Below are 72089 nucleotides of genomic sequence, written 5' to 3'. Positions count from 1 at the left end.
TTATAGTTTTTCAAATTTTGCATTTTGGTCCTCAAATTATCCAAAATTTTCAATTTAACCCCTCATATTTGTCAAAAATTATAATTTGACCCCTCATTTTTTTTAAATTTGCAAATTGACCCCTAATTTCAATTTTCAATTTGGCCCAAAAAAATTAAAATTTATAAAAGTTTCCCAAAAATGATGACAATGATATTTTTATTACTCCATCTAAACAAAAGTATTGAGAAATGAAAGTAATTTAATTGAATTATTTAAATTACCTAAAATTCTAAATTCTTTAAAATTTTCCAATTACCTCATCCAAACATATTCTAACGACATTTTTTTTTAATTTATATCAGGGACTAATTCAACTCATATTTTATATATTGTTTTTGACTGAACTCGTATTTTATATTCCTGAAAATCATATTTGTATTTTTAATTTTCTAAGGACTAATTAGGTCTTTGACTTTATGTTTTTTCATTGTATGTAGACGTTTACAATTACGAAGGTCCTGGGTTTGAACCTGAGTAAAGGTGTCAAGTCTAATCATATCGGCATTAGTTAGTTTATTTTTGTTTGAGCCAGACATCATGTGCGTGCGACCACAAAGATCAATCTCTAAGAATATTTTATTCCAATAAAAAAAGGATATTTTATTCCTATATTAGGGTCTTCTACTCATATTTTATATATTGTTTTAGCCGAAACTCGTATTTTATATTTCCAAGATCCATATTTGTATTTTTAACTTCTTAAGAAAGAACTAATCAGGTCATTGACTTTTTGCTTTTTCATTTTATGTAGACGCTCATAACCGCGAGGTCCCAAATTCGAACTCGTGTGAAGGTGTCAAGTCTAACAATATCACTATTAGCTAGCCATTGTTTTTGTTTGAGGTGTCAAGTCTAACAGTATCTGTTTTAGTTTTTTGTTGTTGTGTGAATCGTATACTCTCTGTGCATAACTGCAAAGGCTAATCCCTAGGAATAATATTCTCTACTAATATTTGGGACTAATTCGACCTATATTTTATATATTGTTTTTGACAGAACTCATATTTTATATTCACGAGAACCATTTTTGCATTTTTAATCTCTTAAGGACAAATTGGGTCTTTGACATTCTTAAGGACTAATTAGGTCTTTGGCATTCTGTTTTTTACTGTATGTGGACAATCGCAATTGTGAGGATAACGTCAGCTTAGAAATTGTGAGGATAACATCGCAAATTGGGTCTTCTCATCATTGGTTGAATCCATTTTTGCCAAAAAAAGAAAACGAGCTTAGAAATTACCGTCCTTAAGAGAATGAGAAAGGATAACATCCCATTTCAATTTCAATAAATCCTCGATATTAGCTATGAGTGTAGCATAATGGTGGAAAGAACCGATCCTTAGAAATCATATCAAGCACAATTTAGGAATCATAATAGCATACGATTCAAACCATGTTACGCCGTGACAAAACACCGTATGGCCGCGGAAAATGGTAGTGAACAAGTTTATTGTATCATTTGAATTTTTTTATGCTCTTGTTTCTTCTAAAAATGTTGGAACCTAAATTTATTAGTGGTTGATTTGATTTTTAGAAAAGAAAAAAAATACAAATTCATACAAAATTATAGTATTAATTGCATTACGAGATTATGAAAAAACATTGAGAAGTTCTTTCGGGAAAAATGAGAAGTTAATTTATTATACATTATAAGATTGTATAAATAGTTTTGATAGCATATGTAACAATTGAAATCGTGAAATCTTAACGTGATTAATTAAAACCTTGGTGGGAGCTATGCATCTTGAAGCTAGCAGAGGAATAAGCCTTGTCAAAAAGCAGGGGAATAAGAAAAACATAAGTAAAATGATAGTGCAAAGACCAAATACGAAGACATCAAAGACGAGGCAAAACAAGAATTTGATGGGAATGACAAGGCAAGAACACAAATAAAGTTTAAAACCAACAACTCAAAACCACCCCAAAAGGAGACCCTTAAGGACTAATTAAATCTTTCACCATTCTGATTTTGTATTGTATGTAGATGAACACAACTCTAAGGTATCAATTTCGAATCCGAATGAAGGTGTAAAGCCTAATAATATCGATATTTGTAAAAAAAAAATTGTGATCAGGATATGCTTTATGTATAACTGCAGAGACCAACCTCTCAAGCCGGAGTATTACTACAATAGTGGCAAAACTCTCCTTCAAAATATCTAACTAAGTGAATTCAAACCCACACTCTCTAATTAAGCTTAAAGAGATACATTACTACCTCAACTAAGTGTACTTAAGTCAACATATATCGGCTTGGTTAGGCTTAAGTGATTTCTTATTTTGATTGAATAATTTCTTTCTTATATCTTACTTTTGTTATAAGTATACGAGTTACAAAGTTAACTATGAAGCTTTGAGGTGGGAGCAAAAGGGACATATGATGTACTACTCACGAGTATGAGATTATTCTACTTATTCGGAAGAAAAAAACATTATAGATGCATGTTATACTTCAAAGTAATATGAATGGGTGGTCATAAGATGTTGGTCCACTGTCCACACAATGGTATATGGGTTACTTAGTCAGTTGTTCGAATCCATCAACATTGACACTAAATGCAACGACTAGAGAAAGATGTGTGTAGATAAGAGTATGTGTCGATGTTCCAAAGTATGGATTGATGAGTGACATTTCTCAGAAAATTATCACTTATTTTTGGAGGTTTATGAAAGTAGAAGAATCCAATGAAAATATGTTTTGTTGTTATTTTGTATGTGTTTCTATAATACATCAATTTCTTATGAGTTAATCATGTCCTAAAGATTATGATAAATGGAGAACCATTCAACATTCACTTAGTGGAGGAACTATTTTGATGGAGGGACAGAATAACAACTCTTTTATTTGAACATTTCTCGTAAACTCATTCAACACCTTATGTTTTGAATGAGTTTTAGGTGTGCAAATGAGTTTTAGGTGTCTACTAATCTTTATTCACAGAATATTGAAGAGTTAACGATGTGTGGTATTAAAATGATGATTCTGTCTCAGATATGAGTTTTGTGTTGACTTAATGAAATCATTTTATTTAGAAGAGGAAGGCAATCCTATGAAATTGAAAAAATCAATTTGTGAATGATTTTGAGCTACAAAATTGAGGTTGAAATGTCAGATGTCGAAAATAGGAGGAATTAGGGGTTGACTGAAGGTTGTCACATTGATGGGAAGAATTTTCTGTGTATGATGGATTTAGAAAATGAAAATATGGAACAATCATTACATGGCATATCAACATCATTAAACCAAACAAGTTGTGATGATAATTTTTCTAGCATAAAAATGTCTTAGTAATGGGAATTAGAGGAATTTGGTGTTCTTGTTCAAAAAGAGGAATTAAGTGTTACTTCAGGATAATAATAGGAAAGTAATAGAGGATGATTGGAGGTTTGGCAAAAATGTTGGGATTAATTTTAATGGAGTTAAAAAAGAAATTACATTTGAATTGATTTAGATTCATAAGAGGGATGAATTAGATATTGGTAAGGTCGCCTGGGGTCTACCTCTAACATATGGTATATGCTAGGGATCTTGATTCGTGCGTTCGGAGGTGGTTAGTTTTATGCATATTAATAGTTATAATGTTAGAGATTTGGATGGTGGAGTGAAGAAAAAATAATTACAAGTATTGGTTTGGGAGAAAAAATAATTGATGGCGTGAACTCAAGAATCTAAATTGGGATTTGTGGGAAGAAGGAGTTTAGAAATGAGATTTAGGAATTTCTTTCAGTTGAAAATTTATGGTATTCTTACCTATGTTCAAATTGTCGAGGAGGTTAGAAATGGGGCTATTTTAAAAATAGTTGATCATATAACTTGTTTTAAAAATTTTATTGAGGAATCTGAGTTGGCGGACTTGCCTTAGAACATGACATCTTTTATGTGAATTGGACTGTATGGATTTTCTATGAGTAGATTCAATAACTTTCTGCTATAAAAAATTTGGGGTTATATTTGGCATAGTTGTTCTCAGTGGACATTGTATAGAGGCTTATTGATTCATTGTCATATTATTCTAACTGATGATATAGACAATTAAGGGCAAAAACCATTTAGAATGTTCAAATGTTGGTCATATTTTGAAGGATATCATCCTTTGTGTAGGAAGAGTAGCCTCGAATCGCAATTGATAGGTGGAGTAGTTTTGTACTCAAACAAATAATTCAAAAGTATTTAAGAATATTCTCAAGGAATGACATTAAAAACATTGCAAATATATGACCGGATAGGTTGGATGTCAGAGGTGAATTTGTAATGTTTTCTGAATCAGAAGTTAAAAAACGTCGTGATATCTCAGTTAAATTATTATTGTTATCCAGAGTCGGTTGCAGTGTTAAGTGGTAACATTCTGTAGCTTTTTAATCAAAAGAATATATTGCTAATACTATTTTTTTAATGGTTTAGTTTCAAACAAGAGGAGAAATAATTCGGTCCGTAGTATCGATGTTAAGGGTTTGAGAGTTGTAGGAGCGGGTGTGGTTCTAGGTGCGGTATTTTGTCATTTTAAGTCTTATTTAAAATCTAGGAGGATATTTTGACTCAGTTTTAAAACTTTTATTTCTATAACAGACAAAAAAAATTGGGATGGGAATTTCTATCATTGTGATGAAACCATAATCCTAAGAAAATTTAATATTTATTGTAAATTTTCGTACCAATAATAAAATTTTAAAAATTCAATCCTTTTAGCTAATCAAATCTGGAAAAGTAATTGGTAATCATCATTTGTGGGATTTATATTTTTACTATGCGATAAAATTGTACGCTTGCGGCATATCACAAAGAAAGATAATTCATAGTATCTTTCTAATTATTGTTCTACCTCCTTGGTGGGTTACATGTACAAAGGGTTGTCAAACATATTTGCTAATAGATTAAGAAATATTATTTGGCATGTTATTCTAGAGTCTTAATAAGCTTTTGTTAAAAGAAGATAATATTTTAGATGGGATTTTGATTTCGAACGTAATGGTGAATGAAGCTAATAATATGAAGAATGAGTTAGTTATATTTAAAGTTGATTTTGAGAAGCTTTATGATTTGGTTGAGTGAGATTATTTGGATTCAGTGATGGCTGATGGAGGTAATGTATCTTGAAATGTGTTAGTTCAGCCACAACAACAATGTTATTTTTGGGAGTCCCACTATAGAATTTTCTTTAAGGTGAGGACTTTGTCAGGTCGGCCCTCTACCTACATTTTTATCGTTGATTACTATTGAAGGATTCAATTCCTTTCTCATTGGTGATTTTGATTATTTTTCATGACTTTAATGTGGGTTCGGAAGATTATAGGATTTCTCATTTGCGATTTGATGATGATACATTGATTATGGGTAAAATAGTTTTTTTTTGTTACATTATGGGTAAAATAGTTGGTCCAACATTAGAGCGATAATGTGAATATTCTTTTATTTGAATTTCTTTCAAAACTCAAAATGAATTTTCATAAAAATTTTCCTGTTGGTGTTAATGTGCAAATTTATTGGTTACACGCAAATATAAGTATTTTGGAATTTCAAAACGGATAATTTTTCATTTAAATTTACCATTTGGTAACAACGTAAATTGATTTCCTTTTTGGAATCTTGTAATTGAAAGGATTAAAAACAAACTCTTGGTGTGGAAATCACGTAACTTATCCTTGGATGGTCGCTAGTTCTCTTAAAATATACCGCTATTCAAAATTCCTCTAAGCACCATTTTCAGAATTGAGCTCGTTTTTATTTTTTATGGGGTTAGAGTAGTAAGGCTTACATAACTGATTGGGTTAAATTGGATAAGGCATGTTTAGCAAAAATAAGGTGAGTTAGGTGTTCGTTACTAGAGAAATTTTGATATTGCATTATTAGGAATATATAGTTTGAAGTTAAGAGAGGATAAGGGTCTGTGATTTACAGTGTTGTTTCATAAATATGGTTTGTTTTAAGGTTGGATGAAGGAAGGTTTAGCAAGAGATTACATGTGAAAGAAACATATTCAGTTGATAGGGGCGTCATTAGATTAGTTTGTTGGGAAATTATTTAAGGTTTCAGGTGATCGTCGTGATACTTCTTTCTAGCCTGATGGAGGAGACATTTATTCTAATGGAAAGTGATGTTAGTAAAGGAGTACCAATATTTGTTGGCTAACAATTATTTTGATCATGGTTTTTAAATAATGTTCATGGGGATCATGATATAATCAATGATTCTTACGACATGTTAATAAATGAAGATGCTTCTATAGTTGAGTGATTCTGTTTCATAATATTTCTTGGGCCAAAAGTGTTTTTCTGAAGGTGTCTTTGTTTTAGTTGAGGTTCCTGAATAACAAGTTACCAACGAAAGAAAATTATCTAAATATGGTATTTTAAATATGGATGCACAATTATGCGTGAACAATTGCGGTGTGGAGGAAACACTTCAACATCTATTTTTTGTGCATTGATAATTCAGAGTTTGGAGCATGTACGATAGTTTGAAAGTCTTTTTATGATTAATAGATTTTTGTGTGAAAGGTTGTATGTTATTTGTCAGTCACATATTTGGTATATTTAGAAATCAATGAATAAGGTTATTTTGAATAATATAGGAATTAATGTACGTCAAATATTTGATGACATTAAGCTTTCATCAAGGGGTTGACTTAAATCTCATGTGAAGGAGTTTATTTTTAAAGTTCATAAACAGTGTATTCAACCGCAAGGGTGCCTAAGTGTTGTGGGTTTTTAAGTACCTTGGTTGTGTTTCGACACCTTGTCGACGTTGAGTTTTTGTACCATTTATCTTTAGTTATGTTGCTTGTAGTTTTTGAGCTTTAGTTAATTTTTTGGTAATGACAACATTTGTAATTTTCTATTATATCTACATCTTGCGTTGTAAATAGTTTATTTAAATACAATATTGTGTTGGTTTAATTCAAAGAAGGACAAATAGAGAATATAAATTTTAGTAAGAAAACAGAGAGTTATACAATAATAACAATATATTAATATTACAAAGATTAGAAACTAGAAACTAAATAACAAAGATTATGGTTAAGAACCATACCAGAGCAAGACCAGACTCTTGCATATTCCTAGCTTCCACACCAGACGTCAATCCTTTTTCTATTTCATAAAAATAATCACATTACAATATTAAATAATCATTAAAATGAAAAAAAAATATCATAACAAAAATTGGCTACATCAACAACTTTCAAATATTTTGTTGGTTGCTAACTTATGTTGGAAAAATACCTCATATCTCTAATTATATCTATGTTAAACCGATCCTTCTAAACTTATCATTTTAATATGGAAAATGATAGATAGACACATTTGGGTTATACACCCTTTTGTACCACTACACATGTGACATTTTAATTAAAAAAAATTCTCACTCTCTTTCCTCAAATCCTCATCTCTTCCATTCTCACTTCTCATTTTCTCACCTCTGTACAAAAAAACTCCCCCCGTCTCTTCCTCATCTCTCTCCAACTCTCTTTCTTCTAGGTCCATTCCTCCCCCTCTGCTCGTCGCTGTCGGCGGACTCTCCCTCTCTCTACCCTTTTCTTTTTCGGCCATCCCCCTGGTGGTCAGATCGGTGGTGATGGTGAGATTTGTGGGAGAGGAAGTCGATGGTGGTAGTGAGATCTTGGGGAGAGAAGGACGACGACAGTGGTGGCAAGGAAAGACGGTGGTCGACGTATGGAGGACGGAGGTTGTTAGGTCTGACGGCGATGATGGTGCCGGTGAAGTTTGAGGGTGATGACGGTGACAGTGGTGGTGAGCTTTGGGTGAGAATGGTGACGACGGTGGTGGTGGTGAGATTTGACGTTGAAGACGGCGGACGGTGGCCGGCGGTGGTTCCGGTGAGGGAGAAGAAAGGGCGATCTGAAGAAGAATGAGTGCGTGAGAGGTTCTGAGTTTGTTGGACAAATGTTTGGGCTTTGGACAAAATTATCCCTTCTTTTTTATTAATGGACAAAATTGCCCCTGCCACATAGGGGTGTAGAATGATGGTATGCCACATGGGATGATCTATCTATCACCACTCAGTTTTAATATGGACCATGTGAGATTTGTTTAGGAAACAATCAAATCTAATTTGATCATTTTGGATCAAATAACATTTTGCCTCATATCGAATCTGAAATGAACTAGGAACAACCATTTTCATCTCTTACATAGATGCAAGTTCAATTCCTTAAAATCACTTAAGTGTACTTGTGGGTAATCTTTACTAGTTGTTATGACAACAGGGTGGACCACAAGCGAGTTTTACTTCATCGCCCCACTCGTATATATATAAAATTAAAAAGTAATCATATTAATAATAATAAAACAAATAAATAATAATTACACAATAATAAATTAAATTATATTTTATATTGAGAAAGGATAAAAACTTATTTAAAGAGGTATTAAATAAAACGCTTAATTGCCCAGATGGTCCCACTATTTTGTCAAATTTAAAAAAATAATCTCCTTTTTTAACCCTCTATTATTACATTTCTTGCAATTTTGGTCCAACCTTGATTTTTGGCCCCAAAATTATTTTTTCCCCTAAAAAAGGTGAATTTTGGCTTCAAAAATTGTATTTCTCTACTAATTGAAGATCGAGGCTACAAATCACCCCGCTTATGCCAGAAACCAATTTTTTGGAGGCTAAAAATATGAATTGGGATCAAAATTGCAACGAATGTAATAATGCAGTGACATTAAATTTGAAAAAAGAGCTATATTTTTGCGAGTTTGATATAACAGGGCACCGAAAGGGCTACCAAGCATATGTAAAATAAAGTGAGTATATGTAATTTAAAAAAAATATCTTACAAGCAAGGTGTGAGATGAGTATCAACAATCTCAATCACATCGCCGACATCAAAAATTTGGTGAAAATTCAAATATGTACTCGTTGAGCGAATTTTCGCCAATCAATGTTGATTTGTTTTATAGAAATTTCTAACATAAATAGTTTATATCTTAGAAATTTTAATTGGTATCTTCTTTATCAACATCCAAATAGACATACCTTTATCAGATCTATGATATGGGGTCTTCATGAGATCCTCAGACCAGCCAATAGCAATGTTTGATTGAAAGAGATCTAGAGAGACATGAAAATTTTCAATTATTAATGTAGAATAATGAAAAAGAGTACAAAATAGAGACCAAAATGCTAATAAATCATTTCTAAAGCAATAAATCTAAATTCTTTACCTTATCCTTACACTAGGTTGAAGCACAGAGCCTATGTGGATTCGCAACACAATAAAACCAATCGTAAAGGATGGATGATGCGTATATAATAAGTGGATTCGCAACACAATAAAACCAATCGTAAAGGATCCAAGTCTGCTAATATAGATAAAGAAATAAACACGGATTTGACTTTAAAAAAGCAGACGGAAAAGGGGGAAAGGGAATCATAATTTAAGCAATAAATAACGGGATAAATGTAAACTTTCTTTTGAAATTAGATAAGAAAAAAGTATACTTGAGGTGTTAGCTCAGTGGAAAGAGCTTAGATTTGTCGCATTAGGCTTTGTTTGAGAGTTTAAAGGGGAAAAGAGGGGAAGAGTTTGGAAGAAAAAAAAAGGAAAGAGCAAGTGGAATAAAGAGATGGCATTGAGGGGGAAAGCTTTTGGGGGTTCATTTTTCTTCATAATACAAAATCCTCATCATTTGATGGAACTAAAAAATTGTATTGGGGAGAGTTTTAAGGAATTTTAAACGGTTTACATGAATTCTTCAAATTTAACCTATGTAGTTATAATATTCTTAAAGTTAAAAATATATTAATCATAAACATTAATTTATCATTATCTAAAAAGTTACTCTTTCAAAAAATATGAAAGATTTTACAATTTTCCCCTATATTTCTAACCTTCCAAAAGTCTACCCTTCCTCTCTCTTGTAAACTCCCAAACAAAGCCTTAAGATACAAAGTTCATATCCCCTTGGGGACCATTGTTTAATGGCCTACAGTTCCACTTTAATTAATAAAAGTTCCCCTGCCTCACTTTTTTATGAAAAATGGACAGGAAAAAATCCACAACATTAATACTACAACACATGTTTCTCTGAACGTTTCACTCGCCGAAGCATTGAGATAAGGATGTATTTTTTTTTAGTTTCTCATGGATTTCTTGATTAAAGATAATCTTAGATGAGGTGTCTCATACACTAATTATGGATACTTATATCAGTCGGATTCAAACATTGATTTATCACTATGTGAAAATCAAGCCCCTTTTGCTAAAATCAATCGATGTTAGCGATAAAAATGTATTTAATAATTCATTAATAATCACATTATTGAAAAGTAAAAAAACCTAAGTTTAGATAAAAAAAATAAAGTAAAAAGTTGGTCACACATTTAATACGACTCCTTGGTTTTTAAGCAAATAAGGTGTAAATGGAGAGACATATGTAACCACCAAAATAGATAAATTAAAATAAAAAGATGTTACAAAGTACCGGGGGTCATATACATAACCCAATCAAACCACACAAAAGTGTAGGATTTTTCCCAATGGGGTAAAACAAAAAAACTACACCAAAGTGGTCTAGAACCAACCCTACATGTTAAAAAGGAACCAATGCAAAAATACCACCACAAGAACAACCCAACAAACCACGTACAAGCGTGAAACTGAGTTGAAAAATCTTGGCATGTTCTCAATTGTGAGTAAAAAACTAGAGATGAGCCTAATCGAGCATGAATCTGTATAAAGTTCGACAAATGAATCTGACCTCCAACATGATAATGAAGCACAAACCAACACTTATAGTTACAATCAACATCGACGATGATCAACATCAACATTAAGTAAACACGACCATTTCTGGTCAACCGAACAACAATCATTTGTGAGGCGGACAGAAAACCCGTCGCACCATCGACATGATTAAGGAGTAAGAACTTAGCAAATCCAGAAGCAGACCGTTGCGAACCCAAAGAACCCAAAATTAGCTTTGAAGAACTTGAAAACAGCAATTGTCGCCTTTAGACGGAGGCGTTGCAGGTGGTGCTTGACCTTTCTGAGTTAAAGAGACAAATAGTGACCAACATATCAAACCCAACAACACTCACCGTGACAACGTTGTCGTGCGATCATATTCCAAAATCCAAAATAGAACTGACTTTCACCCATCACAAATTGGACGAAGCAAAGGTGACCATTGACCAACAATCCAAACCCCATTACTTAACCGATCGAGCCCAAATCCATGAACCCTGCAACAAAAGATACTTATAACAAATAATCATTGTTGTCCATTGAGGTATAACTGACAAGAACAAACCCTAATGGGTTTTTTACAACCTAAGTTGGGGTTTGACGGAGATGCACTCGTGGAGGATGATAGATTCACTGATGTATAAGGCTACATCATGAAAGAAAATTTAGATTTAGGGTGGAAAAGGTGGAGGTGGGTGGAGGTGCTATTTTGTAGGTTTAGAGAGAAGATAGAGAGAAAAATTTAGGATAAAGAAATTCCAAGTTCTAATATTTTAAATTGATTCGGTTATACGAAAGGAAAATGGGTAAAGAAATATATGACAAAGGTAGAATTCTACTATGATGAGGAAAAAAAAAAGTAAAATCCAATATAGTTTGACTCATTTTTTTTGGAGGAAAACCAAGTGAAGAAAGATGTGACAATGGTAGAGTTCTACTTTGAAGGAAAAAATAAAATCGCTGGAAAGCCTGCCAAAAGATTTCAAAAAGTCAATTTTATTTTCGCCCAACGTTTTTTTTTATCATTAACTTGTTTGATGAAATAGAAGAATGCACAAACAAAAATAATATTTTTATGACTCTTCCCGTGGAGAATAAAGGAACATTGGTTATGGTCAACCATATTTTCTAGATCTATCCTAAGCATGTATGATAAAATCACTGTCATAGTTTCATAATACATATGGCAAAGATTATGTATATAGTTTTTTATTTCCTTGATTTGATATGCCTTTGGATAAATAGTCACGAGTGTTGCATTTAACACTCTACCTTTGTGCGCTTAAAATGTTCAAGATGTTCTTGTTGGAATCAAGTTATTCGAGATGCAACTTTCTGAATGACAAATATATATATATATATAGAAAGGAGAAATCTCCTATAAGAGTACAAAAATATACAAATATTTAAGTACAAGAAGTACTCAAGTCAGGTGATAAGAAAATTAAAGAACCTCTCTCACTATAAAACAAGAGCAAAAACTAAAACAACATCTGAAAACCATCTAAACTCCTACCAGGAACACCCAATCACAACCAAGCAAGAGGAAGACTAGGAACATAACCCCTCAGGAAACCAACCCCTAGAGAAATCTGCCACAAGACACCATCGGTGCAGACACATAATGGGTTCATGATCCCACTCATACTAAGAAGACTTCCTAAATATGAAGGTAAAACAAACTCCCATCCCACCACCTAAACTAATGATACCACACCTGACCTAACAAATGACATCTAACAAAAAGGTGACAAATCGACTCTATAGTCTCACTGCAAAAAACACAAGAAATACCACCAAGATCAACTATTATTCTTCTGAAAAGAGATTATGTCGAGTCAGAATCATGTCCTGAATCAGCTACCAAAAGAAAATACTCACCTTGAGAGGAGACCAAAACTCCCACACCCTTGACAAAAGTTGCACAATTTTGCATGACCTCTCATCCACTACACTAGATCTCACATGAATGAATTTATAAGCTGATCTCACTGAATAAATTCTAGATAAGTCATTGCTCCAGACCCAAAAGTCTACATCTTCAAAGAAGGCCGAACTCTCTAAACTCGGAGCAACTCTCTCAAAATCACAAGTTCCCGCTTAAAAAGATCCCTCCTCCACTTAAGATCACAGACCCATTCAGTTCCTTCTTTCACGGTCATATCAAACAATTAGGTTTCTTTCTGAAATGCATTGTTGCATAATAAAAATTTTCGGTATTGAATCACTTAGAACAAACCTAAATTTGAGTAAGCTTTCCATGATTTACTATATGTATAGGAGACCGACAATTACTTGTTTTAACTCGGTTGCTTTATGTTTAATCTCGTTATTAGTTTGACATGTATGAAAGCATAGAAAGGATCACGACACATTTTTGAAATTGAATATAGCTACTATACTAAAAATAACTTACCTTGTGAGTTAACTAGTATCTGACAACCACTTTGATCCAAAATGACAAAATCTGCATCAGATCTGAATTGCCAGATTCGCTAGGCCAGCCTAACTCTCCTAGAGAACTTGCCTTATTTTCCAAATTCAATTCAGAGTTGATCCTTAATCAAATTCTGATTTTTCTTGAACATAGAACCCTAAACCTTCATTGTTTACACAAAATATGCCCCTTGTCATAGGATAGAGGTGAAGAAAAAGGGAGACTTACTAAACGTCAAGTAACATGGTGATTTTCAAAATAATAGTGTGACAACAAACAAAAAAATGAAAAAAAAACATTGAAAAAGTAAAGTAAAAAACATAATAAAGATAGTTGTAACAATGTTTATGTCATCAAGGGTTTGTAAAATTCAAAGAAGAGATTTGTGATTATAAACATTGTGTTTCTTGTAAATATCAATGTGTGAATGCTCCTTTATACCAAGGCTACTTTGAATCAAATTTTCTTACAAATGACAATTCTTTTATAACCAGACCCCATTACAACCCTAAAAAAACCTTAGAGATCTATACTTTAATGATTTTAAATGGATATGCTTAGATGAATGTTTAACTTGATCAAGATGTTAACATAACTGTCGGACGTGACTTCAAGTCCACATATGTTCTTAATTTTCATTATTTACTTACTAGCGTTCAGACGGACAAGCCCGTCTGTCTGCTCTTTTTATTGCACTAATGCGCATAAATTATGAACAATAGTTTTTATGAAATTTTGATTTTAATTAAAATATTAATGATTAAAGTTATAAATATAGATATTTTGCACTTTTATATTTGTAACAAACTATACTTATCTTTTTCAATGACACCAACAATGTTGTAACAATATAGCAAATATATTGTAAATTCTTATATCTTTGAATGACACCAACAATGTAGCATTCTTATAGGAAAATTTGTTTAAGGGTATAATTGGAAATGAAAAATCTCATCAAAATCCATCCACTCTCTCTATATATAGCATAGATAAAGACGTGTGTTTGGTGTGATTCAATATTAACAATGTCATTGACTTGGAACGTATGAAATAAATTTTGTGTTTAGGACTTTTCACATTCACAGTCTGATTCCAGGTTAGTGTGATAAACATAAAATTTGCCAGTGCAATTCACTATTGAATCATGCATTATCAACCATCTCTTTCAAGTAATTCACAACTTATTTTACAAGTAATTCAAGAAAAAAACCAATTATATATAAAAATAGTTTCTATCACAAAACTAAGCCATAAAGATGTTACGTCTGTTTTCCACACCTTTTTGTAGGTTTTGGACATGACTACGACAATACTAAACAAAGCGAGGCAAGTACACGCGCAAGAAGTTAAGCCATAACATCATAAAGACATTTGGGGACAAGCTTGATTTGCTAAGCGAGCCGAACGACGTGAACATGAGCAAAAATAGAGTTTAGTAGAGAAATGCCAAAGGCGGTTCATGGACCATCATATTATATATAGCTATATACCCCCATCCCAAATAAGGGATTAGAATAATAGTCGGCCTAAGCAATCAACACCGACCCGTCAATTGATTTAACATGGGTCGCCCTCACGAGCCAAGTCGTCCATTATGCTCTGACTCGCCCAAACAACTCCAACTCATGGTAACGTCCATAAGCTCCCAAGTACATTTTTATAAAAGGGAAGGAAGGCTTTAAAAAAAAAGGGGGACTTTTCACATTACACAAAAACATCACCGTCCTTACTGAAACAACACCAATAGGGGGGGGGATGATCATACTTCTTGTAAGTATAGTTAACTAGGAGAGAATTGGCCCGCTAAGAAAACTAAGGATGTTTCAAGAAATATTTGTAGACATCTAGTTTTTCCCTCCAAGGAAGAAAGCTCAGTTTGCTAAGCAAGCCTTGATTTGTAGACAACTAGTACTTTTGATCTGGTTGGTTGTATATGATTTATGAATTCAATATAATATTTAGTTTAAATTCGTTCTTAATGCTTTGTCGACAATGTAGTGTTCCGCAATTGATCTTTTGATTTAGTGAGAGCCTTAACCGGTGTTACCATCTAAATGACATGGTTTAAACTATGTATAGGTGATATCGCGTTAGAAAAAGTAGGTAGGTATATATTCATGTATAACTATCCACACGTATGCCATTGAAACAATTGGCTATTTTGCCACAGATGCATCAAAAATCGGTTGGTTCAATAGATCTCGCATTGTTAACCATAAATGGAGACGTGTGCTAAAGGATAGGTGAAGTTATATTTGAAGCATAAAAAGTATACAATCGATTAAGAGCAAAAAGATGAAGAATAACTATTAAAACCTAACCCCGCTACAATTTTATCTATCTTCGACTATTTTACTTTTGATCACGTCAATGAAAAGCTCTTACAAAACTTCATTTAGAAATTCTATCAATACGAGCGAAATCGAGCTAAGTGCGGTGTCTGTGATTTGATAATTTATTTTTGATAAAACCGACATAATACTTATTGTTGTGCAAGGATAGGAAAAATCCGCTTTATCAGTACGTGACAAACACAATAATGACATGTCATCTTACGTTATTTTCAGCATATTTTCCAGTCATTTAACTCAATAGAGAGGAGTTTTAGAGAAGTCGCTCATAGTTTAAGGGACATTTTGTCATGTTTTCAATCGAGTCATGTAATTCTATTTCTTCCCTAAACCAGACAATTTCATAGGTCTTTTGAGTCTTTTATTGAGAAAAAAAATGTAATTTGGCAAAGCAAAACAACTAATGGAAGTTTTGGAAGACATATAATGAAGTTCATCAATGTTCAAGAAGGCTTTGAAGACATTACAAGTTGATTTTTTTTTTTTTGTCTCAAGTCCAAATTGGGAAAGGAAAACACTTGAAGAATCGAAGAAAAAGTCAAAAATAACACTAGAGGTTGAAGCCCCATGCCACGCGTGCCCCAGACGTGTGGGACCGAGAGCTTTTTTCTTTTTGTCAGCTGCCACACGCCTAGCCCCATATACAGCGCGCATGCAGTTCCAAGAAAATACTGCATGTTGTTATTTTCTCTACGGATTTCAATGGAAAAACCCATTTTTCCATCCCAAACCCAAGTAGGAAATATGCCTATAATTACAAATACTTCCACTAACAAGAAAATTTAAGAGAAAGGCAAGCACCATAGACATCAACAGGGAGTCTCTCCTCAACCTTTGTTCTTATAGTTTGTTTTATTTCTTTTGTATTATGTCTTTTGTAACGAACACATTTTAATTAGGGTTCTAAGATAAACCTCTATTTATTGTTAGATTTTATTAATGCAAGTCTTTCTTATATGTTTTAAAAATAATGGCAGCCATATTTTGAAATGGGCCAAGATTCGTTTAATAACTTTATGAAGAGCTTGAAGAAGAATTAACCGATATATAGAAGAAACCGAAGAATGACAGTTAAATTTAATCAAAGCCTTCAATATCAACTTTTATTTTATTTATTACAAGAGCCTTCAATATCAACTTATAGCTGATGAATGGATCAAACTAAGACAATTTTATGGTATCAACGACAATAGGTTCATTTTGATAACATGTGTTGGAAAAAATCATTTTGTTATTGATGTTGAATCACAACCTTTTCATCCACAATCCTTGCCATTGTTAGGAAACATGGCATCCATGGAAGGAAAGAGAGAAATATAGAAAAGCTCTTTGTATTGATGGAAAATGAATATTACAATATGAGAAAGTTATCCCACTAATGGGGTTATTACAAGTATATATACTACTACAACTAGTATCTCTAATAGTCCCCCTCAAGTTGGAAGGTGTTCAAAACACTTCCAACTTGAAATGAGAAAATACAAGGAAAGACATCAAGCAAATGAAAGTACAAAGAAAGATGCCGGGAATACATCGGCCAAGAGAATAGCAACAACGCTTAACCACCATCCGGTAGAAGCCAATCAACCACAAAGCCATAAAAGGCACAACGCTTAACCATCAAGAGTTCTCAATAACTCAAGACAGAAGCACAAGAAGAAGAAGATATACGACACTTAACCATCCTTGGACAGAAGCACAACTCTTAACCATTCACGACAGAAGCTTATCAACATAGCTTAACCATCATGAACAGAAGCACAAGACAAGAAAAGAAGTGCAAGGAAGGGCCATAGTCTACAATGGAAGGAGGTCATATGTTGAACAAACTTCACACCAAAGGTACCATGAAGCAACAAGACCAAGGTTCCAAAGATAAAAGTGATGCCCTCCGATGCCGAGCCGAGACAAGAAAAACCAAAAGCAAGCCAATAGAGATGCATAGCCATGTGATGTGTCTTCAAACCATAGAAAACAAATCCATGTTGATGCATTCAAACCATAGACCAAAACCAATCAATACTTCCAACAAAGAAGCTTAAGAAAGAACCAACATATAGTTTGCAATCTTCACTGTGATATACAAACCATAAGCAAATAATGAGAACCAACGAGCCAAAATCAGAAATAAAAAAAAAATGCAGCAGTATGGTTGCACAAACTATATCCAAACATGCAGCCCAAAGGCATCAAAAAGAACCCAAGAAGATGCATTAAAGGCCTGCCCAAAGTTTTACAGCCAAATATCCTCTACAATAGGTGCTGCCACTTGCATAATCTATCAAAAATGCCCACTGAACAGAGAACTATCAACACATAGGTACCAATCTCCAAGAAGCCTTAAGGTGGATAACAACATATGGTTTTTGTGTGTATCAGTGGCAACAACTTGACCAAATATATCAGATTGGCTAAGCATTGGTAACTCCACAATCAATTATCATATCAGAATTCTTCTTTGATGGTAGAACAAAATCAACAAAAGAGTTTCACCAAACCATATGCTCAAGGAGGGCAGAAGCAACTAGCAATTGCAACCTTCAACAAACAACTAGAACAGAAAAAGGCTCCCAAAACATCATTGTGTAGTCTATCTAACAGCACTTTTTCATAATCATGTTGCTCAAATATTATTAACAATAGCAAAGCCTTTGTGAAACTAAACTCCAAATAATGTCTTCAACAGAGTACATGCATTTCCAATGCCACAAGAATCATATCCAACAAATCTGAATGTGCATAAAAGAACAAGTACAAACCTCACAATTATAGGAGCAAGAAATTGAACAAAAGCTTAACTCATAGTGATCAGCAACAAAGACAACAATTCAACTTCCATAATACAAGCAAAACTCATTCTACAAACAGCACCACAAGCAAATAGAATCAGAGGCAACCAGAGCAATATCCAAAGGCCAGATTCAATCATACCGAGTATCCCAACCAGGAATGTGTCTCAAAAAAACTGATGAGCATAGTTATTCGAACTGAACGCAACACCAAACTATTTCAATGAAGACTTTCAACAAACATCTTGTGAACACAATGAAGCAGAATCAAAACTCATCAATCCGCACCAGCACCACAAACCACATCAATAGAGCAACAAATCAGCGATTCTCGCATCAGAATCTCAAAGTGAATTTGAGACAAGGTAATCAACCACATCAGCAATTGAACACATAGTCGGAATTAAAATTGCAAGAACCGTAACTGACTCAATAAACAATTAAATGAGTCATAGATCAGAAACTTGATCGATCAAGAATTCAGAAAACAAATTCGGATCGATTAAGAAACTGAACACAAAATCAAACAGAAAAAAGATGAATCAATTTACGAGCACAGAAGGAAGGAACACGAAAACGCAGAACCCTAGGATTTGAGATAAAAAGGATCGAAAGAAATGCAATCGCAATCGCAATCGTAACTGAATCACAAACCCTAAGATTTGGGGTAAACTTACTAGGACGAATTGCGATTAACACAAACTCGAATTGATTATGAAATCGTAACCAAATTCGAACAAGAATTGCGAAGGAGAAGATACACAGAACAAGCAATTGAACGAGAAAAATGGAAATTGAATCAGGAAATAGAAGAAGAAAGGATCAATTCAACAGAAAAGAGAAGAACGAAACACGAATCGCAAATTGGAAAAGGATGATTAGGAATTGGATTGCAATGGAGAAATCGAAACCGAAATGATGAGAAAATGGAACAGAAATGAGAAAATAATATTCTGGAGAAAATGATGAGAGAGAAAAATCTAGAGAGAGAGAAAAAGAAAATAGAGAAAATTATATTTTCTCTAGAAAATGCAGCGGAAAATATCCTTCAAGGTGGATACCAAGTTTGCTCTGATACCATGTTAGGAAACATGGCATCCGTAGAAGGAAAGAGAGAAATATAGAAAAGCTCTTTGTATTGATGGAAAATGAATATTACAATATGAGAAAGTTATCCCACTAATGGGGTTATTACAAGTATATATACTACTACAACTAGTATCTCTAATAGCCATCTTACCACTCTTATCATTATGCTTCATATGACCCTTAATCTTATCAAGTTACTTTGACAGAATACACGAACTCTAAGTATCAATTAGTAAGTTTTATTATTTGATTGCTAAAATTAATTATGTAAAATATACTTGTTTTCATACAAATTAAACCGACAAACTAATTATATGCAGACTTTGTAAACTTAATTTGTGAACTATGTTAGAAATTCTGCATATTACTATGTTGTACTTAAAGACCACATATGACGATGACATTAGTTTTTTTTTGAAAGAATGGCGATGGCATTAGTTGTACAGTTCTAAAATGAGATAGATGAACAAAAAAAAAGAATCAATTAGTTTGGAAGAAACTTGCGGTATTATGCGAAGAAAATTATGCTTCTCACTTTCATTTTTGCTCTTAAACACCACACAAATACTAAAATACTTCAACGACAATTAACTGGCGCTCGCTCCCAACGATATTTATCAGCAAGAGTTAACTACCGCTCGCTCTCAACGACATTTATCGGCGGTAGTTAACTACCGCGGGAATATTTTGGTATTTTCGCGGTGTTTGGAAGCAAAAATGAAAGTGAGAAGAATGATTTTCTTATGCGAGATCAATGACTCTAGACTTTGTTTTACAATTCGATATTTTTACAGTTCAATATTATTTTGCTATTTTAATATTTAACAATTCGTAAATATTGTCTATATTAAATATTAATTTCAACATATATTATTGATTAGAGTTTGTTTCTTTCCAAAAGTTTTGCACTAGGAGTTGAGCTTAGCAAAAGAGGATAGACTCTCACAATGTAACAAATTAAAGTTCAATTTTCAACTGTCAAAATACATGTATTTAATGTTTGACACACATAAATATAATTACTTATAATTGAGGAAACTTATAGAAATGTTTTCTTAATTTTTGTGTTATTCTCTCCAAAACATTACCGGAGAAGTATTGAAATTCAAGTTTGTGAACCAAAACTTCCAACATAATGAAAGTTACAAAAATGTGATCAAAGTCATATTTCAATTAGGTCTTGGTTCAAATTACTTAGGGTAGTTTATTAGTTTCAATTTTGTACTCCCTCTGTCTTAAAATATAAGTAAAAATTTGTCAACATAAGTTGATGTATTTGGTACAAATTTTGAATCAAATACGTTAACTTTGATTGACCAATTTTTGTTTATACTTTTAAGACGGAGGTAATAATTTTTATCTTATGCTTGTGTTAATCGTGTAATGCTGAAGAATCTATGTTATGTTATTTTGCTATTAACTTAAAGGTTGTGTTAAATATCATATCTACCAAAGACATGACATTGTATCTAATATATTTTAATTTTTTTTGTGATATCACATCAATACTTATACATTTCTTCAACAAAACAAAATCTATACTTATAATTTAGAATAATTTCCAATGCAATAGCACATGATTAGATCAATACAAACTCATCACAAGATAGCCAACATGTGTGAATGAATTTCATACTTATCTAATCTTTTGCTTAATCGTAACATGTAAGTATATTATTCATATATCAAAATCTATTTGTATAGTTGCAACGATCAATTCAATGATTGGTAAAATAAAAATGGAGGTTCAACCATAATAACCACAAAATACACATTCTAAACTTAAATGGAGACAAATATCAACCATTGTTGACAAAAGGTTGGAGTCAACTAAGAAAAGTTTATGGCTTCAAAGACCATAAAAAGTTATAGTTTGGTATTAAGGACGAAATAAACTTATTTAGGATAGTCGGGTGATGTTGACTTATGACCTTGAAGTATGTTTATTTCAAGATCTCAAGTTTAATTATCTTTCGTGCCAATTTCAATAAACTAGTTTAGTTTCATCAAAAAAAAAAGGACAAAATAATTTTCAGATATTTCTTGGACAATCGTGTAAAATTATAGATACATTCAAGATGGGTTTGTTTTGGTTACCACAAATGTGCAACAATTAGCATGGGTAAAATTAAACCTATGTATGTGACTGCATTTTTTTTTTTTTGCATCAACCCATTAGAAGCAAACCATGTACATATTAATAAACTTCCAAATACTATGTTCAATTAGTCACATACGGTGATTCTCAACCATTGATACGAGAGCAATCTTATTACATAAACAACCAAGTCTTTCTTTTTTTAGACAAAAGGAAAAAATAGATATAAAAAACAAAGACATATAAAGATTGGAGGAAATTAGACCTGACCCAATACAACCCAAATGGGACTGTGATAAATCAAACCAAATCTAATCAGTTGAATTCAAAGTCCAACTTTGAGGGTTATGGAGCATTTCCATAAACAACCAAGTCTCATTCTAATATGCTTACTACATTTGTATGACATCAATTTTATGGATCAAACAACATCATAATATAGTCATAAATTATATATCTAACCAAATCATTATCACTAAATATTTCATAATAATTTCTCTTATAATTTGATTACTTTACAATAACAGAATCACACATTTGCCATAGCCACGTAATCTAGACCATTAGACGACTCAATTTTCGACTATATCTAAATAAAATTCAATACTAAGTTTTTTTTTTTTTGCACAAGAAATTCAATACTGCGTGTGTTTGGTTGTGCGGTGGAAAAAATTGATTTTGGTAGAATTGATTTTGTAAAATTGATTTTGGTTAAAAGTGAGTTGAATGTAAAGTGATTTATGTTTGGATACCTTCAAAACAAAAGTGATTTGTATGAAAAATGTTGTTTGGATGTTTTGAGTCAGAATTGCTTTTAGATGTATAAAAGACCAAAATGGGCTTTAAAATGTGAGTGTGAGTGTGTGTGTGTGTATATCAAATTTTACATTTATTTGGTTTTTTCATCCTTCATTTATTTTTGATTAATTGACAATAAAATTACTAGATTAATATAATTGTTAATCACACAATTCACATAAAAATACATGTAGGAAATATATATAATTTTTTTGAATATAAACCTTCCAATGGATTTGAAATTCATCAATTGTCCAATTCTTACGATATAGTAAGAATTTGTTAGTAATTTAAAATTTCATGCAATTTATGTTGTAACAAAAGATACAGGGCTATCATTACAGGAAAAGAACCAATATGCCTAAGTCAAGAGCACACGGCATCCTGTCCATGGACCATACATAAGTGCTCAAGAACACTCTTAAAAATACCAGAAGGATAACAAAACTGTATATCATCCAAATTCAAAGCACAATGTAATACTGATAGTAAAAGAAAAAAGGGAAAACTGGTCCATTGAGTTTATTGTAGGCAATCTTACCATGAATTTACATTGCAAGAAACTGATTCGACTGCTTGAACCCAGGACTATCTAGTCATACAACATTTGTAAGTTACACAGAAATTGTAACACCAATAGAAGAAACAAATTGTATGTTTCCTTGATTTTTTTTTCACCTATCGAAGAGCAAACAGAGGAGCCCCATGGTGCAATAGTTGGGGTTGCTGTAGTGTAACTAGAAAGTCACGAGTTCATGGCATGAAATCAAGATCTTACAACTACAAAGACTGCCTACAATAGACCTACAACCGATCCAACCCTTACCTAGAACAACCATAAAATAAGCTTTGTATCAGCAGCCAACTAAAAACACCAGCTGAGATATGAGAATAACATCAGAACTTCAAATCTGGCTCCTCTAAAGTGAACTCTCACAATAGAGCCTTCTCTTTTTATTATGATCTTATCTTTGTAACTATATATTTGTGCAGATTTCACATGTTTGCCCAACTGATGTCAGCAAACCGAAACACCAGAAGGAAGAGGCAGTCCAGTTAACAGAACTTAACCAAAAACTGATCCAAATCACTAGCAAAACAAAGACAGATAGCATTCATCAATAGGCAAGAAACTTTATTTTGTTTCAAATGAACAAAGACAGATAGCATTTTTATTAGTAATAAAAAACCTGTTAAGAGTAAATATAAAGCATTCATGTAATGAAAATAGCATTCATCAATATCACTATCATTTAATGAAAATCATAGAAGCTATTTTCAAAATATCATTAATATTTCAAACAAAACATAGAAGCAATCACAACTATGGTCAATGAAAACAAAAGATAACAATAGTTCTTTATTTAGGCATTTTATCAAACACATCAAATGCACTGTTTTCATAACTAAATTAATGGACACAAGTGGAAAATTTGAGCTTACCTTGAGGTATCCTACACTGCTGCTATTTGGAACTTTGCTTATTTTCCTTCCTTTTCTTGCGTGAATGAGGGAATAAGAGGCTGGGAGAAGAGCCAACATATATAAAGAAGTTTTCATGTAGGCGAACAAGTTGGTTTGATCTGTCAAAATAAGGAATTAGAGTTTAATGAATTTATGATTTAGGTGAAGAAACAACTTTGTCTTCAATGTTTGACAAGAGATTAGTAAATTTAGATAAGCATAGAGTTATTATACAGGTGAAAAAACAGCTTTGCCTTCAATGTTTGAAAAAAAATTTGAAAAATTCAGATCAACATGGATTTGTGGCGGTGAAGGTAAGGGCAAAAAAGAGAAATTGAGAGAAACCAAACCTAAGGTGTAGGAAATCGATTTGTAGAAGCTAGGAATAGTAGCTTCTTTCAAAATCGATTCAAGTTGTCAAAAGCAAGGCGGCGACAGAAGGGTTATGGAGAGCCAAACATCCTCAAAGTGCTTTTGAACAGATGGAAGCGCGTTTCCTGTTTTTGACCGTGTAACCAAACACGCACTAAGTTGAAACATGAGTGCAGAGTATGTACATCAAATCAAATTCAATACAAGTCCAAACATGAGTTGATTGATCTTAATGAAAGGTCTAAACTGTTTGGCTGTGGTTTATGGTATATTTGATCAATACACAACAAATGACCTGGACCCCACAAAGCCTAAATCTACCTAACTATACTGAAAATGCAAATGTTGATGTGATTTAAAAGGCAACTATCCCACTATATTATGTTTCATAAAATGGAATATAGAAATTTAAATACTGATAAATTCATAAAAACAAAATAAAAAATAAGATAAAACAAACCATAAACAAACAACAGAAAAGAGAAGGTCATAACCAAGACATGTTTTTTTGCTTCTCGATGTAAGATGCTGCATGCTTTCACTAGCAACAATAGAAAAATTCACACTGAAGAATTGACCAATGAAACAGGCAACATTAACCAATTCTGTCCAAAAAAAAAAAAGTTAACCAGTCATATTTATTTAAAGTTATAAAAATGACTTTAGATATCAACATCTAACCAGTTGTAAAACAATGTGCTTCTCCCATCACTGTAATTAAATAATAAAACTAAGAAACAAAATCATTGGCTACTCAAATCATACCTTGTAACATCAAACATCAAAGGAAATAAAAAAGGAATCATTGAGTGGAGTGAGTTTTTTGGTAAACAACTTTGGAAAGATTTCATCACTTAGCTGTCTGTTAGCAACTAGATACAGTCAACAACCAACAACACAAGTATTCCACACTGGCTATAGTTGTGATTTTTTCTTCACTCCTCTAATCCTCCTTTTCCTTATTTAACCCTTAGATCATGTGATTAGCCACTACATGACACAGTAAAAAATCATTACTGTAGCTTTGCTTGTTGCAAAATATGAAAAGTAATAAATCACTCTTAAACTTGTAATTCTGCTGTTCTTGGTATGGTTGATTTTATGAAATAAGGCTAAATGGATTCAAATGCTACAGAACTTGCAATGAGTCAATTATGCTATTTGCATAATCCCATGCTGTAGCAGTGTATGACACAGCTTAAGTTATAAAGTTGCAGAAAAATTTGCAGAATTTTGTAACCTCTTCAATCAAGTCTTCAACATTTTTTTTCTTCATCAGCTGGGATATCAAAATTGAGTCATGATAATTGCTGTCATAAATACAATACATGTCAAACATAAACTTATTTTGATATCTAATGTCACAAAACAAGTGATCAAATGCACATGCTAAAAGTTAATGATTTCATTTCGCTGGAAAAAATATTGGAAATTAGAAGCTGGGAATCCACTCTTTCATTATCCAACATCCTAATTCCAAATAACCAAAAGTTGTACAACACAGCCACTCATTTACATCAACACTTCCAATGTACTTTTTTCTTCCAATCCCTCTCCTTAGATAGGGAAAAAAAAAGGTGAGGGGAGATGGAGAAGTGGTATACTAGCTTAAAGTGCTATAATCTGGACCTATGAAGCACCAACACTTGAAATTGAAGGCGTGACCGGTGTCTAACACATGTTAGTGTCTCAAATTACTATTACCGATTTCGATGTGTAAGTTTCTGTGCTTCATAGATCTGGGCTACAATCGGCTCTTTGTTATCGAACATTGACAATGCCATCCGGTGGGGAAAAAACTTCTCCTATACATGATTCTGAATCAGCAACAGACACTTCCATGTTGTCGCAGAAAGATGAACTGCCAGCAGTAGAAACCGCATTACTTGAATCAACCTTGACACCACGAAAGGACTCTCCGGTAACCAATGCTTGTAGCAACTTAGGCGGCGGTGGAAGAGCCACCTCCACTAACCCTTCTAACATTTTCACCACCATACTCATGGTTGGTCTCATTGCCTCATCATCCTGAATGCACCAAACTGCTACCAGAGCAACCCTCTTAGCCTCCTCAATGTTATATACATTTCCAAGCTTCTTATCAACCACAGCAGCCACATTATCATCGATTATCATCTGTGCTGCCCATGGAGGAAAGAACCACCTGTCTCCTGTCTCACAATCACTCTTTCTATCACCAGACGAAGGTGGTGCCTCAACATTCCGGCGACCGCCTACAAGTTCTAGTAATGTCATTCCATAGCTGTAAACATCAGCTTTAGTAGTAATTTCAACGCCAGAAATCCACTCTGGTGCTACATATCCCAAAGTACCTCTCATGGTTGCCAACACCCTGCTGAAGTCCCTACCAATTAACTTTGCCAATCCAAAATCAGAAACCTTGGCGGTGAAATCACTATCCAAAAGAATGTTTTCAGGTTTGATATCACAATGTATAATGCAACTTCTACATTCTTCATGTAAATATGCTATGCCTTTAGCAGTTCCAATTGCTACCCTGAGCCTAACATCCCAGCTCAAACAAGGCCCCTCCTTTCGCAGATAAGCGCTAAGGGCACCATTCGGCATGTACTCATAAACCAAAAGTCGATGTGCATTCTCCGAGCAAAAACCTCTTAATCTCACAAGATTAACATGCTGAATGTTCCCAATTGTTGAAACCTCGGCCCTAAACTCTTTCTCCCCACCTCCCGGCCTCTCCAAACGCTTCACCGCAACAACCGTTGAATCACTCAACTCCCCTTGAAACACCGTCCCAAACCCACCATGCCCAAGTTTCTCGGAAAACCCTCGAGTCGCCAATTGAAGCTCCTTGTAAGAAAACACCTTCAAATTCAACACAGGAACAAACCCATCTTCCTCCAACCCATTCTCCTTCAATCGCTTCCTCTTCGCCAACACCATCAAAGTCACCGCAACTACTCCCAAAACCAAAACCAAAAACAAAACACATCCAATAACAACACCACTCAAAACCTTACCCTTCAACCTCTGATTCTTCCCCTCGGATACCTCACCAGGAACCCTAACATACAACACATTCCCATTCCCACCACCACCACCACCACCACCACTCTCCAAAGCAGTCAAATTCTGAAAATCAAAAAGAGACCCAAAAAAATTCCTACAAAACCCACTCTTTTCATCAAAACTCAAACCAACACAATCACAAGAATTCAAACAACCACGCTCACACAAACTCCTAGATTTAGCCCTAAAACTACTCACATTCTCAAAACCAAACCTAACAACACCAAAATCCTCAAAACCATCACCATGATCACAAACCCTCTCCCCTCTCCAACACCCACCCGAATAATCCCCCGAACCCCATCCACCACCGTCCACCGCCACAAAACCCTTAACACACTCACAAACCCTCAAAACCTCACCAACACAAACACCAAACCTCCCACAAACACCCTTAACCGAACAAATCGACTCTGGCCTCGACCAAAACATATTCCACGAACCGGCCTGACTCGACCACGTATACTGCCTCATCTGACCAAACGGCTCAACCCTAAACATCGTAGGCGGTCTAACACCGTTCTCCAAAGCCCGTTCGGTGAATCCAAACGACGCCATTGGCGAATAAGCATCTTCAAAATCAAATCTATAAATAGGCACCGTCATCTCAGGAACACCGGTAAATGCTCCACCAGTCCATTTACCGGTGTCCCAATACGAAACGGTGCCATTAAAAACAAGCTCAAATTCACCGTAGTTCGGTGGTTTTAACCGCAGTGAATAAAAACCATTACCAGGATTCGTTAACGTGCGCCACGAGAGTAAGTTATGAACCCTAGTTAAGTTCATACCTGGTAGCCACGTGTCAGTTGGTTCATCAAAGCTTTGCCATAAAACGACACCGTTTTTAGTCACCAGAACTAAATTTCCGTTTTCTAACAAATTCAGTTGAGGAAGGGGTTCAAGAGTGTTTTTCGTTTGCCATAAAACGGTGTCGTTTTGGGTTAAGAGTAGTTGACCGGTTCGGGTTAACTGGAGAGCTGAACCGGTGAGAGATGAAATGGGTTTATTCCGGTTTGCGACCCAAATGATGTTTGGAGAAGGGAGAGAATTGAAACGGATGGAAAGATAGTAACGAGGTTGTTTGTTGTTTTGTTGTTCAAAGTTGAAGAGACCAAGTTGGAAGGTTTGGTTTTGGCTTAAGAGTGTTTGGTTTTGTGATAAAATGATTGTGTTGGAAAGAGTGAAGTGAGGTAAGAGAAGGAAGAGGAAAAGGAGGAACATTGTTTGTTTTGTTTTTGTTTGTGTTGAGGTTAGTTGTTCATGGTGGTTGTTTTTTTGAGGTTGTCGGAGGGAAGGGAAGGAAGAAGGGAAAAATGTTGGAACTGGAAGAAAGATAAGTAGAGCTATGTTTGTTTGTGCTGCTGTGATGGTTTCTTCTCCCTACATACCAAAATGGCAGGTAACAGAGATTGCTTTTTTGCTTCCTTTTTTCTAATCTTTAATTTTCAAACTAGTACACAGCCATACTACTTTGTAATGTCCAAACTATCCTTATACATACATTCTGTCTTAAAATAAGTGATTTATTTATTTATTTGATCATTTTAAGTAGATTAAAAAAATTATGTTCCGTAAGTGTAGTTCAGTTGGTAGCTACCGGGAATAATTTGTGCAGTGACCGGGTTCGAATTCCGAATTCCCCACTTCTCCACACATAATGTGTATGAATCTAGTCACTATAATGTGTATGAATCTAGTCACTAAGCTACTTGATAAAAAAAAAATTATAATTGAATGAAAGAAAGAAAGTCAAAATAATTCAAAGATGAATAAATGAAGTCTAGAGGTCTAAACCTCAACCGTTGTTGTATATATCATGTAATGTGATGGATTTGGATCATCTCATACAATTTCTCTCATGTCGTTGGTGTTGCCCTGATCTTAACCTTCGGTCCATGCGTTTTCTCTCTCTCATTTGTTTTGTTTTTTTTTTCTTTGTGAGTCAATCAACTATTGAATTAAGGGGGTGTTTGTTTCAAGTTTACTAAATTTATTTTTAGGAATAACTTTCTAAGGTATTTTTAAAAAAGATGGTTAGTTAATATTATAATATTTAATATTTTCGGGAACCTTTAAACATGAAGGTTAATAGGTAGTTATTCATAAATTTATTTTCACCTTCATGAGAACTTTATTCGCACTATTTTATGAGAACTTTATTCGCACTATTTTCTTTGGGAAATATTCCTATTCGAGAAACATTTTCTACCCAGGAATAAAATTTAGTAATCATGTAATGTCTTATTCAACTGCACTAAGGTCACTTGATAAAACAAAAACATTTTTTTTAAAAGTTAAACTAGTTTAATAAAATTGACATCGGAGAATCAAACATAAGATATTAAGAAGATCGCGCTTTGAAGTCCTAAGACCATCCCCAATGGTGGTGTCTTTACCAATTAAGACACAGTACCTAATAGGTACCCCCATTGGGGAATTTTTTTTTGGGGGTCTCTTAAGACCCGGGGTCTTATTTAAGTCCCCCAACTTTAAACGGGACCCGCACACTTTTAATATTAAAAAATTGAAATGTAGTGATATAAAGTTATTGATAGTTGATTAGTGGGTCCCATTTAAGAACTTTGTGTGAGATCTGGGTTGGAGGGATTGAGTGCTTATTAGGTACTACTATTAAAAAATGATAAAAGAGTGATGTGTACGTGTGGGACCCATTTAAGTACCCAAAAATGGGTGTCTCCATTGTGGATGCTCTAAACCAACCTCATCAAATCAATCTAAGTAAATCAACTTTAGTGCAAACCAAGTTTTATGCTAATGAATTGTATGCACGTGGATTTAAATTTTCACTTAAGATACTTTTGGGGCCAAATTAATGCTAAAAATGAATCTTTTGAATAAAGGATATGAAAACAACTCAAATGTGTTTTTTAAAATTCACTTAAGATACTTTTTGACTTTATTACTTAATCATAATCATATGTATAAAGGATATGAAACCACTCAACGTTTTGAAAAAACACAACTTCATTAACTAATTGAATCGGGGAAAAAGAAACTTGAGGGTCCATTATGTCATCATGCAAAGAGATAGCTATTTCCCACATCAATCCTCATAAAAAAAAATAAAATAAAGATGTTATAAAGATCACCATCTCTTTTATTCCTTGAAAGAGTACAAAACTGTTGATTATTGGCTTGTTTGACAACTAATAAATCGTGATATAAAATTTAGCTGTTTCTTAATAGCCAATACTCTTATCTTAGATGATTCGGATTATCTAATTATTATATTAAGTTGACATGATATCTCTGTTGGTTTATTTAATAGATGATTAGAGGTGACTTCACATAAACAACTTTACAAAACAAACTTTCGCTAATTGACTTGGCAACGGCATGAACTTTTAAATGTATACTATAAATTATAAATACTAGCATATGGTTTTGATTTGAGTGGTTATGTCTTGTTGATCTACACTTTTTGTTCTTAAGAAGGTTCAGAATTAAGACAATAAAATCATCTTATTATGTACACAACAAATTTTTCAGTGGCGATTAGTAGATGTTAAAAGATAGTAGAAACTCTATATATACCGTGATTAGAAAAACTATAAACAATATGACATAAAGCTCTGTTGAAGTGTTGAAAGAGAAGAGAAATGATATTTTGACAACCACTTTTTGACAACTTTTGGACAACTTTCTGTCTCATACTCATATGATGTTGTTATCCCCTCTCTTCCTTTTTCTCTCTCCATTGTTTTTGACCAATAAAAAGTGAGAAAACCAAGGTTGTCAACAAAGTTGTCATTACTCAAAAGAGAATAGCTTCCCAAGGTTGGACAAGAAATGATTCATCGGCATGTCATCAACTGAGTAATATTTATTTAAGGGGTAATAGTCACTTTGGTCCCTTAATGTGTAGCAAATAGTCACAAAAGTCCTTCAATGTATCAAAATTCCAAAATAGTCCCTGATTTTCCACTTTGTTAGTCAAAATAGTCCCTAAAGCTTAAATAACCCCTTAATGCTCACAATAACTCTTTTGATATAAGGACTAAAATGACAATAAATAAGTACGTATAAGGACTAATATGACAATAAGTAAGTCAATTGAAGGACTGATATGACAATATTAACGAAACATTTTAATATCAAGGACTATTTTGACTAACAAAGTGTACGATCAGGGACTATTTTGCTATTTCGATACATTGAGGGACTATTGTGACTACTCGTCACTCATTCAAGGACCAAAGTGACTATTTCCCCATTTATTTAATGATACAATCGTTTCAATTATATAGATTAATTTTCATACATTGTTGTTGTAATAAATCACAACCACTTATATGAGTGATTTTAGAAATAGTTTAGATTAAAGTCGAACGTTTTTAATAATTTGATGGTTATAAATGGTTGATAGTGTAAAAGACTTTTACATTGACAGCGCATATAAATTAAATTCTTTAGAATATAATATATGTCCGGTCAAGAACTTTAATAGAAGAATTTATGTCATTCAAGAACTTCAAAAACTTCATTCTTAACCATGGATGAATCTTCTATTGAAGATGCTTTAATAGTTTCTATTTCTACCATAATAGCTTGTGGAGTCGTCGAGTTAGTTTTGCATTAATATATATATTTTGCCCAAATTAGACCAATGGGACTTGAGTACTTATGAATGGTGAAGACTTTTCAAACCAAGTTTTTTTAGCAAGGACTTTTCAAACAAAGTTGAAAGGGAAAATGCATGAAATTTTCCTTCATGATTATACATAATTATTAACATGATTGTAATTTTTTACTAAACTATCATGATTGTATTAATAGCTAATTTTATAATAAACAAATAAGATAACGTCGTATCTTATACAAGTTTATTTTTAGGGTCTTGTTATCTTGTGCCCTTGGGGCACAAGTTAAGAAATCCAAAATTAGAAGTTTTTCATAGAAAACATCAAAATTTTGACTTTAAAAAATTGACTAAGGTTGAATGCACAACTTTTAAGACCATTATTTCTATTTAAATTCCTTAATACGTGCCCTTGGGGCACATGTTAGCATTAGCCTTATTTTTACTATTAAATCAATAAAACTCATTATATATCATTTAATTTAATGATAAAACTTAATTAATCTGTCATCATAAGCTTAGCTCAACTGGTAAGGACAATCCATTATATATGCAAAGTCTGGGGTTCAAATCCCGGCCACTACAACAAAAAAAAACTTAATTAATCTAATGATTAAAACAATCACATAATACAACTACAAAAAGTAATTAATCTAATGATTAAAACAATCTTATACATAATACAACTACAAAATCTCACCCAAAGAACAATCCATTATATATGCAAAGTCTGGGGTTCAAATCCCGACCACTACAACAAAAAAAAACTTAATTAATCTAATGATTAAAACAATCTTATACATAATACAACTACAAAAAGTAATTAATCTAATGATTAAAACAATCTTATACATAATACAACTACAAAATCTCACCCAAAGAACTATTGAATTTTTATTTTTATAAAAAAAGAAATATTGAAAATGTAAAGGAAAAAAAAAAAGGAGCAAAGAGTTGAGGGTTATTTTGGTACATGACAAGTTGGAGAGAGACAGGGAGAGTGAGATGGTGTATGCTAGTGGCAGACAAATGTTCTCAAGTCTACTCATCACAAGTTATCTGTTTTCAACGCAGGAAATGGGAAAATAATTAAAATATAGGGTTCCATGAAAATAAATTATATTTCTTTGATAAAAACGAAATATCTTTACTAATTTATAATAGGAAAAAAAAAGCATGCAAAGTGAAGGACCATTATTAAAATATGAAAAAACAAATGAAAGAATCCAGAAGCATGTTAAAACCAGACCAAAAAGATCAATGAGACAAAAGCAAAAGCTTTTACCAAGAAAAGCGTAAATGACAGTGGATACTGCTCGATAAAACCCCGTTTACTACTATTTTCATAAAGGAACAAATATTATATTTTTAAAAGAAATAAATATTTTTAAGGGAAATTAGATGGTTGAGTAGCTTAACCAATTTCATCTAAAGATTAAAAATAATTTAAAGAGTTAAATGACGGATTCAAACTCTAATGAAGAAGAAAATAATATGGTGGTCGATTTAGACAACTATCGTGGTTCTTTTCTAGTTTGCAGACCTATTCATGATTAGTTACTAATGAACATCTTAGAAATCTTTCTGCTGTTATTTAATCCTTATTTATTAATTTTGTTACGTCTGCAGCAACTTAACCTAATTTTTTCCCGCTCATTTGCATTATTAGGTTTGCAATTATTTAACCTAACAAATTCCATCTAAAAAATGCATTGCACACCAATTTCATTCCTATTTAATCCTTATTTATTAATTTTGTTACGTCTGCAGCAACTTAACCTAATTTTTTTCCCGCTCATTTGCATTATTAGGTTTGCAATTATTTAACCTAACAAATTCCATCTAAAAAAAATGCATTGCACACCAATTTCATTCCTATCCTCTTGCTTTTTTTTTTGAAGAAAATATTTTCTACCATATCAATGATCACGTATGATCCTTCTATTTTATATTTTTTTCTCAAGAATTTTACACTTTTTTTTTGGATTTGTTTTTAATTTCATGCCTTTTGTTTTTGACATCCTTATCCTTATTTATTAATTTTGTTACGTCTGCAGCAACTTAACCTAATTTTTTCCCGCTCATTTGCTTTATTAGGTTTGAAATTATTTAACCTAACAAATTCCATCTAAAAAAATGCATTGCACACCAATTTCATTCCTATCCGCTTGCCCTTTTTTTTGAAGAAAATATTTTCTACCATATCAATGATCTTACGGGTTAAAGATTATTTATTGGTCTCTATTATAGTCGAGAAAACTCATGCGACGCACGAGTCAAAAGTCTAGTTATTTATTAATTTTGTTACGTCTGCAGCAACTTAACCTAATTTTTTCCCGCTCATTTTCTTTATTAGGTTTGCAATTATTTAACCTAACAAATTCCATCTAAAAATATGCATTGCATACCAATTTCATTCATATCCTCTTTCAAAAAAAAATAAAATTCATTCATATCCTCTTGCTTTTTTTTTTTAAAGAAAATATTTTCTACCATATCAATGATCACGTATGATCCTTCTATTTTATACTTCTTTTTTTGTCAAGAATTTTACACTTTTTTTTTGGATTTTTTTTTTTAATTTCATGCCTTTTGTTTTTGACATCCTTATCTTTATTTATTAATTTTGTTACGTCTGCAGCAACTTAACCTAATTTTTTTCCGCTCATTTGCTTTATTAGGTTTGCAATTATTTAACCTAACAAATTCCATCTAAAAAAATGCATTGCACACCAATTTCATTCCTATCCTCTTGCATTTTTTTTTGAAGAAAATATTTTCTACCGTATCAATGATCACGTATGATCCTTCTATTTTATACTCTCTTTTTTTTATCAAGAATTTTACACTTCTTTTTTGGATTTTTTTTTAATTTCATGCCTTTTGTTTTTGACATCCTTATCTTTATTTATTAATTTTGTTACGTCTGCAGCAACTTAACCTAATTTTTTTCCCGTTCATTTGCTTTATTAGGTTTGCAATTATTTAACCTAACAAATTCCATCTAAAAAATGCATTGCACACCAATTTCATTCCTATCCTCTTGCGTTTTTTTTAAGAAAATATTTTCTACCATATCAATGATCTTACGGGTTAAATATTATTTATTGGTCTCTATTATAGTCGAGAAAACCCGTGCGACGCACGAGTCAAAAGTCTAGTGATGACTAATTTTTATCGGAGAATTTGTTTGACATGTAAGATGAATTTTCTCCATCCAACCTAAGTTTACACCAGGACCAATCCATTTGTTATTCATTTTCCTAATTGTTACCGAGCCAAAAAGTTTCATATTGATGTCTGGACCCGATATATATTGTCTTGATTTGAAATCCCAGGTCCCCAAACTTGTAGGGTGTAGCCTATGGAACTTTTCAAATCTGAGATATTCTCGTACAAAAGATTAAATTGTACCACTGTTAAGAATGGAAGGTCGGTCCATTAGTTAAGATTAAGGCGAAAATATATCAAAATTAATCAAATTGGATTGGATGTGTGTTTAGTTTTAAGAAAGGAGTGTACCAAAATTAGTTTTGATTAGTGAAGGGTTGGCCTACTGTAAGTACAACCTGTCATGTGAGAAGGGTTGTTGTTGACAAATAGAATGCAAAAGTGGGGTGGACCTTGTCAATATTTAAGAGTTGTTGATGATTGTAGAAGAATTTTCAGCAGTTTGAGAAACTTAATTAATCACTCATGAACGATAAAATTTGTCATACCTAAAATGAATCGAACTCAGGTTTTTCTAAACAATTTATTTCAGTAAGAGTTCATTAACAACTTGAGTTCAATCACTATATTTTTTCATAAAATGACATGAATCACACCCAAAATCAATTATTCTAATCACACTATATTTTAAAAGGAAAAAGATACAAGTCAAACCTTCTAATCCCACTGTTAAAATTTGAGAAAAAAACCTCATTGTTAAAATATTTATTTTTAGAGGATTAAAAAATACTACTCTTAAATATATACTGCTTTTTTTTTTTTTCTCTTTCAAACCAAAATATGCTTAATTGTGGGGTAGAGTGAGTCTACAATGCATATAACCAATATTTATTACTCCAATGATGAACCATTAGTACTGTTTTTTTTCTTCTTTCCCTTGACTGAACTAAGCATTGCCAATCCACTGGAATTTCAGCATAGCAAACTTCTCTTTATTTTATATGGTATTCTACTACCATAGCTATCTTGTCAACCAAGGCATAATGCTGCAGAGAAAGTTCCAAACCAAGAAGAAAAATGAAACGTAAGAGGAACGTTTCTATGATTCTTTGGCTCTGAATTTAAGAAGGGAATAAAAGGAAAATATTGTATTGTATGACTTTGATTTGATACATTCACTGTTTGAATATTGGAAGTAGGGTAGGGAGATATTAATGGTGTACTATACTATCTTTTGAACTGATTGTGTCGTTGGTTTAATTTGCTGAGTCACATGCAGTTTGGAGTTTAGACTAAGCCAAACTGTGTACACACATGCACACAACAACTAGAATGTTTAGATCTTGAGATCACTTTCAAACAGCAAACTGGCAGAATTAACATTCATTAACATTAACAATGTTCATGATTACCCTTTAACATCATGATTTAGCTTCTCTAAGGTGAACAATGGGTGAAGTGAAGTACATACTCTCGACCATCAACGTTCGATAGTCTAATATATCTACGATCTGTTGCGAATGTGCATTTAACATCAACAGTTGATTTATTCATGATCCATGAATGGTAGATATTATTAACTTAATGTACAAGTAAATTGTTCACTTGTTCACTGTAGAGGAGTCAAAACTAAGAAAGCATAATGGAAAAGAAAGAAGTTAAAAATGCATACATGGCCATTACCCATGGCACATATCCAGCAGAATATATACAAGAGTGCGACAAAACGTAAAACAGACATTATTTACAAGATCTGTAAACATTTCTTTTCCCAGAAGAAAAATAATTAACATAGAAAAACAAATAAATGTGAGCAATTTGTACAAGAAAACGGAGAGCAGAAAAACAACACGAGGAAAATAAAAAAAATAAACATTCTGTGAATATGAATTTCTTTGTCTTGAGAAAGGTTGCACTCTTTCACTATTGAGACATGCAATGTGGTGTAGCATTTTATCAAAATCCTCCTTTGTTACAACAGACTGTATACATAATGAATTTGGCCCACTAAAAGAGACCTTTTTTTAATTTTTTTTTTTTTTTTTTTGTAGATTTGAAAGTGAACCAGTGCCATCATCAAACTAGTTATTCTTCATGTATTTAGCAAGCTTTTCTTTTGAAATAACCAAACTAGTCCAGTTCTTGAACAAATATCATTTCCTGTAACAAGAGGAAAAAGAGTATTTCATTATAGCTCAACATAATGGACAAACAAAATAAAAATGGTCAGCCAGATTGAATTTTAACATCAACAACAACAACAAATAATTCACATCTAACAGAAACAGCAGAACTTTGTTTGCCAACAGAAGAAGCCATAAAACACCCTCTTTTCATGGTACAGTGCATGGTTATTAGTATCATAAAATACATGCAAGTTGTATCTCGATTCAAGACAAAACAAACTCAATCAATACGAATCCCAAGTGTATATCTATTTCGTACATGAATTGCATCTCGAATCATGGTACAGTTAACAAGCAAAACTTATGTAAAATGACAAACCTGATCACATATAGGACAAGAGTCACTTCTTTCCATCCACTCAAGAATGCAAGCCAGGTGAAAGTGGTGTTCACATTTTGAAAGAGTTTTAGGATTCTCAACATCATATTCTGCATTAAAAACAAATTCAAATTATAGTTTCCACTGAGAGTCAGAACTTATTGGTTCTTATCCCTCGTATCAAAGCATGTTTAGTGGATCACTGAAAATAACAGACTGTTTCAATTCTGCTATGCTACAACGCTATAGCACGCTGCTATAGTTGCTATGGCTGCGGTTATGGTGCATAAGGAAAATCCTTATGCACCCTGCATAAATCCAAAAATGGTTTTTGTGAGTTGTACTCCAAAACCATTAGATGTACTTAATGGTTTCCAGCACCCTGCATAAAATTATAGTATGTTGTACTCTAAAACCATTTTACTGTGGAAATGGTTTCTGTGAGTTGTACTCCAAAACCATTTCTGGATTTATGCAGGGTGCATAAGGATTTCCTTATGCACCATAACCGCACCCAGTTGCTATTTGACAACATTATGTACTAAATAGAGTATCATGAAACAATCACAAATTGTTTAAAAAATCAAAGTTTAAAAAATAACTTCTTCTCACCTTCAAGGCAAATTGGACAGCCATCCTCTTCTTCTATCACCAATGTATGAGGTTCATTTGATTTCCACAGTTCTGCCTTGGTTGGAGATATTGGTGCAGATTTAGCTTGAGCTTTAAGGTCAGATTCTTCAATATCTTCACATGTAACTAAAGTTTCAAAACTACTACCACTAACCGTGTCTTTGCCTGACTCAGAGTTTGTTGACACTGGAACTCCCAAGACCACATCATAAGGCAGAGGTGCAGGAGGAGGCTGATAAGTATCAGGTGTGGATTCTTCCACGTTCAAGCCTACCAGTAATCCAGCAGTGAGAGAATCGTTTGCAGTATCATTAGAAGCCAAAGGATCGTGCTCTTCTAAAATCGGTGGGCACTGAAAGAGTTTTTCATACTTCAATATAATACGTTCATAACAAATAAACTGCCATCTAAAATAATAAACCTGTTGACAAATTATTTTTCAAGCACTTAATTTGAAGAGAAAAATGAAAACAATTAAGTTAAACTATAACTTAGCCACCTTCACATTTGAAATTCCCTGAAAACACAGATGTGCTGGGAAAATGCTGAAAAGTTTCTCTTTACATGCAAGAGAGAAAGAGAAGAAAGCATAGATATTATGGAAAATGATATAATAAATTTTATAATATAATACATACAATCCATCTATAAAAAATTTGTTTAAGCCACCACAAAATCTTTGCAAATTGCAACATGACAATGAAGTTGCTCTCCTCTACTCATTCTTCTTAGCATACTATTAACTAAAAGCCAAATCCAACCACATAAGTTACAATACATTTAGGAAGCTAGTTAAGGATTTTATTTAAGTTTCTTGTCATTACAAGAAATTAAAATAACAATAAAATAAGACCGACTTGCCAAATGTTAAAAGGGTATAAAACATTTATTTTTAAGCTTTCTTCTGTTACTCTCATCCGTTCAAACAATAATTACTTAGGAAACTTTTGTATCTTTCAATTAAGTGACAACTCCAAATATCGTCTTTCTAGATGACTCCTTCCAGGAGTGAGCTTCTAATTTGTCAAATTTAACTGTTCATTTTCATTTCAGTGGTTTACGAGAAAATGTGAAGAAAAAAAAAGAAAAAAAGAAAATAATGTGGTTTGAGAAGTCCACTGCATCAATGTTGTGCAAGCCTGCATTTAAAGTTCATAATTACAACCCTTACACATTAATGCAACAGTGATAAAAGTATGATTTCTTTAGAAAAACATGTTCTCAAACAGAGTTTCACCTTGGCATTTACAGGAAAAAATCATATTTTTAAGGCTTTGATAATATTTTACATCCAAAGTTTCGAAATCTCTTTATTCACCACAACGGCATTGACAAGCCATTTACGCCATTAGAATTCTAAGTTTGAATGGAATAACCACGATGTTCAGATAAAAATCTTAGTTTCATCTATGACATGAAAAAAGTGATTTTTGTAAATCAAAGAATGCAGAGGTCAGATCTGGTTAGCACGATTAATCACCAATATAAACTATTTTTACAGCTTCTAACAAGTTGGCTATAAAATAGTTTGAACAATCCTTCAACAAGTAAACATAACTGGGGAAAATCATCCAAATATAGATGAGAGGGACTATTAGAAAGTAATAAAGTAAGATCGCAGGAGTAACAGATTTACTCAATTGAATTTGAATTATTATGGTGACTTGGAATTCCCAAACTGAATTAACCTTCAACATTTTTAATAATTAAATCTAAATCATGTTTCCATGGACCAGTTTTTCTTGGAGTTTATGAGCTTATTACCAGACCAGATACAAACAAGCATCACAATGCAAATTTGATGGACAAAACAAATCACAAGATAGTTTCACAACTCTTACACACAAAAAGAGTATCACAAGTTCGAAAGAGTAAAGGATGGTGAGACTGGGTTCCCCTCATCAGAATTGTATTTTGCTTAGTAGAGTGAGTTTTCAGCTTCTTCAGCTGGGCCATTCATCTTTTTGGCCAGTGAGGTTCTTTGCAAACTCGCAACAATGAGTTTTCTCATGTTTTCTAGTTCGTGACTTCTGTTCTGCTTAGAGCAATGGGGTTGAAACTCACTAAAGCATTTTTCACCTCCTTTGCATAGGGTTCACAATGAGATGTTAGATGCATCCGTCATGTTGAGTAGGTGAGCTCAATAACTATGAGGTCAGTATTTGGGGGATTACTTAGCTTTAACATTCAGGAGTTGCACTTCAGATGTTTTCAAATAAAATGAACCACTGTCATTTTAGGCATGTCTGGGGAAATATAATCATTATGTTTCAACTGGTCCAATCATCCTCAGAATCACAATTCTATGCAATGTCTACACAAATTTGCATAAAAACGACTTTATATGCAAATTGACTCAATTTTGACACCTAGAGTCATTAACACATACAACTTCACGACCTAACACTAGAGTGTAACAATCATGAAAGTAGGGTAATTTTTTTTTATTTTCTGATTTTTGGGTCATAAGCAGACTCATGAATCAACAGATATAATATAAAAGAACTTAAGGAAAATACAATACACAATATTCAATTTGAATCAATGTGCAGCATCTTCCATGATAAATCTATTTTCATTCAGCATGGTCAAAGAGTTCATGAGTATGTAACACCGGCACTTCAGAGTGAAGGTGTGTCCGGTACAACACCGACACATGTGGTTACATTCAATCATTTTCATTTCTCAAATTCTTATCGATGTCTATAAGTCAGTGTCGTGTCCGGTGTCCATATCTGTGCCAGTGCTTCATCATGACATAAACTAATAGTAACATCACTAGATAGATGATTATTAGCTACCATATACATGCTACATAGGCTACACATGAGATAAGAGAGTATAGGAATTTACTGACATAGTAATACACTGGAGTTCCATGCAGATGAGTTTTTCTGGCAGAACAACAACAACCTCCCATTCTTAAGCAGTTCTTTTCAGTTATTTAATCAAACCAACTACCCACATTCCCATTCTCTTCTGTTATTTAGTACCAAAAGTGGATCAGAAGCCCCCAGACTTTACACATTTATTCTGCAATCAAAAGTATAAAATAAGAACTTTACCAATATACTTCACATTAGAATAGACTTAAATATATCCTATAAAGCCATTGCAGTAAAGACAACTTGAGATTACTCAAACAAGCACAGTGAAATGATTAATCACATAGTCAAGGCAACAAGCATTTCAATTTGATAAATAAAACAACAAATTGCATTACTATGTTGCACTGACACTTATGATTGAACAATTGAAGGAGTGTTCGTTGTCCGACACATGTTAGTCATGACATGGACACTTGTGGTTACATTCAATTACTTCCATTTTCTTAAACTATTGCCGGTGTCTACACTGTGTCCGTGTATGTGCTTCATAGATAGCATATAGTCTTATAGAGTACACACTATACAGTTGCAAAAAAAAAAAAAAAAAATAGAAAAGTTTTATTTCCTTAAATCAGCCCCAAGCTCTTTAGCACCGACACTTCTGATCGAATATGTATTCGGTGTCCACACTGAAACAACATCAACATGGGAGATTACATTCAATTATGCCATTATTTAATCTAAATTCATGAATCATCCTAATTACATAATCCTGCAATCATCATGCAAATTTCAACAAAAGATTATATTTTCATACAACAAAAATCCACATAATCAATAAAAGCATAAGAGCATTAGCATCTATCAAACAAACCAAACCCACCCAGATAAAAATTTCATCAAAAAACACTTTAACAAGGAAAACTCAATTGATCAATAACAATATCCGCTAAACAATACAAGAAAAAAGAATTGAAATCAAAATTGAGAGCATAATTAAACCCTAACCTATGCAGTGAATAAGGGTTACTACAGTTACTTATCAAAAAGAAAGAAAAAAGAAAAAATGTACCTTTTTAAGGAAGAATGAGGAAATGGGAAATGGATTACACGAAAGGGGTTGTGATTTGTGAATGTGTAAAGAATTGATTACACGCCCCACTCGTTTGTTTTGTATTGGCTTTTGAGAGTGTAAAAAAGTCAACTGGAATAGTTTAGTTTAGTTTAATAGGAGTAATGTAATAATTGCTCTGTTGTTCACTCATTCAGGTGGATAATAATTATGTATTGTATTTGTAACGTTTGGTAGGGAAGAAGAATGTGATGTGAAGATGCAGAAGTAACTAACTCTTGGGGTGAGAAATCACAATGTAACCAAATTTTATTTGAGGTTAATTTTTATACACTTGTTTGGATGTACTCCATCCTTTTTTTTTAGTTCTAATTTGATGATTTTTTACTAATGTATTAACACAACTACTAATAAGTTTTGTTAATTTTTGATAGAACCATTTTTTTTATATAATATTTGAATAATTGATTGGGTCTTCCTAATGTTTCTATTTTTTTATAATATTCTTAAAAATAATTTTTAAATTTTGAAGGAATTGCACCAATAACATTTCTATATTTTTTGATAAAAAAGACAATATTTTTATTTTAAATTTCTTTACATGTGCCTTAACATAGATTAACATTTATGCAAAAGCATTTGGATGAGATGGTAAGAACTTTCGTTCCGCTTAACCAATGTTTTATATTTGATTCATATATGAGAATGCTACAATATTAAATATTTTGAAGGAAAATTTTGTCATCTATTGCAGTCTTACTTGTTCGAGAGATTAGTTTTTAGCAGTCTCATAAGTCGTAGTTCAACTAGCAAAAATACTTGCTTCAAAAATTAAAAAAAAAACTAGCAAAAATGTTAAAATTATTAGTCCAAACGTCATGAACAAGGTTCAAACCTGGCACTTCCACGTTATGTGTGTGAGTAAGTTGAATAATGTCATTTTATTTTTTAATTATCATCTATCTATCGTCAGTGTCGACATTAGTGTGTTTGTGCATGTGATTCATGAAATAAAACAAAAAGAGGAATTACAAAGATTTAAACCATCTTATGTTCAGCAAGCTCCATTTCAAAAAACATCTCTCTTTCCCTTCATTCCCTTTCTCATTCTTTACACAATGCTTCTGTTTATCTTCTCACCAACCATATCCATGGAACTCCTTAAGCAGACTCAGAACTTCTATGCCAATTCCAAATCAAACCCATTTCAAAGACCCTAACCATGTTCATTTGTTTTGTTCCAACGCCCTCAAAATCTCTGCCAAAAAGGGCTATCTTCCTGAAGGAAAACAGTTACATGCCCATTTGATAAAGTTTGGATTTTGTCAAGTTCTTGCCTTACAAAACCAGATTTTGAGTGTTTATCTTAAATGTCAAGAAACTGAAGATGCAAAGAAACTGTTTGATGAATTGCCTGTCAGAAATGTTTCATGGAATATTATGATTCGTGGTATTGTTGGACGTGACAATGAAAATGAATCGAGTGGTATGCGATTGTGTTTTTCTTATTTTCGACGGATGTTGTTGGAAATGGTGGTTCCAGATTATATAACTTTTAATGGTTTGATTTGTTTATGTGCTCGGTTTTGTGATGCTGAGATGGGAATTCAGTTGCATTGTTTTACAGTTAAAGTTGGATTAGATTTGGATTCTTTTGTTGGTTGTGCTCTTGTTGATTTATATGCAAAATGTGGCTTTGTTGAGAATGCAAGGAGGGTTTTTTGTGTTGTTCCATGTAGAGATTTGGTTATGTGGAATGTGATGATTTCTTGTTATGTCTTTAACTGTTTACCCGAAGAGGCTTTTAGCACGTTCAACTCGATGCGGTTAGAAGCTGCGAACGGGGATGGGTTCACTTTTAGTAGCTTGCTTAGTGTAATAAGTGATGATTCTTTGGAATGTTATGATTTTGGAAAGCAAGTTCATAGTCTAGTTCTGAGACAATCATTTGATTCAGATGTTTTAGTGGCTAGTGCATTGATCAACATGTATGCCAAAAACGAAAATATTATCGATGCACGAAGAGTATTTGATGAGATGTCGATTCGAAATGTTGTGGCATGGACTACCATGATTGTTGGGTATGGGAATAATGGTGATGGTAATGAGGTTATGAAGCTTATGAGAGAGATGCTTCGCGAAGGGTTTCTTCCAGATGAACTGACTATTTCTAGCATTATCAGTTCTTGTGGCTATGCTTCTGCCATTACCGAAACACTACAAGCGCATGCTTTTGCGGTTAAATTATCATGTCAAGATTTTTTATCCGTTGCCAATTCTTTGATTAGTGCTTATTCAAAGTGTGGTAGCATTACTAGTGCATTTAAATGCTTTGAATTAACTTTACAGCCTGATCTAGTTACATGGACTTCATTGATATATGGATATGCATTCCATGGTCTTGCTGGAAAAGCAACTGAGATGTTTGAGAAAATGCTATCATGTGGCATAAAACCAGATCAAATCGCTTTTCTCGGCGTTCTCTCGGCTTGTGCTCATTGTGGGCTAGTGACGAAGGGACTTTACTACTTCAAATTAATGACCAATGCGTATCAGATTGTTCCTGATTCAGAACATTATACTTGTCTTGTTGATCTTCTAGGAAGATATGGTCTTATTAATGAAGCTTTTGAAATCTTGAGATTAATGCCGATTGAAGCTGATTCAGATACCTTAGGAGCATTTATTGGATCTTGCAAACTACATTCAAATATGGAACTGGCTGAATTAGCTGCAGAAAAACTCTTCTTCATTGAACCAGAAAAGAGTGTAAACTATGCAGTGATGTCGAACATTTACGCTTCTCAAAAGCATTGGTATGATGTGGAAAGAATTCGCAAAACGATGGAAGACAAACGTGATGCAAAAGTTCCTGGTTGTAGTTGGATTGAAATTGGTAACCAAATCAATTCATTTGTATACAATGATAAATCACACCCTAATGCTTTAGAAATGTATGTTACATTAAACATGCTGCTTAGGCCAATGAAGGAACAAAATGGTATTCATTTGTAAATGTTAACATCACATTATTCACATCATGATTTGTATCATTTGCACTAACATTGATTATTATGGAATGCTTTGCTTCAAAGATGCGTACAGTAAGTCATGGTTTGCCTAGAATTAAAGCCTCGCCAATCATAATAATCTACATCACTGAACCTAACAGGGCTATTAATTTTCTGTTAAATCAATGATATTCGACATCTGACCAGAAGGCAACTGTTACTATAAAAGGTACAGTAATTGATCTTTCCATTTCAATACCATTATTATTTTTTTCAATAGGTGGAATTGACAAACAACTTCGAATACAAAGCAATATCTAAATAACCACAATCATACATCTCTCGGATGAAAAAACAAGCAAAAACAATTAATTATTTATTCCTCTAATTGGAATGAGTCCTTTCCTTGTAAATTATCATTTGATTATAACACTGTGGTCCCATCTGAGTACTTAAATCAACATCAAGTTGACTCCAAGAGTTACTTCGTAGGCTATATATTTCCCATATGGATTCTGAAAACTCAACACGCATTGTGTTGTAATCTGAAGATAATGGAAGAGCTACACTGCGAATCAATTTATAGTCATCCATAACATGGTCATACCCAAATCCATGAAGACTAATCTTAACCGGGAAATCATAAGGGAAAGACGACTCAACCAGACTAAGAGGACTAAGAGGCACGACCTTGACTTCCTTGATGGATGGATCCCACAATACAACTTTATCGGAATATGGATCATGAAGACAAACAATCCCATTAGCACTACTAGAACCAAAAAATAGAAAATCTGTTTGCTCTTGAGATAGATTTGGCCAATCTAGTTTGGTCCTATTCTCGAATCTCTCGCCGGAAAGAGAATACAAATCACCTGTTACACCATGACTTAGGAGGAGAGACACACCGTCGTGATGAGAACAATTTTTAGATACAAAATTGTTGCGATACATGGTCATGAAACTAGGGTTTTCAAACAAGAGTGACCATGACTTGCGCACGCATGCGAATCGTGTCAACGATTTAAAAGGAAGTTTTGATAGGATAGACAAGGCAATATCATCATGGACATGGGTGCTAACCTTTGTACTTGGCGCATCATACTCTTGTTTGAGTTCAGCCACATAAGAATTTTGTTTTTGTTCCTTATTTTGGTCAACGTTGAATGCTAACCAATCAAATTCTTCTTCGTACTCCATCAAGGATTCCCTTCGTCGCAGTTCCAGCACCGGCTGAGAGTGAGAGGGAATAGTGCCGTAAAAATATTAAACCTAGTTTGATACTTTTGAGTTTATAGGTTCTTTTTGTTTTTTTGAGGAAGTTTATAGGTTTTTTCCGATGGTGTTTGAGTTTATATGGTTTGAAAGTGCTATGCAAAAATTTAGTGACTTCTGTTTTTTGTTTTTTTGAAAGATTAGTGACTTCTGTAGCTTAGCTCAGTTGGCATGGACAATGCATAAAAATATGCAAGGTCTGGGGTTCGAACCTCGGCCACCACAAAAAAAAAACAAAAATTATCTTACGAGAAATTTTATTTTGACAACCGGTTGTTTAATGTATTTTTTTAGGGTGTATAATGTGTTTTTTTTTTAGGGAATGTATAATGTATTTTTATACCGTATACGTTGTCAATTTTTTTGAAATAAGCCATGTATGCCACCAAAAAAAAAACAAAAATTATCTTACGAGAAATTTTATTTTGACAACCGGTTGTTTAATGTATTTTTTTAGGGTGTATAATGTGTTTTTTTTTTAGGGAATGTATAATGTATTTTTATACCATATACATTGTCAATTTTTTTGAAATAAGCCATGTATGCCACCACAAAAAAAAAAAAAACAAAAATTATCTTGCGAGAAATTTTATTTTGACAACCGGTTGTTTAAAGTATTTTTTTAGGGTGTATAATGTGTTTTTTTTTTAGGGAATGTATAATGTATTTTTACTAGACTTTTCACCCGTGCTACCGCACGGGTCATATATAATGTAAAAGTATTAGGGAAAAGAAAAAATACATTGTATAATTATTGATAAATAAATTGATGAAATAAAAATAGTAATGAATATAAATTAAATTATCCACAAATACAATTTATTGGATATATACTGAATACAAATGTTAATAACAAATTATTTATACCTACAATATAAATAGAAACATAAATCAAAATTCGTAGCCCCTATGATTTTGAGAAATGTGTAACTTTGGACTTGATTAAATAAAATCTAAATCAAATAAGTATTGGGCCGGTGCTATATAAATTGAGCAGTTAAAAATGGCAAAATAATTTGAAAAGTTAACTATAGAATGCGAGAGCATACAAATTTAAATAAATTTAAAATATAACACTCTTCTGAAATTTCTGAAACCTCTACTCCACATATCCAAGGCAGAGTCCACTCAAGTCTATGGCCAAAAACTCATTGATTGATCTATCTGTTAAAGATATCATCAAATAAAATTATTTGTTTCTCATTTTCAAATAGATATACAAAAGTCAATTACTAATATAGACATCCTTCTTAAACATTGTATATTGTATCTACCATATATGGAATATTGAACCTTAACAGGGGCATATTACATCTACCATATAAGGATTGTTGTAAGTTGTCTAAGTATTATTTAGTGCTGTGGCTTAGGAGTTCGCCAAACTAAAATATAGTCATATGTTACAGTAAAGTATATGATGACATCATTGTTCAATAAGATTTAATGTATCATGATAGCTATAAAGTTCACTTGCACTTTGTACTCAAACTTATTCTTCACAGGAAAATCAAAAGCAGCTCTTGTGAAGAAATACACCGTAGAGTGATAAACAAAGTCAACTAATTGTGCCTTTTGATCATCCCTAATTCATTTAACCTGCTATCTCATCACAACAAAAAATCACATATAGTACATATCAGAGAATCTACATGAGCTCACTAAAATATATGGAGACCACATGCATATCATCAATAACTGCAAATTAATTTTACAATAAACAGTGTATAGAGTAAATTGGACTAAAATGGTCAGTAGTGGGAAAAATGGAACCTTGGAAGGAATATCACTAAATGAGTAAATTGGACTAAAATGGCCAGTAGTAGAAAAAATGGAACCTTGGAAGGAATCTCACTAAATGAGGCAAGTTGATTAACCATCTAATGAAGAGGTCAAACAGAGAGCCGAGCTTTAAAAATATATTCTTTAAAAACCTAAGTTTAGTTATAGACAATTTCAGATCAATTCTATTTAAACAATTGAAAATTGCAAACTTGAAAGTTGCAGCAACTTAAACAAAGAGGCATGCATGTTGAATCAATACGTACAATTGTTTTGTGTCATGACTAATGAACATCATTGTTTTTCCCAAATGTCTATTGATTAAAAGATATGTCAAAATATTATAATTTTGACCTCTAGCCACGCTACAAATAAGTATCTAACAATCATGTTAGAGGAAACCATTGTTTTTTTACTTTTAAATGTTGAACTTGCCTCTCAAAGCCAGAGGCAATCATATTATCAACTAAAAAAACCTGATGGCAAGCTCGCATTACCATATCATAAACAAAATTTTAATGCATAAAAAGTAGTGACCATAGTGATTGAACTACCTCATCCATCCAATAGCATATCATTTGAGATCAATAGTGCTTCACCTGAAGAAAACAAACCATGAGTCTATCTTTTCACACTTAAAAGTTGTCAAATAATTTACAATAGAAAAAGACCAACTTTAGTTTTAGTAACTGATTAAACACATTATAAAGCATGTTAGCTTTCCAAACATGACATTGTCCAAATCAAAATAGCAAATAACAGAACAAACATAAAAGACATAAAAATTATTGTACACACTTTGCAATTTGCACGCATGTTCATCACAAAAAAATAGAGAAAGAAGAGTTAACAATAAAGAACAAAAGTAATAAGTCGTTAATGAGATAAGAGTCTAATTGAGGTTGTTAAAGAGAGAAGAGTCCAATGAGTGAGAGAAAATGTGTACGATGAAGAAAGGATGAGCAGTTTAAGATCATCAATGTCTGTGTTCGATTTCGACATCGTTGATTAGGGGGATGAGCAAGTTGAGATCCAATTGTTACAGTGAAGTCATTTCTGATTGCTTTAGGGATGAATCCATGTTCAACCATGAATAAAATAGAGAGTTGAGAGTGATGAGAGAAAGTGAGGAAGAGCTTTTTCTGATTTTACCTCATCGCTTCCTTTCAAATTAAGCTCCTTTTCATCACACACCAAACTAAAATCTGTCACATTTTCACCAGCATAAATATTTTATTCTGGCAATGCATTGGGCACGGCTTCAGCTATGTTGAGACTTGAGTCACTTGACAAACCAGAAAAACCATCACACCATGCACAATACTCGACTCATCATTCTTTGAATCTGCAATTGGGCTTGTTAATAGATCCACAATAGAGCGTGACAATTGACCTTGCGTCCCACCTATATTTCCCACTTCAAAACTTTCACTTTGCAAAATTTATGGATTTTTAATTTGGCAGTCATTGCTGACTCACATCGGCTGTTGTGAAACAAATAATCAGACATTATAGAATTACAGATCAACCAATGACATGTTGGTATTAATCATAAGTATAGTATTAATTTATACGGTTATCAATTTGGCGATGCATTTTCAAGAGCTTCAATTGCTTTACTCAATCAAATTACATTATATAGAACTCAATCAAATCTTAAGATAAAATCCTACAACAACAAATCATTCTCTAATTCAAAATAAAGCAAATTAAATGGCAATAAACCTTACAACAATTTCTTAAAAAAAAAATCAACCAAATAGAGCACTGTCCAAAAATCAAGAGCATGTTGGCATTAAGCATGTTTTTATAGTTCTCTGTTTGACATTGAAATTTCAAGAGATTCAATTGTTTTATGAAGAGGACATCAGTGTAGTTTACTTACCCTATATTGCATCCTTTATAGTGATTCAGCCGAATCACCTACCCAAATTACAATCTTCCTTGTGACTCAGCTAAATCGTTGACGACATCAGCCCTTCTGATAGCTCTGCTGAATGTAGGGGACAATAATAACAACATGGTTGATATGCATAAACAGTAGGAACATAATGCATTTGTATTTGTTGTAGCATGTATAACATTAAAGTTAATGGCCAAAGTTAGTAAAAGCATAACGAATAGGACGTAAAGTAGGAGAAAAAAATAGCTTGTTGGAAATGTGTTAGTTTTTTATTAAAAAAAATAAAAAATTACCATTAATTTCATTCAAAAAGAGTAACCAAATGACTATTATTGCTAAAATAACAGTCTGTTTCAAGAAAGGGACTGGTTTTGTAATTACAAAATTCAAATTCAATTGTTTTCTATAAAATTATTGGCTTGCTATAAAATTCAAGAGTAACCAAAGGACTAACAAATAATAGTCTCTTTGCTATAAAATTCAATAGTAAATGAAGAGGACATCAGTGTAGTTTACTTACCCTATATTGCATCCTTTATAGTGATTCAGCCGAATCACCTACCCAAATTACAATCTTCCTTGTGACTCAGCTAAATCGTTGACGACATCAGCCCTTCTGATAGCTCTGTTGAATGTAGGGGACAATAATAACAACATGGTTGATATGCATAAACAGTAGGAACATAATGCATTTGTATTTGTTGTAGCATGTATAACATTAAAGTTAATGGCCAAAGTTAGTAAAAGCATAACAAATAGGAAGTAAAGTAGGAGAAAAAAATAGCTTGTTGGAAATGTGTTAGTTTTTTATTAAAAAAATAAAAAATTACCATTAATTTCATTCAAAAAGAGTAACCAAATGACTATCATTGCTAAAATAACAGTCTGTTTCAAGAAAGGGACTGGTTTTGTAATTACAAAATTCAATTGTTTTCTATAAAATTATTGGCTTGCTATAAAATTCAAGAGTAACCAAAGGACTAACAAATAATAGTCTCTTTGCTATAAAATTCAATAGTAAAAATCTCAATAATATAAACAATACCATAAAATAAAAATTTCTAGCTTCTTCCTTTTTAATTTACCTTCAGAATTTGTGTTTAAGTATGTGATTTACCCTGTTCTTTGTATAATCCGCGTCATTTAGTAATTGATGGCATATGGGAAGTAATCTTTACAATGGTTGTTTTGCTCCACTCTTTAGTTCTTGCAATTGAATCCTGCAAAAGTAACTAACCGACTTTCATAATCTATTCCATAAAGAACTATTCCATAAGATAATGCAAATTAAGAAGTTCGAGGGAAATACAATTAAGAAAACAAAGACTTGGCTCGTGATAAACAGAGTCTATAAGGAAAAAGTAAACTACCTTCAACCAAAAAGGATGAAAATTCAGACCTGACATATTCAATTACTGGACCTCATACATCCATAAAATGCATATCGGCCGCACATTATTAGCATTTCAATTGCTAAAGTTACACTGCCACTGAAAAAATTACCAGAAAAAAAAATTACTTTGATTTAGGAAATCCCTGATATAAAAATCCATAAATTGGAAAACAAATCAAACCCCAACTATTAGTTGCTCTCAAAGTCACAAAGAATGATATAAAAATCCATAAATTGGAAAACAAATCAAACCCCAACTATTAGTTGCTCTCAAAGTCACAAAGAATGATCTGATACCATATGATAAGCACATCTAAGAATTACCTAAACAGTGGAAACCGAATCGTCGCCGAAATGCTTCCCGGGTTGTTGAAGAGAGGTTTTGCAATTGACTCATTCAGAAATGCTTCCCGAATTCGTCGTATTATGTTGTCTCGCTGTGACCGTTGCGACATGGAGCCATGGATTTGCAGCCTAGGTCAGCGACTAACACATACAAAGAAACGCGTGAGAGAAAGAGAGGAAAATATACATACCGTCGTTGAAAAAGGGTCAGGGTTCAGCCGACGTCGGAAAAGGGTTGACGGTTGATAAATGAATCGGCCGTCGAGTTCAGCGACTTGGAGGCACGGATCGGCCACCGTTGAAAAAGGGAGAAGCATATAAATTTGTAGATGATGATGGCGGAGGAGAAAAGCAAGAAATAAAGGTGTGAAAATAGGAGATTAGGTGTGAGGAGATTAGGGTTGGCGGTGGTGATGATGATAAGAGGAAGAAGAAGAAACGCGTGTTTGTTTTGGGAAAAAGAAAACGCGTATGTTTATTGGTTAGGGTAAAATAGAAATTTTATTCATTAGGGCTTAGGTTTAATTAGGGCTAAAATGTTGGCATGTGTTAACTTTTATATATAGATTGATACCGTATACGTTGTCAATTTTTTTGAAATAAGCCATGTATGATAAAAATGAACGGAACATAAGTGCATAACTCATCTTAGGAAGTACAAATAAAGTATATAGTATCAACAGGCTTTTTAAGACTTGTCAACATGACTCTCCGGGAGTAAAAAGAAATTGAATTTCATTTTTAGAGTCGTACATTTACAAGATCGTTTCTGGAGTTGGAAAAAAAAAAAAAAAAACAGAAATCATAGTATTTGGTTATCTTAGAGTGTCTACTTACTTACATTTGATTTTGAATGTTGCTCTTCTCACTATATCGATTTTGAGACTTGTCAAGTAAACAACAACTATATTGTAATAAGTTGTAGCAATGTGACTTATGTTCGATAATGTCAACCGCTTTTATATGTATGCAATTCCACCACTATTTTTAAGAGGGCATAAACCATTCATTATATATTCAAAACGCTCATCCGACTCAAATATCGGCATATAGTCACTCTTATGAATTTGCAACTATAGATTAAGTGCTCTACGAACCCATATGTGATTTTCTTCATCCATACACGTGTCGAGCGACAACTTGAAATCCTCAATTACCATCCCCTTTAACATTCACAATTTTTTCAATGTGAGGTCTCATGAACTTTGACATATGATCAATATATGGCAAATTAGGATCCGGGTCTAGAGTAAACGTTGAAACCAAAGAACGCGATGCATTGTCAATACATGCATCCTTGGAAATGATGACTTTGTTTGTGACGATTGACTATCGAGAAATTGAGGATCAACATGCTCCCATATAGATGAGATTCGACTCGTCGATGAGTCTTTTAGTGTAGACCTCACTCATTTCTTGGCTCCCTTTGGTTTCCATCTTTCTTGGAGGTGAAGACAACATTGTGACTTCTAGAAATGTTGACTGACGCATCACCTCTTTGATGTGAAGTTTCATCTTGTAAGTGACTTTCAGACGTTCCTGAATACCAACTAACTATCTCACCCATCATAGAAAAATCATCTTCACCTTTTTCTTCACCAACATGTAACCTTTGCCAATGAGGATCTATCTCATCCAATTGAACACGAAAGTTTTTCCAGATCTTCATTACAAGAATATATGCACAAGGCAACTCATACGACGTCTTGATCTCACAACCATTTTTTTTTTTAACAATATCGGTTGTCTTCGAGCGTTTTGCTTTCTCAAAAATAAAACTCAATGCAGCTCTAGAAACACAACCCTCCAACCCAGAGTACAAAATGTTGCATTTGTATATGTTTTCTAAGGCGGTACGCCTCCTCCCTAAATATAAGATCAAATAAAAATTCTTGGATGTATTTATTACTCCTTTTCCAAATATACCGTTATTAATACTACCAATTTGTATTGGTATATGAAAAATTAACATTAAACATATCTTTACTTAAGGGTAAGTTAGTAATAATCACACACATTTGAGACAACTTTATTGCTCCAGCAATTTTTTTTAATACCCGTGATTTTTGTAAATATTCTTATAAAAAGGGACGTAGGGAGTATGATTTTTTTTAGTCTATAGACGAAGTGGCAAACACAACTAAAACTTACATACAACTACTAGATCTTGGATGCAAATTCAGACAAATATGTTAATGTGTTCAGAAAAATCATCTTCACCTTTTTCTTCACCAACACGCAACCTTTGCCAATGAGGATTTATCTCATCCATTCGATCAGGAAAGTTTTTCCAGATCTTCATTCCAAGAATATATGCACAAGGCAACTCATACGACGTCTTGATCACACAACCATTTTTTTTTTAACAATATCGGTTGTCTTGGAGCGTTTTGCTTTCTCAAAAATAAAACTCAATGCAGCTCTAGAAACACAACCCTCCAACTCATAGTACAAAATGTTGCATTTGTATCTGTTTTCTAAGGCGGTGCGCCTCCTCCCTAAATATAAGATCATATACAAATTCTTAGATGTATTTATTACTCCTTTTCCAAATATACCCCTTATTAGTTGGTCTTCATGCATCTTTTTGCAACAAATAGAAAAAGTTATAAATGGAGAGGATCTTTACCCGTTTAAACAAATATGTTAATGGGTTCATGGGCAGCACTTCCGTGCCATAATGGCACGGTGCCATTGATTTCTGTCCACACAAACCACAAAAGGTGAAGGAAATCTTAAAAGATTTAGATATGTGGCAGAATGTGATTGGTTCTATGGCACAATGGCACCAATTGCTATGGCACTGAAGTATTTCCATGTGTTCATAGGCACTATTATTACATCTCTTGTATCTAAAAGTTGGTCTTCATGCATCTTTTTGAAAGAGTCATCAAAATTTTGCAGCCTTTCAAATCGTTGCCTTTTCCACGTTTACCCTATATGTTTGATAGCGCAGAAAAAGAATTTCAGGAAGGAAAGCAGCTTTGAAATATCAAATACGTTAACATATTGTGGGAACCACATGGAAAAGGGCATCCTTCCAAATTGGGGATGACAACCAAGATTGGCGCCCACCAAAAATATCTGCAGTCGATATAGTAAATACATGGTCTTACCGACCAATATGCCCTATGGACAATTGTTAAGGAATTTAGAAGTAAAAATTTTATCTTATAAATATAAGATGCAAGTAATGATTATACTATTTTTTATTAAAAACTTATTTGTTTTAGTTGCTTAACAAATACCATTAGAACACTAGTTAGCATTCTAGTACTTATATTTATTGTTTAGGTCTAACCTTAGTTAATTACTACTAAATTTGAGTGATAATGAGTATTTGTATAAAGACTTTGATGTCCATCCTGCAAATTTAGATAGACATACATAAATACTCTTTCCGATCACTATTATAAACAAAACCTTACTTTTTGGATATATCGGGTAATTGTGGCTCTTGTGGCTCTCTAGCCTCTGTGCTTTGGGTGCGTTTGTGTGGCTTTTTTCTTTTTGGTCTTATTGTGTATGCCACCGCATATCAAATTCTTGTACTTTTATCCTTTGATCTATTCCTAGCACCCCTTGTACCTGGCATAGATCCTTTTAATATAATTTTGTTTTTTATATTGGGTAATTAATGTATCTAGTTTATAATAAAGACTAGATACATTAATTATTCAATGTATCTTAAAAGTGAAATTTTGCTTATAATAGTGTTCGGAGGGAGTATATAATTATTATATTATATCACTAAAATTAATTTGTTGAACATAAACCATTGATATTTACTGTAATATGTCTTTTTTTTTTTTCGTACTTTGAATGCTTTTTATTTGGTTAAATATTATGATTTATAACATTTTACATTAGATTTGAAAGATCTTAATCATATTTTAATTACATTATAATATATTTTTTTGTTATTTAGTGTCAAAGTACAAGTAATAAGCGTGATAGAGACGAACACTAAACTTGTTGCCGAGGATACAAATATAGTATACAAAAGTATGAAGATGGACACTATAGTACTCTGAAGGCGCTGAGTGACATCTCTATTCAAAATTTGTTCTTAAAAATCATTCTAAGACCCCAACATTTTAACACTTTATTTTCCTCTATCTCTCTTTGTATTACGTTACCAATTTATCATATTGTTAAATCACTCTATCTTTCTGTCTCGTAGTGTGTGTATACATATAAATCACTCTATCTATCTATTTGTGTCTCATAGTGTATATGCACATTTTCCTTTAGAAAGTGAGGTAGGAGGGTTTTTTTTATAATTTAATAGTATTTTATTATTTCAGTTTAATTTTGTTATTTGTTTTTTTGTTTTCATTTTGTTATTTTCGGCCCACTAGGGTTTTGTAATTTCCCTATTTGAGCTTAACATATGTAGCCTAGGAGACATAACTTTTATTCAATCAATAGTATTTTAGAGAGTTTTCTCAATTTCCACTGGATTCCGGAACCCTTTTCACATGTTTGTCGCTTGCAAACTTGTCTCTTTTCTACTCCCTCTGGTCACATTTATAAGCAAAAAACAATTTTTTAGGTACATCCAATGATTAATGTATTTAACCCATAAATGTGACCGGATACATTGATTATTCAATGTACCTAAAAAGTCATTTTTTGCTTATAAATGTGACCGGAGGGAGTATCTAGGTTTAGCGCTTGCTAGTCTACGCTTTCGTACTGCGTCAGAAAGAGACACATGGAAAACAAATCCCTTATGGCTGCTAAAAATGAAGTGCCTTGTTGAATGATTTTTTTTAATCTATATACTTGTGTTAATATCATTAGTCCCCAAAATATAAGCAAAATTTACGAAATGGATCCTTTTAACTCTGGCTATACTGGTGTGAGTATCTCTTCAATGTACTCCACTCGTATTAAAATATAAGCAAAAATTGGTCAACAAAAGTTAGAGCATTTGATTTAAAATTTGTAGTAAATACATCACCTTATTGTTAGATCACGAGGGGAGCCAGGGATACCGCCTACATCTAGGCCAGGGTAACTATACAAGAGAGAGACGCTTCCCTCTTACCCAAAAGATGTATGGGTCATCTCACTTATAGATCGTTCAACCTCCACTTTTCTATCTGATGTAGGACATATAACTGATACTTGCACACAACACTCATGTTATTTTTGTTTACATTGAGAACAAGTGAATAAATATTTTTGTTAGTATTATTTAAATTCTGAAGCCTACCCTTGAAATCGAACTTTCTAACATTCAAATGACTAATTCAAGTGATATAGATACGCACGCGTATGTTTCATCTTTATATATGATGATGATGATATGAAGAGAAAAATATAAATGCAATAGAAATATGATTAGTCAATCATAACCGTACTATTCTCCAAAGCAACCACACAGAAATTGATGTTGCAACTTGCAAACAAATCTTAGCTTTCACGGTGCATTATAGCATCACCGACATTATTTTATTACCAAAAACAACAAGTCATACAGTTATTCTATTCATAACTTGTTTATTGAATTCATACAGTTAAGTTGACTTGACGCACACTCTCTCTCTTTCTTTCTCTCTCTAAAACTACCCGCCACTTTCTCTCTCTACAAAATGACCACAACGTTTGTTCATAACCGAAGCCAACACTCCGGTCCCCGGAGCACGCCGGACAGAATGTCTCGTTCTTCTGACTTTAGCACCTCGGTTCAGTCAACAACCTCCTCTTCTTCCTCCGGTAGCCGGAATCCGGTTGTTGCCGCTGCCATGTCGGTTGCTGGATTGTTTGCCGCTTGTTTCACGCCGCCGGATAGTAGCAATTCCAAGAGCGTTGTTGATTCTGAGGAATTCAAATCTACTTCTACTTCTGGTAGTTGTTTTGATTTTGATTTTATTTTTTTGATCAATAATTGGGTGAAAATTAGTTACTATTGTTGTTTTTTGTAAAGATAATTTGAATTGGAATTTTCAATTTGGATCTAAATCATGAAATTAGAAATGTTCAAAATTGTTGTCAAGTCAACACTATTTATCTATATATAGTTTTGGACAACCAATTGGGTCGTCAGGTCGTCGGGTTTGGACCAGACTCTTACAATATGACGAATCAAGATTTAAATTCTGATGCGCTTCATATAAGATTACCTATGGTGAAAGTAACCATGGAAACTAAAACATATATATAATTGGTTTGGATAGGTTGGTATAGTTCACTAAGTTAGTTTTATTAAAAATTTAGCAATTATATAATTGTTCCAGGAATTTGTTTATTTTAACATCAATGCATTGCATTTGGGTTACTAGTTTTTTGTTTTGTTTCCAAACTATTAGCATCAATGTGTATATAGTATATGCATCTGAAGAATTGTAGATTTTGAAGTATAGTTGTATGTAAATGTAACTTATGCTTATCAAATGGTGTGATGTGAATTGGAGTAAACTGTTTTATTTGTTTTTTTAGTTGCATCAAATGCTTCAAGAGCTGGTAGTCAGAGAGGGCGTGGCTCAAACCGAGGTACCAACATCGGATTATACAATACAATCCAAGGGAACGAGTCTGGCATTGTCAAATACACCATGGAGGAAATCATCCAAGCCACACGAAACTTCTCTCCTTCTTTCAAGATTGGTCAAGGTGGTTTTGGGGCTGTCTACAAGACCAAACTCTTGGATGGAACTATTGTTGCAGTAAAGCGTGCTAAGAAGGTTGTTAAAATTGATTTTAGCTTGTTCCTTTTGTCATTTGTGTCACATTTATGTAGAATGAGAGCTACGTAGTACTGATATTTCTGATTGAAAGTGTGTCTGGTGTTTGACACATGTTGGTGATCGACACCAATACATGTAATTACATTAAGTTAAATTATTTTCTCAAATTATTGCTGATATCAAGTGCCAATGTCGTGTCCAGTGTTAGTGTCTGTGCTTCATAGAACGAGAGTGTTATTCAGTAAGCATCCAAATGTTATTGTGGTTAATTACCTTTTTCTTTGCAGAGTTTACACGAGAAAAATTTAGGTTCAGAGTTCCAGAGCGAGGTCCAAACACTATCAAGGGTTGAACATTTGAACTTGGTAAAGTTCTATGGATATTTGGAGCAAGGGGATGAAAGAATCATTGTTGTGGAGTATGTTCCTAATGGAACCCTCAGAGAGCATTTAGATTGTGAGTTTTTCTGCCCTTTCAGCTATTTTATTCCTTTGTGGTTTGCCGCCCTTGCTCTTGCCTTAAGGCTTAGGCATTGGCTTTTTGTGCCTACTACTTAATCAAAGGATCATTACAGGCATTCATGGAAACGTTCTGGACCTCGCTGCTCGTCTAGACATTGCAATTGATGTATCTCATGCTCTCACCTATCTTCATATGTATATGGGTATATAACTCTTTTTTTCATCAAGCAACTCATTTCAGACATGGAAAATTACTCACTTGTTTGTCCCCAAGGACATATATAATGGTTGACAGAATCTTATAGTTATTGTATACTGCATTTTCTTTGTAGATCATCCTATCATTCATAGAGACATAAAATCTTCCAACATTCTCCTCACCGAGCATTTTCGAGCTAAGGTTGCAGACTTTGGTTTTGCTAGACAGGCACCTGACAGTGACTCTGGCATGACACATGTCTCTACCCAAGTTAAGGGAACAGCTGGCTACTTGGATCCTGAATACTTGAAAACCTATCAACTAACCGAAAAGAGTGACGTCTATTCGTTCGGTGTTTTGCTTGTTGAACTTGTCACGGGAAGACGGCCGATTGAACCAAAATTTGAACTCAAAGAGAGAATAACAGTAAAATGGGTAAGTAGTGCTTTCCATCATTTTATTACTCCTTCATCTTTTCTGTTGTTTTTCATAGTATGTTATTCCATTTTGTTCTGAAGTTTTCCTCCTCCTCTACATGATTGTACCTTCCCAATCCATTGTGTTCAAAGCTTTAGTTAAGGATTGGTTCCTTATTTTAACTCATTTTTTCAGCTATTGAGTTCTTGTTGTATATGTGTAAGGTTTACAGTAAGCGGGTAATGTTATAATCTGCATTGTAGTATATATTTTCAAGGTAATCTGATTCTGAATAATAAGAAACCTAGCCGCTCTGCTCCCGAGGATGTAGGCACAGTGCTGAACCTTGTTAAATCTGTCTTCTCGATGTTTGCATTTACTTTAGGTTCTGGTTGCTATTTATATCAGATTTTTTCCATGTGATAAAGAAATTACTTTTCGACATCAGAATTTTTGTGTGTATTTTTGAATTGTGTGTTTTATGTGGTAATTAGTAAGATAGAGATAAACACGGTGTCACATACTGTGTATGTATTTTGAGGTTCAAATAACACAACTGCATATGATATTCCATTTTGCGCTGAAGTTTAGCACCTCCTCTCCATGATTGCAACTTCCAAATCCATTGTGTTCACTTATTTATTTTTTTTCGCTATTCAGTTGTTTTGTTCTGAAGTTTAGCAGGTCCTCTTTAAGTTTCACCTTACCAATCCACTGTATTCAAAATTTTAGTTATGAAGGATTGATTTTTAAGGTGACTCTTTTTGCTACAAGTGCAGGCTATGAAGAGGTTTATTGACGGAAACGCGATCTCGGTCTTGGACACAAGACTGGATCAAACTTCAGCAAATAATTTGGCCTTAGAAAAGATACTTGAACTAGCTTTACAGTGCTTGGCTCCACATAGACAAAATAGGCCTAACATGAAGAGATGTGCTGAGATCCTTTGGGCCATTCGCAAGGATTACAGAGAGATATCGGCTTCAAACTTTCGATCATATTCGACTACTTCCCAAAGGAGCGCCTCATTGAGAGAGTGACAAACATAGAGTTCATCTCAGGAAATAACGCTTCAAAAAGGAGTGTGTAAGTAAGAAAAAAATAAGCATAAAAATGATAATGCATTAAAAAAAGTTAGGGCAAAATATGGCGACAGGAGGACTAAACAATTCTTCTATAAAATGATCAAGCAACTTTGGGAGCTGGGGTGGCATATGCTGATAGTGATAGGTAGAATTCATATTTTGTGGAAATTGTTCAGAAGAGTTTTGGCTTGTATATAGGAATGGGAGTAGAATGCTTCCATAATGTTTATTTCTTTTTCTTGTAATGTACCTGACAGAAAAGGAAAACTTGTATTCTATTGATTGGAATTTTGATTGTTGTATTGTCAGCTTGGCAATGATGTTCCATTTATTTCACGGTTAACTTTGTGTTAAATTTTGTCTTAATCCTTAAGTTCTTCGGAAAAGAGGTCTTGATAATTCAGAGTTCGATCAGAATATAAAGTTTGACGAATAGTTGTTAATGTTAAGATTCAAACTGTTAACTGTGTGTTTGATTTTGTCTGAGTCCTCCGGTTATCAAGAAACAAGATTTTGATAATTCAGAGTTCCATAGGAATGTAAGTAAAGTCTAACTAAAGATTGTTAATGTTAGGACTCAAATTGTTAACTGTGTTTAAGGAATAATAAGATTACAAAATTGTAAGTTGTTTATTTTTAAGTATACCAATTAAGAAAAGCAATATAATAGTGATCCCTCATTCCCAAATAAAATAAAAAAACTCATTTTCTTTGTCCCAAATTATAAGTAAAAAAGACTAACTTTTTATCAAACATTCACCAGTTACTTATGTTATTCTCGGTGAGCAAAAACAATTACCCCACAATCTCTTTTAAATTGTTCCAGTGAGTGATGCTACAATGAAACATTGGTACGGTCACTTCTTTCACTTAGTGTCCTATAGATATAGGTTCCTTCTTTGATTTTAAACTATATCACCAGAAATGAAATGTTGAATATCATTAGACTGTGTGGGTAGAACATTTTATCTAAAGATTCATACTCCACATTGATTTACAGGTTTAAGGTTGGTCTATAATGTTGCACTGTAGCTGGAAAGATGATGGAGTTCATAAGATTATAGCTGGAACTAGCTAGAGATGAACTATTGGAGATATGAAAAAAATTAATTGATTAATTTATGACACAATATGATTTATGTAGCCGAAAAAACCTACTAAACATGTCAGTGTCACACAATCGACCCCCTTCCACTCAAGGACCTAACAATAGAAATGTGTCCTTACCATCACCAAGTAACCAACAATTTTGGTCCAACATTTTATGTATAATTTGCCCTTAACTATGCCCTTAACTATGCATTTCAAATTTAAATTTATATCAAGACTTGACAAAAAAAAAAATGCTTCCTAAAAAAATATACAGTTAGTTTAATAATCATCTTTGTTGTCGTTGTTACAACCTAATGATTTAATTGCGAAGATATTTTAAGTCAAATTCAATTTGAATCTAGATCACCAAATTTCATCTTAATGTGTATGTATTTGAGTACGTGTTATCCGCTATATTGATAGAAAGATAAAAAAAAAATAATAACAAATTAATGGTATAGAAAAAACAAAATAAAAAGAAAGGTATTTTGAAATACCTCATTAATTGATTATACTCCCTCCGTCACAAAATGCCAGTTTCGATGAAAAACAAAAGAAAGGTATTTTGAAATACCTCATTAATTGATTATACTCCCTCCGTCACTAAATGCCAGTTTCGATCCTAGAACCAGAAGGTATATAGGGCGTGGGTTCAACCAAACGTCCACTAGGTGAAACTGGCACAAGGGCAGCACTTCAGTGACTTAATGTCACCGTGCCATAGCTGCCCAACCCCATCCATACCATCCATTTTCTGACACATGTGCAGGATGCTTTGTTTGTGTGGACAGGATGCAATGTCACGGTGCCATTAATGGCACCGAAGTATTCTACAATGTTTCCTTCTAAAATCTATATATATGCCTCTTGTACACTTGCTTTATTTATTTATTTATTTATTTCGAAGCTATGAATGAGGGGCCACACCACATGCTTATGTAAGGACCAAGCTTATGACAGTGATTGAACCATTACAATTGCATCTCCGGCAGGCACTCTATCACCATTTCTTTATAAAGGAAAATTTAGGTTGTAGAGTTGGATAAATCCACGATGATTTTCTTTCTTTTTGGGCAAAACCATGATGATTCCTAGTACTTTGTAAGTATAAATTTGAAGAGTTACATAGATTGGGTTTAGGATAATGAATTAGACTTTCACAATGTGAAGAATAGTAGTGACAATAGTTAGCGTAGATCGATAAAAGTTTTTGTTTATCCCAAATTAAATTATAATTTTTTTTAATAGAGATGGTTGCGAAGGATTTGTATCTAGTGTCTGACCAGGGGCGAAGCTAAGTAACAACTATTGGGTTGCATTGGCTACCCCAATTTTTTTTTTATTTGAAAAAATAAGTATAATTTACATTTAGCTACCCCATTAATATATATTTAGCTACCTCAAATAAATTTAATTGTCATAAGTTAGCTTGATAGATTTATTTCATCTAATTTTTTATAGTTTAGGTTCTTTTAGCAACTACAGGAGAGTTTTGTTAGCAATGAAAATTGTCAATACAAGATTCAAACATAAAATAGAGAATAAATTTCTTGCAAATTACCGTTGCTTACAATAAAAGAAATAAAAATAATTTTTTTACATTTGGCCCCCTCGTAAAAAAGTTGCTAGCTTCGCCGTTGTGTCTGACACGTCTTAAATAACATTATCTCCAGTGGAAGGAATCTATTGAAAACAAAATGAGAAGAGTTTTTCAATACCAAGTTTTCACGAGTTGATCATTCTTTGAACTTAATTTCTCACTTTTTCGGTTTGAATTATGACCATGAGAGATATTCACATTTAGTATCTGACAGGTTGCTTGACAAACACTTCTTCCTCCAGAGGGCCAATCAAAAATGTTGACTTGACATCCATTTGATGGATTCTCCAATTCTTCAGGTTTGCAATTGAAACTACTAGTTTCCATTATAGCTGCAGGTGCAAACACTTCACCATAGTTAATGCCATCTTTATGCAGGAAACCTCCCACCATTAGCCTGGCTTTATGCTTCAGTACTTCACCATTTGGACATTCTTTTACTTTGAAAACTCATTTCTCATCTATAGCCTTCTTGTTTGCTCGTAGAGATACTGACTCTCAAGTATTGTTCTTCTCAATTGACTTCGGCTCCTCACACATAGCATCTTTTCATTTCACACTTTTCAATGCTTCATTCAGTGTAACTGGTTCAATTTTCGCAGATAATGCTAAGTGCACTAAATCACCTGACTCACCTATTTGTGAATCTGATAGCAGATCATAATCTTGAAGTCTAGCTGAGCGATCTCTTGTTCTACTTGATCTTCTTACTTCTGATTCATTCTCAGTAACAACTTCATTGCTACTTGAATCTAGTTCAAAGATCAATTTAGAGTTTTTCATTTCACTACTTTAATCCTTAAATTCATCAACTATAACATCTCTGCTAATCTTAACTTGCTTAGCTATTGGATCAAACAATCTATAGCCATCAGTGGTGTGATATCCAACCAATATCATCTGGTCACCCTTGTCATCAAGCTTTCTTCTAAGTTGATCAGGTACATGCTTGTAACATATAGAACTAAACACCTTCAAATGACTTACATTTGGCTTGCTTCTTGACCAAGCTTCTTCTGATACAATGCCTTTCAATCTCTTGGTAGGACATCTATTCAAAAGGTATACTGCAGTGGATGCTGCTTCTCCCCACAAGTACTTAGGCAGATCCTTGCATTTGAGCATGATTCTTACCATATTCATGATGCTTCTATTCTTTCTTTCTGTAGTTCCATTGTGTTGAGGAGTGTATGAAGGAATCATTTCATGGACTATTCCTTCTTCTTCACATAGTGACTTGAATTCAGCTGATACATATTCACTTCCACCATCTGATCTTAAAACCTTTATGTATTTTCCAGTTTGCCTATAAACCACTACCTTGAATTTTCTGAACACCTCAAGCACTTCAGATTTTGCCTTGATCAGATAAATCCATGTCTTTCTTGTGTAATCATCATTGAAAGACACAAAGTACAGGCTTCTTCCCAATGATTCACACTACATTGGACCACATGCATCAATGTATATGATTTCTAACTTATCAGTTGATCTACTTTCAACTTTCTGATTGAAGGAGTTTCTATGCTGCTTAGATTCAACACATTCTTCACACATAGGTATAGAGATTTGTGTTAAACCAATCACCATTTCTTGCTTCTTCAACTCATACAAATCTCTAAAATTCAGATGAACAAACCTATAATGCCATATCCATTCATCTCTACTGATTGCAGCTGATAAGTATTTATGTTCCATAACATGAACTCCAATCTTAAAGATTCTATTCTTGCTTAATGGAGCTTTAACAATCATTCTCTGGTTTCTATTCATAATCATGAGCATCTTGTTTTCCATAATCATCTTATAACCTTTCTCAAGTAATTGACCAAGACTAAGCAAATTACTCTTCATGACTGGTACATACAACACATCAGTGATGAAAGATTGCTTGCCATCCCTTCTTTTGATCATTACTTTTCCAATGCCTTGTGACACAAGCTTGCTATCATCTGCAAACTTCACAGTGCTTTTCTTTGATTTATCAAGATTGATAAACCAATCTTTCTTTCCAGTCATATGTGTAGAGCAACCTATATCTAAATACCATTGATTTTCTCTTGGATCTTCTTCATTTTAGGTTACCATTAACATCATGACATCTTCATATTCTTCCTTAGCAAATTTTGCTTCATCCTTCTGAGACTCTTTCTTATCATTGAAGTAATATTCACCAGCAAAGTGAGCCCATTTCTGACAATTATAACATTGAATGTTACTCTTGTCCTTCTTTTCTCTTCCTCTTCCAACATTTGAGCCACCCCTTGAATTGCTACTTTCTCCTCTCTGATTATAAGATTGCTCAGAATTGTTCTTTCCATATTTAAACTGTTGTTTCTTGCTATAATCTTCTTTCCACTTTCCTTTTCCCTTCTTATTCTTGTTTCCTTCATTCTTTGACTGAGAAAACAAAGCAACTTCACTTTTGTTCTCAACTTTAGTGCTTCTCTCATTCAACCTTTGTTCATGTGCTTCTAAGATGCCTTGCAACTCATCAACTTTCATAGCAGACAAATCTCTTTCTTCTACGGTGATAACCATATGATTAAATCTTGGAGTAAGGCTTCTCAAGATCTTCTCCACTATAACTTGATCTCCAAGAGTTTCTCCACAGTTTTTCAGGCTATTAGTTAAAGTGGCTACCTTTGTGAAGAATTCTTCAATGCTTTCTTTCTTCATTTGCAAATTCTCATATTGTCTTCTCAAGGTTTGCAATCTAACCTTCTTGAGTTTGTCTACTCCTGAAAATGCACTGCAGAGATTATCCCATGCTTCCTTTGCAGAAGTTGCATCTGAAACTTTTTCAAAAATTGCATGATCCACACATTGATGGATCAAGAACAAAGCTTTGTAATCTTTTTTCTTCAATTCTTTGTGCGTACTTCAGTTGCGTTCTCTGCAAGATCTTCCACACCTGAATGCACAATCTCTAAAACATCTTGGAAGCCAAACAACACCTTCATCTGCTTGTGCCACCTATCATAGTTCTTGCCATCAAGTACAGGTCATGTTCCTGGTAGAGTTTTGAATGCACTCACCATTGTTGCAAGGTTTAGAGGATCAAACCAGTGCTCAAGATACCAATTGTTGGAATAAAGTATGGTTTTGTGTTGATTTTGAAAGAATGAAAAGAGAGAGAGAATAAGAGATTGAGATTAAGGTTTTGAGAATAATGAGAGGAGTATTATTGCTTTCTAAAATTCTGTTACAAATGCATACAATCATAAAAGCTATTTATAGGCATGGTTTTGTTACAATAGATTGCTTAACACGCAAGCAATGCATATAACAAACCCTAACAGTTTTAATTTGCAACCCAACAAACTTAAAACTAACTTCTATCAAACTTAACAAACTGAATTAACACATTCCAACATCCTCGACCAAATACTCTTTATCTGTAACAAAATTTCAAGTCCGGAAATCTTTTACATTATCTTACAAAGAAACATCAGAAAACAATGACACACATTTATTTGCTAGAGGTGTGTTATTAGAACAATCATTTATGTGATAACTTTTGTGACAACTATAAATTTACAAAGGAAAGTAGAGGTGCATGTAATTGTGTTTGGAGGTGGAACTTATTTCAATGGGAAGAGCAATAGCAAATAGAGAAATGATATTTGTACAACCATTTTGTGACAATTTTTTCTTTTATATTCACGTTTTGTTTTTACTTTCTCTCTATTGTTTTGATTTCCGTGTTAATTCCTATTTTTCTTTGCAAATTTATAGTTGTCCCAAAGGTTATCACACAAATTATTGTTCAAATAGCACACCTCTTTTTCTATTTTCACCTACATTTAACACCTTTTTTCAATGTCACATATTTCTCTATTGTCAACCGAAACAACCTACTAAACATGTCACACAATCTTCACCCTTCCAACCAAGGATCTAACTGAAGAAATGTGTCCTTACCATCACCAAGTAACTAACAGCTTTGGTCCAACATTTTATGTATAATTTCCCCTTAACAATACATTTCAAATTAAGTTTATATCAAGAATTAAAGAGAACTCCAATAACAACTATTATTTTCGGTTGAACAATTTTTTTTACTAATTTTTCTTACCAATACAATACCTTGAAATACCTCATTAAATCAAAATTAAAAAGAGAGGTATTTTGAAATACCTCATTAATTGATATTTTGCTCATTCCCATACTAAATGCCAGTTTTGAACCGAGAACCAGAAGGTTTAAAGGGCGTGGCTTCAACCAAACGTCCACCTGGTGAAACTGGCACAATATTTCCTTCTAAAGTCTATATATATGTTTCTTGTACACTTGTTTTTTTTTTTTTTTTTGACACATCTTGTACACTTGCTTTTATAATTTATTTCGAAGCAATGAATGAGGGGCCACACCACATGCTTATGTAAGGACCAAGTTTATGACAGTGATTGAACCATTACAATTGCATGTTTGGCAGTTTATCACCATTTCTTTATAAAGGAAAATTTAGGTTGTAGAGTTGAATAAAATCCACGATGATTTTGTCTTTTTGGCAAAAACCATGATGATTCCTAGTACTTTGTAAATATGAGTTTGAAGAGTTTCTCAATGCGAGCAACATAGATCGGGTTTAGGATGATGGATTAGACTTTCACAGCATGAAGAATAAAAGTGAAAATAGGTCACATATATTAATAAGAGTTTCTGATAGACCCAAATTAAATTAGATTTTCTTTTCTTGAACAGGGATAACTGCGAAGTATGCATATTTAGTGTCTAACATGTCTTAAATAACATTATCTCTAGTGGAAGGAATCTATTGAAAACAAAATCAGAAGAATTTTTCAATACTAAGTTTTCATGAGTTGATCATTCTTTGAACGTCAGTTTTCACTCTTTCAGTTTGATTTATGTAAAATTTTGGTCTCTAATTTTCTTTGAGCAATTTTATTTCTTCATGTATTTATTTTTTACAATTAAATTCTTTCATCCATATTCATTTATTTAAAACCCTCAAATTCTATTAATCTATTGAAACTTTTGAATTGATTAATTTTTTTCAATATTAAATTTGGTGAATTAAGATACCAAACTTCACTTAAATAAAAAATCTGAAATTTTCTTCTTTTAAAACCCTTATCTCATATTATGCAAATTTTAAATTTTATAGTTTTCAACTTTTGATATTATTTTATATCTCAGAAACATCATTCAGCTGCAAATATTTTAATAAAAAATAAAAGCTTTAAGACCCTGTTTGGGAGTATATTTTTCTTTATAATACAAAGTCCCTCTATAAATCAATTAATCAAGGGGGCTTATTTGAAGCTTCAAAATACTTTGATTTAATCAAAGTCAATTTTTTTCATTGGTAAACCATTCATCTAACTTTTATCACAATGGTACACATGGCATGTTTTTGCTTTGACCAAACATGGCATGTTTTGAATAGTTTAACTTGTTTACTAGAAAAAGCAGCATGTTTAATAACAAGAACATCATTCAAATGAATAAATAATAACAAGAATAACCCAGTTATGTTGATTTGCTTTGACCAATTGATCTCTTCATATAATACAATTCCCATGCTATTAATATTATAATATATCCTAAACCTTTGTTGATTTCTAATTTTGGTCATCAACCATTTCTTTCACCTATCCATATATGCAGCCTAACATTTTAAAGAAAAATTCAATTCCAAAAATAATTAAACTCTACTAGAGTTTAATTTTGATACACTCTCAGTATAAAAATATTACACTGTCAATAAATCACAAACAATCATATGTGTATGACTTCAGAAATAATTACGGCTGAGTCAGACAATTTAATGATCTGATGATTATGATTGATTGACAGTGTATAAAATCTTTATACCGACGGTATATATAAATTAAATCCCTCAATCTACACCTTCCATTCATTTTTACACCAACCAATTCCATATAATATGTTCTTCTAATTATTCTCTTGAAAATGAATCCTGACGAGTTAGGGCATAGTTTTCACTTCTAGGTAGCTGATTTTCAGCATCAACAATATTTGCTTTTGAGCAAAGGAAGAAGAAAGAAGATGTGTATATTGTAGCATGCCAAAAGCTGTAACCATTTTAAAAAGAGCGAAAAATGTGAGTCGCAAAAGGCAGAGAAACAAGAGAGATAGAAGCGAAAGTAATAATTTATTGTAATACCTATGCCAAATCCAGTAGGTATCACTTGTTTCAAGCATCCAGCTTGCTCCTGCCATGATTAATGCGGCGAACCCGGCCAATAGAAAACCCCAACGGAACCGTCTCAAAAGTGTCTTCACAAGATTATAGAACCATTGCTTTATAGATAACAAACTGCATGGAAACTCACCATTATTACTAGATTTCAGGCATTTGTATGCAGACACAAAAACACTTTGAAGATAAAGTATTGCGCACAAATTGCAGAACCAAACCAATTACTATAATGTTGTATCTAACTCAAACATTGTGTTCAAACAAATTTACTAGGTACAAGAATTTACCTTTGAAGGAAATTTGGCGAGAATCCGAATGAAAAGGAAAGAGACCTATACTTTGTTGACATTTCTATCAACCATCCAATAAGAAGACCAACAGCCCCAATCACAATCACAAGAATGATATTAGTAGACCTGCATGTTTTAAATATAGATCAATGTGAACAAAACTTAGACACCTTTACCAGGATATAAACATATGTATTTGTCTAGTTTAAGCGCTTAAGCATATAACTGCTTCTGTATAAGTAGTTTCTATAACAAAAGATAAAATAAAGCAAACTATTTTCATATTAGCTATAAACTGTTTTCATAAGCTATCCCAAACAGTCTCACAATGCTTATGTTACTATATAAATTCAAATTAGTCTATCCAAACAGATCCTAGTTCAATTTACCTGGTTGCATTAGTTATAGACATGAGAGCAGTAAAGATAGCAACAGCTGTGTGAATTGCCCTCTTATATACTTCATCGATGGTAGCCAGGTATACAAAAGTGCTAATCACAGCCATGAAAGATAGCCAGAAGTCCATAAACTGAAATGTTGATATTATCCAGTCAGTGTAAATATCTAAAAAAATAAATATAAGTCATCATGTATTGCATCATATTTTAGATCCAAATATCTTTAATGAAATCATTTTGAGTAATCCATCATGTTAAGATCTGTAACCTGTAGAACACCGAAGTTCAATGCACACCAGGTGCCTACGTCGCATGCATGATATATTCCACTTGAAATTCCACTGGCTGTGAATAAAATCCATTCTGCAAACGCCTACATATCGAGAATTATGAGTTCCTTTGTCAACAAAATATATATAGAATGTCTGAATTGAATCATGAATCTCAATAAGATGAAATATTCATGACAAAAAATACATAACTAATGGAAAAGAGCTACCTTCTGTCGAAGGGCCCAATAGGCGGGAAGTAGGGCTGCAGCGTTTGATCCAATGAGAAAAATTGATTGAAGTATGTGCCCTACAAAAAATTTCAATAACTAGATTACACAAAAAAAAATTGATCTAAATAGTAGCCCAGAAATCGGATTAAAATAAAAATAACATAAACAAATAGAGGGTGATGCAGATAAACAATACTTTCAATAAAAACATCAAGTTCATCAGTTACAAAATTGATAATCACCTTTATGAGATACAATTTCAACGCTACAGTCAAAGCCACCATGGTTTCGATCACAAGAACAGAAGCTGGAGCCAAGAAGTAAAATAAGAAATGGTAAATATCCTTAGGATGTTGCAAAACAATAAAAAATCATGCACTAGGAAAATTCTGCAGCATATTACTTTACGCAATTCTTGTAATTTGAAGAAAACAAAAAATAAAACAGAACTAAAATGTATTGAGAAGAACCAAAAGGGCTTAACATAAACCTGTACGATGTCAATCCAGTAGCATCGAAAGAATATTTACAGTCACCATGAGAGGAGCATTGTTTTGGACATCCTTCAAGTGAAATAGACATGATAGTTTGCTGTTTCAAAGAATCACTGCTAGTATTAACATGTCTTAGACCAAAATTCCAAGTACCTTCTCTAGCATAAATAATGTAAAAATCGATATTTTCGTCACTCGAATCATATAGCATGAAAAACATGGATTGATTGCTTTTCGTCGTTTTGTTAGCATAATAATAGTCCCAGTTATCAACAGAAGGCAATCCCCCAAATCTTGCATAAACTTCGTAACTGATCTTCGTATCTGAGGATAGCCGTACGTGAATATTTCGGCCAGCTGCACCACGAGGAATGTCGAATGTAAAGTAAGTCCAAATGTCATTAGTTTCTCTGAAGTTTGATGAGTTGTCCAAAAGTGGCTCAAGAGGAAAATTGGCAGAAGATGATCCTTTGCCAATAGGCAAATAATATGATTCAAATGGGGTTGGACCTCTCCTTAGAACTGTCTGCAGACATGCATTCTCATCAGTAACTTATTCATGGGAATAAATATCTTTCAGCATCAATAAATAGAGCAGATTCTACCAGAGTTTTGTTGAAGTTAAATATATAAAAAAAGTTTCAAAATTACCATTAGGTATTAATATGTCGGAACAAGTTCTTCAATCATTTTTCAGCATTCAGTATTAACAAATATTTTAAAATATTGTACAATTTGAGCGGTTCGGTTACTTGAACGGTTCGAAAGGTTTAAAGCAGTTGAACCATGAGCCAAAGGTCGAGCCGGTTCAATGTTTGATCCGATTTTGAAAATATTGGCATTGACTGGCTCAAATCATAACAATCTCAAAAAACAAGTTCAATTTACATGTGATCATATCACCATTCAACTTGTTAGAGTTAAATTTTATATCAGAAAAAAGAATCGGCA

General features: G+C 33.1%; 6 protein-coding genes, 1 long non-coding RNA gene and 1 pseudogene across 16 annotated transcripts in view; 2 read left to right on the top strand and 6 right to left on the bottom strand.

The window, feature by feature from the left end:
• Positions 1-25533: 25533 nt before the first annotated feature.
• RLK4 (receptor-like protein kinase 4) lies at positions 25534-28604 on the bottom strand. Its single transcript, XM_085734896.1, has one exon. The coding sequence runs from the start codon at positions 28419-28421 to the stop codon at positions 25908-25910; it is 2514 nt and encodes an 837-aa protein (XP_085591022.1). The 5' UTR covers positions 28422-28604; the 3' UTR covers positions 25534-25907.
• Positions 28605-36614: 8010 nt separating this feature from the next.
• Positions 36615-42076, bottom strand: LOC146897716 (putative E3 ubiquitin-protein ligase RHB1A). Of its 3 annotated transcripts, none has more exons than XM_085734895.1 (5): positions 41946-42076; positions 40967-41142; positions 38089-38461; positions 37477-37586; positions 36615-37131 (listed from the first exon to the last, which is right to left on the bottom strand). In XM_085734895.1, the coding sequence occupies exons 2-5, from the start codon at positions 41027-41029 to the stop codon at positions 37102-37104; spliced, it is 576 nt and encodes a 191-aa protein (XP_085591021.1). In that variant the 5' UTR covers positions 41030-41142; positions 41946-42076; the 3' UTR covers positions 36615-37101. The 3 variants fall into 3 exon arrangements, with proteins under 3 accessions (XP_085591021.1, XP_085591018.1, XP_085591020.1); XM_085734892.1 differs by having other exon boundaries at positions 42010-42076; XM_085734894.1 differs by lacking the exon at positions 41946-42076 and adding an exon at positions 41565-41615 and having other exon boundaries at positions 40967-41144.
• Positions 42077-42955: 879 nt separating this feature from the next.
• LOC146897715 (Pentatricopeptide repeat (PPR-like) superfamily protein) lies at positions 42956-45117 on the top strand. Its single transcript, XM_085736767.1, has one exon. The coding sequence runs from the start codon at positions 43060-43062 to the stop codon at positions 45022-45024; it is 1965 nt and encodes a 654-aa protein (XP_085592893.1). The 5' UTR covers positions 42956-43059; the 3' UTR covers positions 45025-45117.
• A 287-nt stretch (positions 45118-45404) lies between these two features.
• On the bottom strand, positions 45405-46220 carry LOC146897714 (F-box protein CPR1-like). The gene has a single exon (XM_085736453.1). The coding sequence runs from the start codon at positions 46218-46220 to the stop codon at positions 45405-45407; it is 816 nt and encodes a 271-aa protein (XP_085592579.1).
• Positions 46221-47746: 1526 nt separating this feature from the next.
• On the bottom strand, positions 47747-52168 carry LOC146897713 (uncharacterized). 7 transcript variants are annotated; one of them, XR_015022472.1, is made up of 9 exons: positions 51907-52168; positions 51695-51807; positions 51348-51467; positions 51063-51197; positions 50498-50602; positions 49960-50064; positions 49227-49558; positions 48629-48673; positions 47747-47894 (listed from the first exon to the last, which is right to left on the bottom strand). It is a non-coding gene; the product is annotated as an uncharacterized LOC146897713 (long non-coding RNA). The 7 variants fall into 7 exon arrangements; XR_015022473.1 differs by having other exon boundaries at positions 47747-47891; XR_015022475.1 differs by lacking the exon at positions 49227-49558.
• A 5074-nt stretch (positions 52169-57242) lies between these two features.
• CRCK2 (calmodulin-binding receptor-like cytoplasmic kinase 2) lies at positions 57243-60924 on the top strand. Its single transcript, XM_085734890.1, has 6 exons — positions 57243-57571; positions 58163-58407; positions 58698-58866; positions 58985-59074; positions 59204-59505; positions 60267-60924. The coding sequence occupies exons 1-6, from the start codon at positions 57316-57318 to the stop codon at positions 60525-60527; spliced, it is 1323 nt and encodes a 440-aa protein (XP_085591016.1). The 5' UTR covers positions 57243-57315; the 3' UTR covers positions 60528-60924.
• Positions 60925-63705: 2781 nt separating this feature from the next.
• LOC146897711 (uncharacterized) lies at positions 63706-66269 on the bottom strand (annotated as a pseudogene). The gene has a single exon (XR_015023141.1). The product of XR_015023141.1 is annotated as an uncharacterized LOC146897711 (transcript).
• Positions 66270-68707: 2438 nt separating this feature from the next.
• LOC146897710 (uncharacterized) overlaps positions 68708-72089 on the bottom strand; it is a 7549-nt gene continuing 4167 nt past the window's right edge. Inside the window, exons 7-14 of the mRNA XM_085734889.1 lie at positions 71135-71664; positions 70887-70951; positions 70642-70721; positions 70411-70515; positions 70134-70273; positions 69742-69870; positions 69419-69571; positions 68708-69326 (exon numbers count right to left, since the gene is read on the bottom strand). Of these exons, the coding sequence (XP_085591015.1) occupies positions 69191-69326; positions 69419-69571; positions 69742-69870; positions 70134-70273; positions 70411-70515; positions 70642-70721; positions 70887-70951; positions 71135-71664 (1338 nt within the window). The 3' untranslated portion in view covers positions 68708-69190. The remainder of the gene's footprint in view (positions 69327-69418; positions 69572-69741; positions 69871-70133; positions 70274-70410; positions 70516-70641; positions 70722-70886; positions 70952-71134; positions 71665-72089) is intronic.

This window comes from Medicago sativa, chromosome 8, assembly GCF_051527215.1.
Source record: "Medicago sativa cultivar Bolivia chromosome 8, Bolivia_mono, whole genome shotgun sequence".
NCBI lineage: Eukaryota > Viridiplantae > Streptophyta > Magnoliopsida > Fabales > Fabaceae > Medicago > Medicago sativa.
The sequence above is the reverse complement of the archived record's forward strand: the minus strand, read 5'-3'. Positions and strand labels throughout refer to the sequence as shown.

Coding starts and splice junctions, on each gene's coding strand:
- RLK4 (XM_085734896.1), bottom strand. CDS start 28,421: ATGTTCCTCCTTTTCCTCTTCCTTCTCTTACCTCACTTCACTCTTTCC.
- LOC146897716 (XM_085734895.1), bottom strand. CDS start 41,029: ATGGGAGGTTGTTGTTGTTCTGCCAGAAAAACTCATCTGCATGGAACT. Junction 37,587..38,088: donor CTGTCCAATTTGCCTTGAAG/GTGAGAAGAAGT, acceptor TTTTTAATGCAG/AATATGATGTTGAGAATCCT. Junction 37,132..37,476: donor CTTGTCCTATATGTGATCAG/GTTTGTCATTTT, acceptor CTCTTGTTACAG/GAAATGATATTTGTTCAAGA.
- LOC146897715 (XM_085736767.1), top strand. CDS start 43,060: ATGTTCAGCAAGCTCCATTTCAAAAAACATCTCTCTTTCCCTTCATTC.
- LOC146897714 (XM_085736453.1), bottom strand. CDS start 46,220: ATGGAGTACGAAGAAGAATTTGATTGGTTAGCATTCAACGTTGACCAA.
- CRCK2 (XM_085734890.1), top strand. CDS start 57,316: ATGACCACAACGTTTGTTCATAACCGAAGCCAACACTCCGGTCCCCGG. Junction 57,572..58,162: donor CAAATCTACTTCTACTTCTG/GTAGTTGTTTTG, acceptor TTGTTTTTTTAG/TTGCATCAAATGCTTCAAGA. Junction 59,075..59,203: donor CTATCTTCATATGTATATGG/GTATATAACTCT, acceptor TTTTCTTTGTAG/ATCATCCTATCATTCATAGA.